Source organism: Xyrauchen texanus, chromosome 49, assembly GCF_025860055.1.
Source record: "Xyrauchen texanus isolate HMW12.3.18 chromosome 49, RBS_HiC_50CHRs, whole genome shotgun sequence".
NCBI classification, from domain to species: Eukaryota; Metazoa; Chordata; class Actinopteri; order Cypriniformes; family Catostomidae; genus Xyrauchen; species Xyrauchen texanus.
In genome coordinates, this window is record NC_068324.1 from 10,096,398 (window position 1) to 10,168,486 (window position 72,089).

The 72,089-nt window shown below is 38.4% G+C and overlaps 2 protein-coding genes across 5 annotated transcripts; both read left to right on the forward strand.

Moving 5' to 3' along the window:
• The first annotated feature begins 1,335 nt into the window (after nucleotides 1–1,335).
• LOC127640405 (transcriptional enhancer factor TEF-1-like) lies at nucleotides 1,336–45,946 on the forward strand. The gene is made up of 13 exons (XM_052122936.1): nucleotides 1,336–1,472; nucleotides 1,785–1,883; nucleotides 19,779–20,028; nucleotides 32,473–32,537; nucleotides 33,034–33,096; nucleotides 37,467–37,601; nucleotides 37,722–37,762; nucleotides 37,885–37,940; nucleotides 38,256–38,380; nucleotides 41,381–41,554; nucleotides 42,193–42,333; nucleotides 42,823–42,975; nucleotides 43,255–45,946. Exons 3-13 carry the CDS (start codon nucleotides 19,827–19,829, stop codon nucleotides 43,366–43,368), a joined length of 1,269 nt encoding a protein of 422 aa, XP_051978896.1. The 5' UTR covers nucleotides 1,336–1,472; nucleotides 1,785–1,883; nucleotides 19,779–19,826; the 3' UTR covers nucleotides 43,369–45,946.
• Nucleotides 45,947–48,316: 2,370 nt separating this feature from the next.
• LOC127640710 (ras association domain-containing protein 10-like) lies at nucleotides 48,317–66,379 on the forward strand. 4 transcript variants are annotated; one of them, XR_007970112.1, is made up of 3 exons: nucleotides 48,317–49,928; nucleotides 53,622–53,795; nucleotides 65,995–66,379. XR_007970112.1 is itself a non-coding variant. In XM_052123412.1 (2 exons), the coding sequence occupies exon 1, from the start codon at nucleotides 48,511–48,513 to the stop codon at nucleotides 49,879–49,881; it is 1,371 nt and encodes a 456-aa protein (XP_051979372.1). In that variant the 5' UTR covers nucleotides 48,317–48,510; the 3' UTR covers nucleotides 49,882–49,928; nucleotides 53,622–54,106. The 4 variants fall into 4 exon arrangements, 1 of the variants encoding a protein (XP_051979372.1); XR_007970113.1 differs by lacking the exon at nucleotides 65,995–66,379 and adding an exon at nucleotides 53,913–53,957; XM_052123412.1 differs by lacking the exon at nucleotides 65,995–66,379 and having other exon boundaries at nucleotides 53,622–54,106.
• Nucleotides 66,380–72,089: the final 5,710 nt, after the last annotated feature.

Consider the following 72,089-nt stretch of genomic DNA (forward strand, 5'->3'; position numbering starts at 1 on the left):
ACACAAGGTCTTCCTCACAATTTCATTTTCATGCTGATATTAGATTGTGTCCCTATAGTATGTGAATACAACATTCTGTTTATGGCAGGCTCAGACATGTTGATGTGCTCTCTTGGGGTAACAGTAGCAAGTTAACAAGATGCTTCATTGCTTGTTCTCCAGATCCAATTATATGACCATTTAATTACATCTTTCATCTCTCTCCTACTCTCTCCTTCTGTAAAAGCACATATTGATCTTTAATGATTTAGCATGGTTCTCCTTTTTTGCATTGTCACCACTGTGTAATATATTTGCTGGATGAATTTTGTTATGTACAAATCTTTGCTCAGTGGTCAAGGGCGTAGCAGCTGCATCAGATGTCCACTCTTTCAAAGGGTGATATGGTCCCCTGCACTTATTCAAACTAGGACAATCCTTCTTTTAAGCACACATTGTAAATGGAGTTTATGTCAACGTCTGTGTCTTCATTAAGTTATTCTTTTAACATTATGCTTGTGAGGTAATAGTTTGATCGGTTCTTTTTGCCAATTTAAGAAGATTACTAGATCATTGTTAAATATGTACGTTATTTTTAATATCATCTCCTGTTTTTTACCTCTGTGTTGGTGTGCAGTCGACAATCTGTAGGAAAAAGATCTGCTTTATTCTTAGAACACTTTTCTGAAGTGAATAGATATGTAGACACGCTCTTTTATACATGAAAACACATGGACAATATGGAAACTCATAATACTATTATTGTTTTTACAGTTTTAAAAGACATTTACAACATCCGCTTTAGTCTGTTCTTACCACAAGGTGGCAATGGTTCATATTATGGCTGAACATTAACAACCCTTCTGTGGCTCCCTGTGGATATGAAATATAACAAACAGAGATTGGTGTTTTATATATCTGCCTTTTATACCACTTCCATTTAAACCATAATATTACCTCATTTTACATATTTTTTTTACATAACAACGTTATATCTCCTTAAACGTTATTGTAGTGAGTCCAAAAAGTAGACTAAACAACGAAGTACGATTGACCGCCTTGCAAAACTTCACTTTAGGACCACTTGAGAGGACCACGTGGGCCCGTGTGCGGGGGTGCTGAAGACACAGTTGAGGCAGGCTTTTTGGAGTTTCATTAAAGGTTTCACAAAATGTGTTCCTTTGCGTAGCTTTCGTCGCCTTCATGAACTCGCGAATGCTACTGTCCCTCAGTCGGTCACACCACATTCAGCTTCAGTCCCTCCCGCCTGGAGTTCTGCTGTGACGTCACTGTGACACGCCCCAACGCAAACTCCGTTCTTCACGTTCATTTCATTCTTGCCCTCATTCCGCGCATACTTCGCATCGTTGTTAGATACGCGGAATAGTCGCGCTCTCGCGCTCCGACTACAAGAATATAAAGCGATCAGCTGGAAATAAATCCGTGCACGCGCTCGTTCAGATTGCTGTGCATCACACATGTAAAAGACTGAGGTAAGTGTGCGCTTTATACTTCAGTTAATAAGAGCGCTTAGAAGTTAGGCTATATAGGTTTCCTGTATAATTTTATTTTAACTATAGCCTAAGAATAACATTTTCTTCTACTCGTTATATTTATTTTAACTGTATAGTATTTATTAAATGGATTATGGTTTAGTTACCAAAGATTGCGAGAATAGTATGAATAATAGCATTCATTGACACAAGTAGCAGGATAATTTACAAATGATACTAATAATAATCGGAACCTTTTTCTGTATTTCATACAGACTAGGCTATTAAAATAAATTGTTTTCTTGTTTATAGATTGTGCAAACATCTGCAGAGATTTTCATCACTTCTAGAGGTCCAGACATTTGTTCCTACAAGCTGTGGCAACAAGTTTCCCACAATCTCGTTTTAACTGTGAGTCCATATTTACTTTAATAGTAATCCTCGTGCTGATAATGGCCTGAGTCAGTGTTATTGATTTATGGTTATTAACTTGACCTTAGTGACTTGTAGACTGGTTGCTTGGTCTGCTGAACAAACAACCTGCATATTCAATCTTTGCTTTCCTGAATGAAAGAAAGAAAGAAAGACAAAAAAAATACATCAGTTTTGTGTACATAAATAAAGGTTTAGAGAGAGAGAGAGTCCATGGTCCAGAAACTGTTAATAATTAATCTGGACGTTTGAAAGCTCCCTCGGACTAAAATTAAACTACAGTAGCGAGCTGCCTACCTCAACTGAATTTTCGGGCATCAGAAATGGGTCACAAATTGTACGGTTTTTTTTTTGTTTTTTTTTTGTAACGGTGTGTGTTTAATTTTTTGGCATAAACTAACTGATTGGACTTTCGTGGTATTAGGGGCCGCTCACACCGAACTGGTTTTGCATCCGTCTGCACTGTTAAAAAAAAAAAAAATCAAAATAATTTTGTTGTTGTTTGTTTTGTTGTAAGCATTAGCCTACTTGAGTTAGACGGACAGTTCCTTCAGGGGATCCGAATTTTTTAGACGCAGTGTAAGATTTAGTTGAACTTTACTTTTAAAAAACGCTTCTCAAGACACCTGCGTTCGCATCTAGCTTTGTTTTGTTTTGGGTATTTTTAGCGCGAGAACGCGTTCGGTCTGAACGGCCCCTTATTCGATCATTGGTGGAATCAGGCGAGGTGGATTAGTGGCGGCGAGAAAAGTTTAATATATTTGAGCTTACACATTATTTGCTTAATACAGTTTTATTTTAATATCAATATTTCGAATATGCCTGCCTTTATACTGTAGAAGCAACATCATATTTGTTTCTTCTTTTTGGTGTTGGCCCCTCTCTCCCACACTGTCTGGCAGTTGTTTGTTGTCTCAAAAGAAAAGGACCCCTACACCATTGTGTTGTTGTTTCAACTTGCCATTCTATTTAACTTATGTAAACAGAGTAGATACACTCTTTTATAATTCAAACACCCCACTGCTCCAAAAAACGTGAAAACTTCTCAACAGTTAAACAATTATCTGTTTTACTTTTATCTGTTATAGTTTTTTTTTAGGAATAATGCAGATTTTGTAGCGTAGGAATATATGGCCTTATAAGCATTCATTTTAAAGCTATGAGCAGTAGGCTTCTGTCAAACATTTTTTTTGACAGTTTATATGTGAACGGAACATTTGTTTTCATCTATCTGTTACTCTAAAAGTGGTGACCCTTTGATTGTATTTATGATTGTAGTAAATATATATAACTTTTCAGAGAGATGATATCAGGTAATGCTGTTAAATTTGTCAGGGAAGGGAAAAATCAATGTGCCCAATTCACTAGGCAGGCTTCCTCTGGGAGCATGGGATTGTGGGAAAACGGGGGAAGGGTCCATTCATTGTTCCTGCTCTTACTGAAGCAGGGGCTTGTGGAGCATCTGAATTACTCCACAAACAGTCCTGCTCCAATGCTGACATCTGGTTTGCCACTTAAGTGCACCTGTAGGCTGAAAGATGTTAAACTGTGTATTCATTCCGGCTCTGTGCTAATTCAGAGGAACGGCCATTTGTTTGACTGTTGCTGGCACTCACCATCTTGCCAACCCTATTGTTATGCCAGCAACAGGCGATAGTGGTGGAGGCACCATATGGCTTGTGTGTGCCTCGATGTTATCTAGTAATTTAGCTTATCATCACCATTATGTTGTATTTTGTCCTTTTCTCTTACATGTCTTTTGTGTGCCTCGATGTTATCTAGTAATTTAGCTTATCATCACCATTATGTTGTATTTTGTCCTTTTCTCTTACATGTCTTTTTATGAAAAAGAGGGTGATTAAGTTTAGTTGCAGGAGGGGACTGTGTTATATTCAGCCAAAATACACTTCTTAGGGTCTTGGAATTAATGTGTTTTCCAATGTAGTTTTAGTGGGAAATATATTACATCTTTTGGACTAACAATTTTAGACCATCCACAAAAGCACATTGACAGGGAAATGCTAATTAAATGGGGCAGAGCCAAAAACTAGTTATTTGACAATCACACATCTGATAAAGCTTGGTCTTATAATCATTGTTGAAGGCAAATGTTTTATAACACTTACTTTATTGATCTCATCTGTGTTGTATCTATTTCTTCACAACATGTGTTCTTTTTTTCATGCAGATAACCCGTAGAGAAATATTCAGACTGCAGGAACATTTATCGTCAACATACTTGGATATTGCCACCTTTTTATTAATAAGTGAAAAATAATCTCAGATTTTGCTGAGCATCAAAACATTTCTGAAAGTTCTGAAATCTTTTTTACTTAAGCAACAGGTGTTTAGGATGTGTATTGTAAGACAAAATAAAAGTTAGGATTTTAAGAAGTTATCACATTCTCGGACACTAAATTGGTCTTACACTCTAAAATAACTTTTCTTTCCCTTTTGAGTCACACGTGTTTATTGCCTGGGCTGTTGCATTTCTTTTGGCATGCACAATCACAAGTCTTGTATGATAACCGGGAGGTGGGGGGGGGGGGGTGGAATACGAAACCCGAAAAGATTTGTCAGAGCAAAATGCGAGAAGGGAGCCTGAAGGGGTGACAAAGGAAAATTCATATGTAATGAAATTTGGGTTGAGAGTTTGTCAGTGCAACAATAGCTCAGTGGGACTGTGTGAAGCAGGGGCACGGGTGGCTGGCTTTGTTCAGGGAACACAGGAACAATAGGGTGTCCTCAGAGGCCCTGGGCAGCAGGAGGCCCACGCCATGCCCTGAGGTAAACTCTGTTGTCACAAAAGGGCGGCTCTCTCCAAACAGCCTACCACTCCACGAGACCAAGGACAGCTCGAGTGAGAGCGAGAGACCCTTTCTGGAACTCTGCCACTGACGTCAGCATGTCTGCTTGTGGCTGATTACTGGACTTCCTTTTAGTTGAATAGTAAATGTTGCTGGGCTTGACCTAGCTTATGGAAAAGTTTGTGAGTGAATTCTGAAGGAAGACAGGAAGGAAAGTAAGTAAGAAAGACGGATGGATGGATACGTATTAATGTACACTCCATCAGTTCGTTGCTTTGAGAGGTTGAGCAAAAACTGTAGCGATTTCTTTTGTATAGGTTATTATTTAATCTTAATATCTGTTTGCCAGCTTTAATGTTCCTTTAACTCAGTGGAAACACCAGAACAACAGCTTAGGGAGAGTCAGAGTGAAATCAGTAACTAAATGAGTCAGTTCCTGACAAAAGCACAAACCCAGTTCCAGTTAACAAACCAATATTCATCTCTTGTAGAGCTTTAATCAGAGATGGTTGAAAATGTTACTGACTTGAAAGGTCTTCTAAAGCTCTTTTAGGATAGAGTTGGTAATGTTATCGAAAAATTCCACTGACGACTGTCAATGCATCTTTTGTGGATTGATACGATAGTAAAAATGGCTTGCACTTACAAAGATAACAAAAAGACCCAAATCTTTCTTTTACCTGATTAAAAAGATACCGCTGTGCACTAGATGGATTTCAGGTGATGCCAAGAAAGGGCGAGCAATTCTGTTTTGATACAATGTGATCAGATGTACTGTCTGTGAGTTTTGAAAAGACTCACTGCGACATTTATAAGAACCGTCTATGTTCCCTGTGAGAAACCGTGTCTGCGGTAAATCAGGAGGCGACCGGAGTTCATGGCACCCTTTGGAGTAAATGTATTTGTCGCCTGCAGGAAAGGTTATGAGCAAACACTGGTCATGCTTCTAAGGAGCTCACACTTATTTGAACACGTCGTCTCCTCCATTTCCTGGACGAGGCATTGTGGGATGGGTTGGGGAGAGTGACACCCCAGGAAGACATAGGATAATAGCAGGGTCTGACTCAGCAAAAAATAGCCTCCTTTTGAAGAATGAAGCCTGTGGATTTTGGCCCGCAATAACTGAAGGAAGCCAGCCTGCTCCCAGATTGTCTCACAATACTTGTAGGAAGTTGACTTTGTATGTGGCCTCTAGTACCATGTAGGGATTGAATTTAGTCACTTAACACGATTTATACAAGTAGGACACATTCCTACATCCTTGTTGATTGTGGAGCTACATTCCTATTGATTTTAGGGATAGGGTAAGGTAGAGGACTGGGGTAATGGGCATTCAACTTTTAAAATTCCTTTTTTCCCCCAACCAATCATTTCCATGATTTTAACTTTAGTAAATCATGATATGATTTTAGTAAGGGTGAGGCTAGGGTTAGGATAGGAAATGTCTTTCAGGATCAACCAAGTATTTTGATTCTTGAACATTAGTCCTCAGATATACTCACTGCATCTAATTCCATGTCGCTAAATTCATAAACTGTTTGAAAAACTAAATAGAGCTAGGATTGGAATTTTGTTTCAGGACAAACAAAGGATGTTGATTCAAGAATATGTCTTACTAGCGAACTACATCATGTTGAACAAATTTATCACTCATGTATAGTTATTGCATCTGATTCCATGTCTCTAAACTCATTATCTATTTGAAAAATGTCTGTAAGCATAAAAAATATGTCTGGTATTATTGTCAGCAGACTTTTTGCAAAGCAATTTAAAGAAGAGAACTTTCTCTGGCCATTAGACAATAACTTTCCAACTGTTCAGCCATCACTTTGGGTCATTAGCACTTGGTTGAGAGGATTACGTAGCCGGAGGCAAAGCAATAACAACAGTGCTTACATGCCTAGTGTCCTTTAGGAATCCATGCAGTGCGATTCGCAGATGTGTTTTCGCTTGGAGTTGCAGGTTTGTGTGACCTTCAAAATTACATTGAAAAAGGTTATAACCTGGGCAGCAAGCAACGTGCAGACAGCCAAATCTGTTCAGGTGGATCTGTCTATGCCACCCAAGTTTATCTAAATCATTAGAATTGTAAACTGTCATCTCATGGATGATCTTGTCAGAGATTATGATCTTTTAAATGGAACTTTCGGGGTTTAATACAAGTGAAGCTCAATCAACAAAATTTTTGGTATAATGTTGATTACCACATTATTTAAAAGAAAAGTATGGTTACAGTAATACACTTATTTATGTTTATTGGCGTGTTTCTTGGGAATCTAACCCACAACCTTAACATTGATGGCCTCAACAACCAGTAGAGCTACAGGAAAACTAGACCCATGCTTAAATTATAAGCGTGACAAATAATTAATTTAAAGAACATGCTGGTGATGCTAAATACCTATGACAATGTTGAGAACCATTTTTATCTGATTAAAGATGCTTCTTTGCCAAATTCTCTGAATAGGCCTCATAGCCCTTTCTTAAGGACCCTTCACATTTCTTGCATCTTGAAGAAGTCTTCCTTAGATAATGCTTTTTGGATTCTAAGGCAAGGGTTTCTTTGAGGAAGGATTCTCTGGCATGGTTCCTCGTAAATAAAAGGACATGGTTTCATCTAAGCAAATACTACACTGACAGTCATAATGCAAGATGTGCAGGCCGTTATACAACACATGCCACTGAAAGGCAAATGCCTCTCTCTCTTAGAGAAGGACTGAAAGAAGGGATTTTTAGGTCATCCTTAATTGAATTTCCTGGCTGATGACAGAGTAATGTAGAGACTAATAGCATTGTGCGTGCATCTCGTGTCACTGCTGGAAATGCATTGGAGAAAGGCTCTATGCGATCACTTACAGACACTGGATATATGAAAACCCTTTGTTCATTATGCCTTCACTTAATAACTTAATAAGCCTTCTCCATTATATCTTATGTATCTCATCTTATGAAAGTGGAATAGGCTTACAGGGGTTAATGCAACCACGTGAGGGGATCTGTTTCGTTTGATTGAATGGAGCATGCGGTGGCATTACAATGTTTACCGTGCTGTTGTTTTGAATTGGAATGAGATTTTTTATTCTTTTTGACACTGTTCAAATTGCTGAGATTTTATCAAAAAAGTCTTTACAAGGTTTTTTTGCCATAAAATTTAAATAACTCTGGTCTGTCAAGCTCATAAAAGGACATAAAAGTGATCTGCATTAGCCAATTTGTTTTTTGTGAGGTACATTAATACAAAAACATTTGTGGTTAAGTCATTAACTGATTAGGCAGCAATGAGGAGGCGTTCTTGCATTCACACATAGTTGGACTGGGAATGCAGTGGTCTCGCAATGTGTTTTTTTCCATGTTTAACTTGGCACAGCATCCTAAAACGCTGTTTATGACATGACACTCCAAAAGTGTCCGTCTGACAGATGTGAACGTAACCGCACCCTTAAAGAAGCCCTAAAGTCTACCTCAGACAAATTTCTGAATTCAATTGCCAAATGAATTGCTGGGAACTCTAGTGATAGGATTATTTTCAATAGTATGGAAATAAACAGTATATTGCCTAAAGCCATTTTTCTATTGCTTAATCAATGCCTAATCAATCAGCTGCCACAATAATGTATTGGTTATTTATGATATGTTTTATATGAAAAATTATTGAAATATTATCCTTTATAATTATTTAATCGTTATATACAGTATTTAATTTTTTTATATTTGGGGGACTTTCATGGCAATTATATAATATAGGTCCTGTGGTTAAATTGCAATTCATTTTATGAATTAGTTAGCATATTATATAATTAATTTGATTAAAAAAATTATCAATTGACTTCCCTAATTTAAACTAACCAAAGTCGCAAAGTGGAGGCAGGCAAAATTGGAGCTGCTTTGCTTCGACCCAGCTGCCAACTTCATGAATAGGGTTGCTAATGTGCAGATGAGACCAGGGCTGTTTGATTACTGCTTCATTTAGTAATGAAGTGAGATTGAGAGTGTCCCACAAACACTTTACAGAAATCTGCTTGACAGTTCTGCATTGAATCAAGCATAATGTGTGATTGAGACTAAAGTAAAATGCATGAATAATTTTGCCATTGTCACCTTAAAGGGATAGTTCACCCAAAAATGAAAATTCTGTTGTCATTTATGTAATCCTCATGTCATTCCGAACCTGTATTTTCCATAAATGTCTTTCTTATTTGTTACACAAAATGTAACTGGGTAGCTCAGCAAGTTAAGACGCTGACTACCACCCCTGGAGTCACAAGTTCGAATCCAGGGCGTGCTGAGTGACTCCAGCCAGGTCTCCTAAGCAACCAAATTGGCCCGGTTGCTAGGGAGGAGAGAGTCACATGGGTTAACCTCCTCGTGGTCGCTTTAATGTGGTTCTCGCTCTCGTTGGGGCATGTGGTGAGTTGTACATGGATGCCGTGGAGAATAGCGTGAAGCCTCCCCATGAATGTCCCCGCGGTAACTCGCTCAACAAGCCATGTGATAAGATGTGTGGATTGACAGTCTCAGATGTGAAGGCGACTGAGATTTGTCCTCTGCCACCCGGATTGAGGCAAGTCACTACTCCACCACAAGGACTTAGAGCACACTGGGAATTGTGCATTCCAAATTGGGGAGAAAAGAGGAGAAATTATTTTTTTATTGACATCCTCAGTTAACCATTGACATGGATGCGATGAAAGTTAATGGTGACTGAGGCAGTCAGACCCTAACATTCTGCCTAATGTCTCCCTTTTTGGAAGAATGTTTGGAATGACATAAGGGTGAGAATTAAACTCAATTAAACTCTATTTTTGGGTAAACTAATGCTTTAACAGAAATGCCACCCCACACAAATACTTTCTGTTGTCATACATATAGCATTACATTTAATTACAACAAGCTGGCACTTTGGTAGTGTCCTTGCCTGTGGACAGCACAAGCACAAACACATTTTGAGGTACCCTTATCCATTGGCAGAGAGAATGGACCAGAGGAAGCGAGACATCTGCCCAGGGTGGATGTGTGCCTTGCAGTTTGTGTTGAATCGCACCCATGCATTTCGTTTGGCTGGCTGAGGCAGCCTGGAGGTTAAAGTGTATTGTAAGTGTGACCACAGTACATTGTTGCATGACTAATCTGCCAAGGAGATCCCGCACAAGCACGCCTCTCTCCAGCATCAAGCACTGCCATATTGCAGTAGTCACAACATCTTGGCTTTCTTTGCCACTTTGTCAGAGCAAAAGCACCAGAGCAGACAGACTGCCCAAACCGCCTGCCCACTCGCCTCACAGCCAGGAATATTGGGACGGTTACATCATGTGCACACGTAAGATTTGTCCTGACATCCAAAGATGAAACGGCTAGTGCAAATTTAATTTGGTTTTGAAAGTTGATGTGGCTTAGTATGACATACAGTATTTAGTTTAATTAAGCTCATTATCTGCAGTTTGATTTCATCTGTCTGTCTGTAATGAAGCCTCAGGCAAATTGGGATCCATCTGCGGTATTTATTATAAACAGCACACAAGTCGTACAGGCAGGGTCAAAGGCAGGCAAACAGAGAATGTAGAAGGCAGGCAGAAGAGTAACTAGAACAGGCAGAGGTCAGGGCAGGCAGCAAACAATCGAAGAACTGAACAGGCACGAGATAAACAAGGCAGGCAGCAAACTAGCAGGGTTAAACAACAGGCAGGAACGGTACACAGAATAACTAGAAGGTAAACCAGAGATAAACTTGCTTGGTAGAGTCGCCGAGCAAACAAGACTTCGCAAAGAGTGAATGAACTGAACAGTTAATATAGGGCGTGGGAAATGGAGAACAGCTGTGGAGTAATCAGACCTAGGTATTAGGGTTGGGCGATGTCCCCTAAATTGGCAGTTGACGATGTTGACAGTAAAACATCGTGATGGACGATGATATCGTCGGTGGGGTGGGGCGGGGAGGGGGGATTATATAATTTCATATAATTTTCAAAAATTATATGAAAAATTATAATTTCGGTATTTTACTAACCCAACTAATGACTCGTCGGCGCTTTATCAGTAGGTTGCACGACATGTGAAGAATTTTTTTTTCACTTAAGAAGAGTTGTGCACTTTTTATTTTAATATATCTCTTTACATAAATACTATTTTCCACTTAAAAACTATAATTTTGTTATTTTACTCACTGATGAGGAAAAGGTCGAGGCAGAAATGACCATGTACCTGCAGGAAATGGCCATTGATGGGGAAGAGGACCCGCTGACTTGGTGGAAAACGAACGACAAAAGGTTTCCGTTCATGGAAAGATTAGCACGGAAATATCTGTGCATATGTGCTACCAGTACTCCATCAGAGCGGGTCTTCAGCACAGCGGGTAGTGTAGTTACTCCAATCCGCAGCTTATTAAAACCAGATAAAGTGAATATGTTGGTATTTCTGGCCAGAAACATCGAAATTTAAACATGGTCTATGGTGAAATATATTAGACTTCTTTACGCATTTTTCACCATCCGTTGCGGAGCTATTCGATTTTGCATATTATTTTTTAAACGTTCATATGACCACTTTACAGTATTTCAATAACATAATATATTTTGTAGCCTGTGCTGAAGTTAATTGTGCTGCTAATTATAAGTGAAATGTTAATGCCGAGTTTCGGTCTGAGTGTTGTTCCCGTTTTCTTGTTCTTTATTTGTTGTTCTTCTATGTTTTAATAAATGTGTGTTGTTCATATTCACCTTGTTTCTTTCATTTATTTTGACATTATGGATTTATGGCCAAGGACATTTTTCTTTAAAAGTATTAACCAGACAAAAGTTATTTGACGTTCGCTGGTCTGGGTTTATCTTAAACTGCCGCTTCAGTGTATACAAGAGCTATGTGACAATGAGCAAGATTTTCTGAGACACTACAACTACTAATAATTAATTAATAAAGGCTATTTTCTTGTAGCCTACAACATAAAATATTTTAATCTAAATGTACAGTGTAAGACATGTAAAAAAAAGACAAGAAGCTAACAATGTCAAGATCAATATTTGTGTAGCCTGCCTGACACGGTACTTTCACAGACTAACACGTCACGTCTCTGGCATATACTACAGTATTTAAAATAACATATTAGTTATATTCTCAATTTAATTTACAGAGCAATCCCTGCAAAGTTTTTAGGTTAACTATAGAAGAGACTAGGATTAGTGAGTCACACTAGCAAGACTCGCAAAAGGGGACGTGGCATCACGATGGTGGCTCTACATCATGATGTTGGTCAGCCATCACGATGGACGATATCATCGTCCATCGGCACAGCCCTACTAGGTATGCGGGCTTATGGGAAATGTAGTCTTAGCGGTCAATACTCCGGAGAATCAGATCTCCGATGACTGGAGGGGGAGGCGCTCTCGGTGTTTGTAACAGAGCCCCCCCCGTGAGCGGCTCCGGACGCGAGGATGAGACCTGCGTCGAGGTCTCCCCCGAGGTCGAGGGGCCGGTCTTTCCGGGTAGATCTGGTGGAACTCAGTAATGAGGTTGGGGTCCAGGATGTCATTGGCGCTGACCCAGGATCTTTCTTCCGGACCGTACCCCTCCCAATCCACCAGGTACTGGATCTGACCTCGGTGACGCCTGGAGTCGAGCAGGGTGCGCACCAGGAAGGCCTCCTCACCGCCCACAATCATGGGGAGGGGCCCGGGAGGCGCCCCCTCCTCAGTCCTCGGAGCATCAGCCGGTTTGAGCAGGGAGACATGGAAAGTAGGAGAAATACGGTAATTAGTAGGGAGTTGCAAACGGAAAGAAACTGGATTGATCTGTCTAAGAATCTTGAAGGGACCCACATACCTAGGACTGAGTTTTTTGCATGGTAGATGCATGCGGATGTCTCGGGTTGAGAGCCAAACCCATTGGCCAGGGACGTAACTGGGGCCGGAACGACGGTGACGGTTGGCTTGCTCTCTGGAGTGATTCACCGCCCGTTGAAGGTGGACGTGGGCCTGGTCCCACACTGCCTCACTGCGTTGCAGCCAGTCGTTGACTGCGGGGACTTCGGAGGGTTCGCCGGACCACGGGAAGAGAGGGGGTTGATAACCCAGGATACACTGGAATGGTGTCAGGTTGGTCGAGGGTTTGAGGAGGGAATTCTGGGCATACTCGCACCACGGAAGGTAGCGACTCCAATCCGCCTGATTGTGATGGCAGTACGTCCGGAGGAATCTCGTTATTTCCTGATTCAGGCGTTCCGTCTGACCATTGGACTGTGGATGGTACCCGGAAGTGAGGCTGACGTTGACGTTCAGGCGGTGGAAGAAAGCCCTCCATACCCGGGACGTGAATTGTGGGCCCCGGTCGGAGACGATGTCCTCAGGGAGTCCATAGTACCGAAAGACATACTGGAACAGGTGTTCGGCGGTCTCCAGGGCAGAGGGCAGTTTGGGCAGCGGGATGAGACGGCAGGTCTTGGAGAAATGGTCAATTACTGTTAGAATGGTGGTATGGTGTAGAGAGTTGGGTAGGTCCATGATAAAGTCCACAGCGATGTGCGACCAGGGACGTCGAGGTATGGGAAGCGGTTGAAGCAGGCCGGCTGGCGGTTGTTTGGGGGTTTTGGCGACGTTGCAGGCTTGGCACTTGTTAACAAAGTCGGCCGCGTCGTCCGACAAAGTCTCCCACCAGAAGTGGTTTCGCAGCAGGCGGGTGGTGGCTGTGATGCCCGGGTGACCGGAGTGCGGTGCATCATGTACCCAGTGCATGGTCCTCTCCCGCAGACTGGGAGGTACAAAGGTCCGGTCGGGTGGACATTCAGGTGGGGACGGAGCGGAGGCATGGGCCTGGGTGATGTCTGCCATGAGGTCCCACTGGATGGGTGCAAGAAACAACTCGGGCGGAACTATGGGTTCGGTGCTGCAACGTGGAGGTGTGGCTTCGTGTTGTCGAGATAGAGAGTCAGCCTTGACATTCTTGGACCCGGGAAGGTAGGAAATGGTGAAATCAAAGCGAGTAAAGAATAGAGCCCATCTGGCTTGCCTGGGGTTGAGTCTCTTGGCAGAGCGAAGATATTCAAGATTGTGATGATCCGTGAAAACTTGGAACGGATGTCTGGACCCCTCCAACCAATGTCGCCACTCCTCCAGCGCGGCTTTCATAGCCAGGAGTTCACGGTTGCCGACGTCATAATTTTGCTCGGCTGAAGAGAGTTTGCGGGAGTAGAAGGCGCAGGGAAACAGCTTAGGAGGGTTACCTTGTCGCTGGGAGAGGATCGCTCCAATGCCCGTGTTCGAGGCGTCCACCTCCACGACGAACGGTATATCAGGGTCTGGGTGGTGCAGAATGGGTGCAGAGGTGAAGCGCTCCTTTAGCTGAGCGAAGGCCTGGAGGGAGTCGGGGGTCCAGTGGAGCTTGTGTTGACTCTCCTTGACCAGGTTGGTGAGGGGTGAGGCGACAGTGCTGAAGTTTCTGATGAATCTTCGGTAAAAGTTGGAGAATCCCAGAAAGCGTTGGAGTTCTTTCACCGTGGTAGGTTGGGGCCAGTTCAGTACGGCTTGGACCTTATTATTGTCCATGGCCACCCCTTCGGGGCTAATGATGTACCCCAGGAAGGCAACAGATCTTAGGTGGAACTCACATTTCTCAGCCTTGGCATCGAGGGAATCGGAGTAAATCAAGATGTCGTCGATGTACACAATCAGGCACTTATTGAGCATGTCCCTGAAGACGTCGTTGACGTAAGATTGGAACACTGAAGGGCTGTTGGACAGGCCGAACGGCATGACCCGGTATTCATAATGGCCGCTGGTGGTAGAGAAGGCAGTCTTCCACTCGTCGCCCTCCCGGATGCGGATCAGGTTATAGGCACTTCGGAGGTCCAGTTTAGTATAGAACTTGGCCGACCGCAGCTGTTCCAGGGCAGAGGGAACCAAGGGCAATGGGTATCGGAAATTTACTGTGATGTCGTTCAGACCACGATAGTCGATGCAGGGGCGTAGCGAGCCGTCCTTCTTGCCCACGAAGAAGAAGCCGGCTGCGGCTGGAGAGGTGGAGTGTCTGATGAACCCCTTGGCCAGCTCCTCCTCTATGTAGGATTTCATGGCGAGGGATTCAGGTTCTGACAGGGGATACATTCTGCCACGGGGCGGTGAAGCTCTGGGCTGGAGCTCGATGGCGCAGTCGCTGGAACAATGTGGTGGGAGTTGCGACGCCTTGGCCTTGCAGAAGGCTTCATTGAGGTCGGCGTATGCCGGAGGAATAGCGGGAACTGTGTCGGAGTTCTTCATGACGTGGGCGGCCCCGACGGAGACAGGTCGAATGGAGCGTAGGCATTTCGTAGAGCAAGTGGGACCCCACTGAGTGAGTTGATTGTTCCACCAGGAAATTCGTGGGTCGTGTAGTCGGAGCCAGGGAAAGCCAAGGATTACTGGATTGCGAGGAGATTAGATGACGTAGAAGCGTATGGTTTCGGTGTGAAGTGCCCCCACCTGCAGGAGGAGGTCACGGGTGGTGTAACACACTTTACCGGATCCCAGGGGACGACCATCTAGCGCCGCCACTGTCAAAGGAGGATTACACGCCGTCAGGGGAATTTGATACTGTTCACAGAACGATTCATCGATAAAATTCCCCGCCGCCCCAGAATCAATCAAAGCTTGGGTGTCAATATTGGTTGACCGGAAGGTTATTGCAATGGGTACCTCAAGACTGGTCCCAGGCAAGGTAGAGGAAACGAGCAGACTCACTCCAGGGCGTGAAGCCTGTGAAGGGCGTGTTGGGCAGCTGACGTGTTGATGTCCAGCCTGACCGCAGTAGAGACAGAGGCGTTTGGCGTAATGGCCTTCCCTTTCCTCGGGGGAGATGTGCGACCGGTCGACCTGCATGGGTTCTGAAGTGTTGGTTGGCTGGGGCACTGAAGAGAGAGGGGTCGACCACCAAGCAGGACGTCTGGAACGGATGAGGTTGTCTATGCGGATTGCCAAGGCGATGAACTGCTCTAGAGAAATACCCTCGTCACGACAAGCCAGCTCGGACTGGAGATCTGCATCGAGGCCCTGCCGGAAGAGGAGTTTGTGGGTGGATTCAAGCCAGCCCGTTTGGGCCGGGAGGGTTCGAAAGGAGAGTGCGTAGTCCGCAGCCGTCCGTGTTCCTTGGCGGAGAGCCAAAAGCTGCTCGCCGGCGTTCCTGCCGCCCTCAGGGTGATCGAAAACGTCAATCAAACCTTGTCGGAAGGAGTCAAAGGTAAATTGAGCGAATCCTTGGCTGGTCCAATCTAGGGCTCGGCCAGTGAGGACGGAGTTCATCAGAAGAATTTTGCTTTCGTCAGAGGGGTAAAGTGCCGGTTGCTGAGAAAGGAACAAGGAGCATTGCATGACGAACCCCTTGCATTTCGACAGTGAACCGTCAAACTTCTCCGGCAGCGCGAGTCGTGGGCTCGCGGAGGTTACTACGAGGGGCGTGGCAGTCGTCACCGAGCTGGCTGGAGGTATTGCGGGAGCCGGTGCGGGTGTCGGCGGATGCAGTACCTGCATGGAGCGCATCATCTCTTCAACTGCTGCCGTAAGCCGAACGAGTTGTTTACATTTACATTTACATTTATGCATTTGGCAGACGCTTTTATCCAAAGCGACTTACAGTGCACTTATTATAGGGACAATCCCCCCGGAGCAACCTGGATTTAAGTGCCTTGCTGAAGGACCCAACAGTGGCATCTTGGTGGTGCTGGGGCTTGAACCCCTGACCTTCTGGTCAGTAACCCTGAGCCTCAACCACTGAGCCACCACTGCCCCCAGTTGTTGTTGTTGAGCTGACAGCTGATTAGCTTGGGCTGTGAGCTCCTCCGTCATGCGTGAAATCACCGCTGGATCATGGTGTGGCGAAGTCTTCTGTAATGAAGCCTCAGGCAAATTGGGATCCATCTGCGGTATTTATTATAAACAGCACACAAGTCGTACAGGCAGGGTCAAAGGCAGGCAAACAGAGAATGTAGAAGGCAGGCAGAAGAGTAACTAGAACAGGCAGAGGTCAGGGCAGGCAGAAAACAATCGAAGAACTGAACAGGCACGAGATAAACAAGGCAGGCAGCAAACTAGCAGGGTTAAACAACAGGCAGGAACGGTACACAGAATAACTAGAAGGTAAACCAGAGATAAACTTGCTTGGTAGAGTCGCCGGAGCAAACAAGACTTCGCAAAGAGTGAATGAACTGAACAGTTAATATAGGGCGTGGGAAATGGAGAACAGCTGTGGAGTAATCAGACTTAGGTATGCGGGCTTATGGGAAATGTAGTCTTAGCGGTCAATACTCCGGAGAATCAGATCTCCGATGACTGGAGGGGGAGGCGCTCTCGGTGTTCGTAACACTGTCTGTCATGTCTACCATGAATTTCAGTTCCGACCCTGAATTTTGATTGGATGAACTACATTTGAAGCCATTATTAAATTACTATGAACACCTGACAAAGTACATTCTATGTCAATGCTCCAAGTACTCCATGCTCCAGCCTCTTGTGGCTTATTGCTTTAATCTATAGTTATATCCATTTTATATCTTCCTTTCTTTCTTTCTTTCTTTCTTTCTTTCTTTGTCTATGTGTCTAGAGGTTCATACTGCTTATTTCTCATTGAGTTTCTTTCTCTTTTGAAGTGTGAAGTCTTGTAAATTACAGGGAGGATGTTGTGTCGAGACCTGCCTCTCTTGCTCGCTTCGATTAAACCATCATGTTCTCTCTGTTTAATCTTCTGCAATCCAACCCACCAGCCAGCTTTTGTTGATTTTAATTTAAAACCGATTTAGGAATTCTCAGATTTCCAAGATATTACCATACACGTAATTATAGCATGCACTAGTTTGACTGGCTGGCAGTGTTTGTATGAAAGGAAACCCATTTGGATTTGAGAGATTCAAGAAGTTCCATGATAAGCAAGCAGTATGTCAGTAAAAAACTGAAACCCAATAAAAAAGTTTTTTTTAAAAAGGCTACATTTTAAGTTAAACTCAGATATAGTACATTGAACAAACACATCTAAACAAGAGGGTTCCATGATATGGAAGAAGTGGAAAACTGCAGATTGCATTGTAATTGTGGGAAAAGCCAAAAGTGCACACATGAGTGTGCTGGAAGTGATTACAGTTGAGTTCATCTCTTAAGTCAGGATGATGATGTTTAAGAGCCAAACCATGTATAGCAGTTTGCAGCATGCAAGAATGTTTATCTCTCTCTCTCTCTCAGCAGTTCTGGTGAGTTTTTGCAATGTCAGCATTCAGTGCATAAAAAAAAACAGTCAGAGCATTAGTGTGAGACCCACCCGCCCAGTCACTCACACTTACACTCATACGCTTACATATTACTATAGATTAACCCAAACCCTAACACTTACACAATCATTTTGCCTTTTTAGAAAAAAACAAAGAAAATCAATCAATTACTCATTACATTTTAAATGTAATTGTATCTATTGTTTTATCCCATACGAGGACATGTCTGAATGTGTGTGTGTGTATGTGTGTTTACTTCTCAGATTTGTCCTCAAACTATAGTTGTATATGTACACACACACACACGCTCCTAAACACATACAGCCCATTTTTCCCACACTAACACACACACCTACACATTGTGAAGTGTGCTCACATTTGACAGGAAACACATGGTAGTAGCTGTCAAATAGGCAGCACTGTTTTCACTGGGCCTTTCCCCAGTAAGTATGGCTGCCAGGATAGACGTGACTTGAGAAAACAGATTTTGTAGTTAACAGTCACTTTGAGTGAGAATACAGACCATGTTTGTGGTGTTTTTTCACTTCTTTAGTTTATCTTGAAGTTGTGTGTGTACACACATTCGATGTCTTACTGCTCAATTGGAACCAATTTGCTGCCAAATAATCACACTCTTTCCTTGATTTGTAGAACTATGTTTATAATTACATTGTGATTCGACCCTGATATTTTACAGCTTTTACACATACAGTTCCCCTGAAAAGGATAGTTCACCCAGAAATGACAATTCTGTTATCATTTACTTGCCTTCATGACAAAATTGTCACTTTTGGGTGAACTATCCCTTTAATATGGCACTTACAGTGGTGGTCATTTGATGCTGATGGCATATGATTTGGCTTAATCACTCTCTCTCAAGCTCCGGGACTGAAATTTGTCATTCAGCAATCTTCCACCACAAATTTAAAAGCTCTTCTGACATCACTGACAGCTTGTAAGTGATTTGGTTTAAGTGCCACTCCTAAATTAGCCAGGCTTATGTGTTTTCTCATTTCCTCCATGGGCTTTGAATCATGCCTTCGTCTTTAGCTTTCAGTTAAATGAAGTTTGATGTTTTTTATGGGTGATGAGTGAATGTTTTAATCATATTTAATGTACTCAGCATTTATTGTTATTGTTTATTTCCAAACCATAAACAAATTAAATCTGTGAACAGGCAAGTTTTGCATCCTGACAGAATTTATTGCTGTGCTATCCTATTAAACACACTGGTACCAAACTCAATAACCTTGCTCCTTCTCACACTTACAATAAAGTCCCATGGTATTTGTTTTATGGACCTAGTACCATGATGATATTATGTTTTTGGGCACCACCATTATAATGCCATATGAAATTCTTATTCTTATAATGTAATGCCATGAAATTCTTTGAAGTACCATGTTCGTACCATGGTAAAAATCCAGGGCATTCTGAGGGACTCCAGCCAGGTCTCCTAAGCAACCAAATTGGCCCAGTTGCTAGGGAGGGTAGAGTTAACCTCCTCGTGGTCGCTATAATGTGTGGAGAATAACTTGGGCCTCCACACACGCTACGTCTCCGCAGTAACACGCTCTACATGCCACGTGATAAGATGCACTGATTGACGATCTCAGACGCGGAGGCAACTGAGATTCGTCCTTCGCCACCCGGATTGAGTAACTACATCACCATGAGGACTTAGAGCACATTGGAAATTGGGCATTCCAAATTGGGAAGAAAAGGGGTGAAAATAAAAAAAAAGAATGATGATAATGGCATCTGATACTATCAGATACCTTAAGGGCATCAGTTAAATTCACATGGCTTGGGACAACATTTAATGTGTCACATATGTTTTTTTGTTTTTTTCAGGTTGGCGTTCCTTGCACTCCCTAGGCCCAAGAGGTCCCTGTCATTGCAATGGATCCCAGCAGTTGGAGTGGCAGTGAAAGTGCTGGGGAGGATATCGAGAGGATGAGCGACTCGGCCGATAAGCCTATGGACAATGACGCTGAGGGCGTGTGGAGCGCTGATATTGAGCAGAGCTTCCAGGAGGCTTTGGCCATCTACCCCCCCTGTGGCCGACGGAAAATCATTCTGTCCGATGAGGGGAAAATGTATGGTGAGTAAAAAACAACAACTTTTAGACGAAATGAACTCTGAAACTGTTTTCTTTTTTTCACATGAAATAAGCTTAATAGGAAAAAAAAAAAACTAAGTTATTTTTGGATCGTGACCTACCAGTTGAGAACAACTGCATTTAGTGTGTTGAAGTTTCTACATCTTAGCACAATTTAAAAACAGACCTTTTTCCTCAATATCAGTATTATGATGTTTTGACTTGGCATGTGTTGTTATGACTGCCGTTAGTGGCTGTTTTGTCTGCATGCAGTTGCGAGTTGTTTGTTGAGGTTGGGGGAAAGTTATCATCAGAAAGTTGTCAGGGAAAGTATTATGTTTGTGTAGTACCTCAGGTGAGTCAGTGAGGTCCGTTGGGCCACTGAAACTGGAAAACGGGTCTCCAACGGGCCAGGCTGTGGAGCGAGTGGGATTTCCAGGGTTCTATTGTAAAGTCAGCGTGAACCATTAGTTAGATGGTCTTGCGGCCAGGGTTGAGAGGGTTACTTTTAAATGTAATCCATTACAAATACTGATTACTTAGTAAAAGTATTCAGTAACTTAATCCAGTTACCTCAACAAGAAAGTAATATAATCAGATTACTTTAGTTACTTTTTGATTACCTCAATATCGCATATGTGAATAAAGTCAAGAGAAAAGCAATATTTTCTCAAAGACTTTTAATCATGACTTCTGAATGCAAACAAACCGAAAAATGAAAAACAGGGACATTGCCTCCTTAATAGGAAAACAGAATATGTTCAAATGAAGAACAACTCCACAATTTTTGAAAATAGTTTATTTTCTCATCATGCAAAGTTAGAACAGATGCACTGAATTCTGTCTTGTTAACATTAAATTAAATCTGACAGGATATACTGCCATATATTGCAGTTAGCATGTAGACTAATTGGCACTGAATGTTCATTAACTTCTGACTGCAATAGGTAGATCACAGATCTTCTTTATCATCATCATCATCATCATCATTATTAATGCCTTCAGTGTCTGTCCTCTGCTTGCTCATGATCCACAGTCAAACATCACCATCTAATGTTCATGGGTGATTCTATGTTTATGTTTAAGGAGGATTTTAATGACAATTTTATATATATATATATATATAAAATTATTTTAAAGGATAGATCAAAATAGATTTAAACCTTTTTAGTGTGTCTTGATTTACGGATTCCTACTTTATATGAGTTTTCAAATTTTACATTTGCCAGTATTTCTCCCTTACCCATACTTTTGAATTTCTTAACGATACATTTATAATAAGTATCAAAATCAGCTAAATTATCCACTGCACTTTCCCTTAAGAACTTAATAACAATTTCAATTAATTTGGCATTCATGTGTATGTAATGAGGTAAGGTGGGCAGGGAGGAGGCGGGAACCGGCTAAACAGTCAACATAAATCTCAATATAAAACAAAAAATCATACACAGACACACATGCAATGCGGCCACATGCATCGCGCTCTCTCTCTCTCTGTCTCTCTCTCGAACTTGCGCCTCCATCTAGTCTGTATCCCCCTCCCAGCTGATTAGGCTGATTCATGTCCTCCCGGCCCAGCCCCACCCTCCTCTTCATCACAGTATACAATTTGGATTTTTTTCAACAAAGAAAAAAAGAAATGCTGTCTTAATTACAGTTGTCATTACAACATGAATGCATTTCAAAGAACAATTTAAGAGTTTCAACTGAAGTTAAGATGGAAATGAGAGGTCACTCTAAAGTTTTGACAGTAGGCGTCCGGTGTACTGTATTAGGGAACACTTATGACTAATTTTAGCTATCCTAGCTAACATGATTTTTGTTTGGGTCTTACCTTTTAAATGTTTCTATGAATTATGTATCGGGTCCTTGGAAAAACACTGTATCTTCACAGCTCGAAGGTATAAATGGCACTTTACTGTAATGTTGTTTCCCTTTTCTTCATTGAAGTGACAAGAATGTTGGAAATTTCACCTCAAAAAATTCTCCAGTGGCCATTGCGATGAAATGGCAGTTTTAATGGTTTGACACAGTGTTGATGTGAGACTGGTGTTATTTACACATGCGACAGTAAGTGGCAACAGATTCACGTGAGCCACGAGAGAGAACCAGAACAGATCTCCAGCGTGCATCTGATCATATCTGTACCACTCTAAAGCAAGCAGCGGTCTTTAGCATTTATGTCAGGAGGATTTTTGTAAGATTGTAATCCTGCTAGTAATCCACATTTTTACCAAATGTAATTTTAATCTGAATAAACTAAATTGTATGTAACTGTAACAGTTTATAGTAAAAAAATGTGTATTCTGATTACATAACACCATTACAAGTATTCCATTACTCCCCAAGCCTGCTTGCGGCTGACACCAGCTGCGCTTAATCCCCCTCCCAAATCCCCACAGTCCAAATGCCGCACCCACGCCCCCTTCAAACTCCCTGCTGGGGTGATGTCATGGAAAGAGTGAATACTGTTCTTTTTTTCTCTTTGGATATTGAGCATACTCTTGGCCTTGTCCACAATAAAAAATTCTCAATTTGCCTGAACACATGTCAAGTTTTCTTTATCAGGAATAATTTGGTAAGCAAACAATTTTTAAAAGAAAAAGAAAGTCAAATTTAGCAGTCGTTGTGCACTCTACTGTTCAAAAAGTTGGATAAGTTTATAAATCATCTTAATAAACATCTCTTTAAACATTGCATTATTTTGATTGGTCAATTTCACCATTCTGCAGACAAATATTTTTTTTATAATGACGACTTAACTGTATAATTGACTGTTGGCACAATTTCTGACTTGGCTATGTGTAACTGTTTGTTTGTTTTTTCTCACATAATATAATTTAAACTCTAATTAATATTTGATGTCTATTTTTTAATTTGGTAAAAAATTTACAGTCAGCCACAAACAATTTCCTACATATTTGTCTTCTATCACTCCAAACTCTTCCTTACCACATAGTTTAAAAATTTCAACATAAAACAATACGTCATGTCAATTTATTTGTTTTATTTCGGAAGTAGCCATGTAAGAAGGGGAATAATTTAAAGTCAGCCACATTTATTACAATATCTCAGTACTTCTGTTTTCGCCTCCTGATCACCGTGGGCTTAGTGTGGGTAAATGTCCAGCAAACTTTTCAAAGTTTCTTTGAAATCTTTTCTAAAGTTGAATGAATACCAAATTGACAATTTCCCTGTGAGACACATGTTTGTTCCCATGGCCACTGTCATTTTTCCCACAGGCATTTCAGATTCCCTCTAAATAAATTGGCTTATGTTCGTGGGGGGTTTCTCATGTGGTAGAAGCAAACCTATCACCTCCTATACTGGTGAGCGCTGACTGATTAATTCTAATATATATATATATATATATATATATATATATATATATATATATATTAGAATTAATGCAACCTCTCTGTCAGCTAATATAAAAAACTACTTGGCTCTGCTTTTACTGGTACTTAATTTAGGCAGGGAAAGCATGCCGTAAGTAGATTTGAAAGTCCCCCGTTGGGGGCGATGAAAGCACAATCTAATCACACTGGTTTCCCTTTTGAGGGGATACAGTGTCAGGACTAAACATAATCTCAGTTAATTAATATCTCTCAACCGATTTATATTTCCACATCCATCTCCACCTATGGTTAAATTAAGAAATTTTGCATTTTATGTTGGCAAGTCTATATAGTGAATATAGATTATTTTAGTTATGCTCAACTCTAAAATATTTTCTTTTTTCTTCTTTTTTTTAAGATGTTATCAGGTATTTGTATACATAAATGACACATTCTAAAATGGAATATGATGCTTTTAGATAATGTACTTTTTCATTTATGTCTTTGCAAAGTATATGTGCTATTGTGCTGACTAGGTTGTTTAAAGTGTAAAATACACCTTCTATTTCATTTCAAGGAAAATATTGTGTTCCATTCATACCAACAACAGAACCTGAATCTTTCTTAATTTTACATCAAAGCACAGTGTTCTTCTAGTCCATTCCAGAAATTGTGAGTGTAAAATAATGATTATGACAGACCAATAAAAAGCTGTGTTCTGATAGTCATGTGTTTGCAAACATAATGTGTGCCTCTGGGGATTGAAAGTGCTGTGATTTTAAGCTTGTGTATTTCACAATAGTATAACAGACATGCTCGGAGACTGTAGTGGCAGTTTGGGCCATATTACATACCACAGGGGGAAACTAGGCGTTATGGGAGTTGGAGTCGTTATGCTTTTATCTGCTGGCTAACTGTATGCTGTTGAATCTCAGCCAGCCATGGAAGTACATGACAAGCCATTCAAAAACACAAAATAAGCTTTCACTGTTTTCCTTTTATATTTTTTTCTGAAGTATTTGATCTTTTTCCTTATTTCTAAGAGGAAAAGACAAGTAATGAGTTCACCCACACATTTGGAGAACACCCAGCACACAGTTAATTAGTATATTTATTTAATACTTTGGTCTTTTGCCTCTTTATATAGAGGGACATTAGAGATGACGGAAAATGATGTGGAGAAAATTTGAGAATGGGATGAGAAAATGTTGCAAGCCAGACTCAAACTAGCGTTGCCCGCATTAGCACCACAGCACTAACTACTTGCATGCGCCTATGAAAATACTGAAAAATTAAGGATTATTCAGTAGCTCAACTGGTAGAGCATGGCGCTAGCTACTCCAAGATCATGGATTCGATTCCCAGGGGAAACACAATCTGGTAAAATAAATGCTTTGAAAATGCTGTAAGTCGCTTTGGATAAACACTTCTGCCAAATGTGTAAACATAATGTTACATTATTTGGATTGGACAGTAAGCCCCAGACAGTCACTGAAGATATATAGCAGCCCTGGTTGTAGCAGATCTTATATCCTAACTATCAAAAATAGTTATTAAAAAAACTAGTTGCTTTTAGTGTTAAAAAAATGTTAAAACCCATAATTGCTTACTCACTGCATTTACTCAGCCAATTATATTTTAAATCCTTGAAAAAACCTTGTTTCTGGAAGACAAATACACCTCACCCTACAGGTGTTCTTAGGGTTGAACTGAAAGACTTTCCTCCAAACAATCAAGGATATAAGATTAGGAACAGAATGACTGTCAGTGTGAGATTTGGTTTGGTTTAAAAAGCGGGATTCAGGTGGACGACAGGTGGTGTCTGAATGAAGTGGTTGTAAAATCATGTAGGCCATTGCTTTTGTGCTGAGGGTTGTATTGTGTGCCATGGATGTGGTCCATTTTAAAAAGTCTTCATTTTTCAAAATCCAAGATCCAAGAAAAGCTATGTATATTCCCACTTTAAAGCCAGTGCTCTGCTTCTTTTGTGTTGCATAAAATGGGGACAAGGATGAGTAATTTTGTTTCGTTTTCTTTGCCTAAGGTTAATCATGTCTCCCCAGGGATGGCGTGTGAATTTGAAAAAGCAAGGACGGAGACCCAGAAGACCGGATAGACACAAGAAATGGGTTCTGTCTGAGCCGTGCTAATGTTCTCATTTGGTTTTGATAGGTGTGAGCGACATGGATGGAACCGCACCGAGAGCTAGTTAGTAGACCGGTCACAAAACGCTCTGTCCTCGCAGCCCTTAACTATTTGAGCTAGATGAGCGATTGAAACAGACACTGAGATCATGTCACAAAGAGTCCTTGATCCACATAATACATGTTATTGTCAGCCAATTTTGGGGTATCTTTCACTGGTCACATGTTTTCATTCAAAAATCATGTTTGATTGATTTTCTAAAGGTTTTTGACATATTTTTAGTTATTTTTTCCTGGATGTCTGGGTTGATGGATGTAATTAGTGGTGCTTGCTAAAGTAAATTGAATGCACTGTAAGTCACATTCGTGACTGCCAAATGCAAAAATGTAAATATACATTTAAAGCATCACTAATAATATTGCTCATACTGTGAGTTAGGGATTTGAACGAACCCCTTGTCCTATCTGTCAAAATTTGTCCTGCACAGTTTATATCATGGTAATAAATGATACCTCAAATCATGTGTGTTGCTTGGAAGAGGTGTGTTATAATTTTTCTAAGTCATCAGTCTTCAGATTTTCTCATGATAGTCTGGCGAAAAATTCCATAGATTTACATTGAGGGATGGAACCGAGCCATATCTATCTAGAGACTTGGGGGTGGACTCTTATAACTTTTATGCACCTATCAATCACCCAGAACACCCTATTAACCAACTAGCAATGCCCTAACAACCTTCAAGTACTACCTGGCAACCACATAGCGAACACCCAGCGATTCCCTAGTATCGTTGCAGTGATTTTGCACTATAAAACTGCAGTACATACAAGGATAAAGTTAGAAATAAAGAGAAAACCTTTCAGATGACTACACTACTCCAAAAGATTTTGTGAATTGCCATGAACACTAAAGTAGATTTTGATCAAGGAGAATAGCGAAGTTGAAAGCACTAATCTTATTTTGAGTGCTCAATACAAGGACACATTATTGGTATATTAAGTGCATACTCAACGTGTCTTTGTATGTCCTGTCTTCAAACTTAAAGTAATTTGCATGTGGAGTTTACCCTGGCTGACAGAGAAAGTTTGAATTCTCTCTTCACAAAGTATACACAGAGAAACTTTATCTAGCAAAACTAAAAGAGAGAGAAAGCAAGACCGAGAAAGTGAAAGAGAGGTCATTTGGGGTTGTTTGGATTTTCCATGTGTGATTTCCAACAGGCTGGTGTGATGTTTCCAGCCAGCACACCATGTTAGTAGGACACAGTCAGACAAGCACGCTTGCTCTTGCGTGCATGTACACACACATTCTCCCATGTGCACTCATAGGAAGCTTAAATGGTAAATTGTCTGCACTTATATAGTGCCTTTTTAACATTAGCGGTATTCAAAGTGCTTTACACTGCATCTCATTCACCCATTCACACATACATTCACACACCAATGACGGCAGAGCTGCCATGCAAGGCGCTAGCCTGCCATTGGGAGCAACTTGGGGTTGAGTGTCTTGCACAAGGACACTTCAGCATGTGGAGTCATGTGGGCCGGGAATCAAACTACCAACCCTGTGATTGGTGGACAACCCACTCTACCAACTGAGCCACAGCCGCCCATAATAGCTCCCATTAAAGAAAACAGCTCTAAACCAACTCTTATTGAATTAAATATGAGATTTACATATGTACATGATATGTATTTACATTATTGCACTATGGGGGAGTCGTGAAGGCAGTTTAATTGTTCATGTGGTAAATGGCCTGAATGTAAATATTGTTCTTGTGCCTGGTTGTCCTGGCGCTGAGTGATCTGTAGTGCCGGCCAGAGGGCAATAGTTCAAAAAGGGAGAATACAAGATGTGTGGGGTCCTGAGTGATTTTACCTGCACATTTCCTCACTCTGGAGACAGACAGGTCTTGGAGAGTGAACTATACCTTCAGCATAGTAGAGTCCCTTGTTCCCATAGACCAAATCTAGCAGCATAAGTCAACATGAAATGGCAATCATGACCAAGACGTTACAACCTTCCGAGTGAAAGTGGATAATCAATGTGGAAGAAATAGCACATAACTTTATCTTATTCATTGGGAATACATAATGAAAAGGGGGTATTCCATAACAGAATGGAGCCAGAGCTGAATGCGAGTTTAGAGTTCATGAATATTAATTAGCTGGAACGTTGATTGGCTATTCTTCTGAACTCAGTTTGATTTACGTTCGATTCGGAAGCACAAATAAGCATGTGTAATATTTTACTTGTGGACTGCATTCTTTGGGGCTGTTCTCACTGACTGCATTTTTGCAGATGTCTGGTCAGTTTTTCTATGTAAACATATGCTAGGCTGCTGCATCTTGCTGCATCTTGCTGTTGTAGTGCCTTGCACAGGAGCCCCACGATTTTAAGATGTCATATGAAGTTGAAAAACCTTTAAACTCACTACACTGTACTTCTGTACTGCGTTCTTCTACACCTGCTAGAATACACAAAGTCAAATGTAATGTTTGCTTTGGTATGTTAAATACATAGAGATCTAACATCACTCAAGCCATATTTTAATAGCAGCTGATCAAGTTCGGAGGTTTTGGTGCCCCTGTTCCATCTGATCATAGATGGCAGTGTTGGCTGGATCAGGGGGGCGAGGGGGTGTCCACTAGAAAAGAAAAGACTGTCCGTCACAGTCTCTTGCCATCTGGCCTTGAATTGTCTCCCAGACCTTCCCTCTGAAAATGGGTTTGCAGACGGAGGGGTGTCATCGTGTTATGGGCTCTAGCTGTCACAAAGGACAGCTGGCTAACTCTAATCAGATGCTAGCAGGCCTGTGTGTGTGTGTGTATGTGTGTGTGTGTGTGTATGTGATTGGCTTTATCTGGCAGGGGAAAAAGCTTGCCGCACCCCTCAGACTTGCTCTCTGGGAAACACCTGCATTGAGCCTGAAGATCATTTCAGTCTAAGCTGCCTGATACCCAGCAAGGGGGATTGTTTAGACCACCATCTGGTTTGGGAGGCTGACCTTTACTGAGAACCATATGGCATTTTGTCATTCCTCACCGTTCCTTATGGTGTTGCGGTAAATCAGCAGGTAGATAGTTAGTTAGCATGATTGGACATTGTAGGCACAATTACGCCTGAAGAAGTTGTTCATAATCACAGGTTTTGCTTTAGGAACTAGATTCTTTCATCAAGTTACGACTCAATACCAAACCAGTAAACAATATTTAAAGGAACAGTTCCCTTTTCTATTTTCAAAAATAACAATTCTGTCCTTTTATATGAAAAAATAATGCATAAGTGAAAGGTGTCTGATGCTACAATTCTACCCAATATCTCCTTGAGAACCACTTGTGTAGGTGACTTTAAAATATAAATGAAATGCAGAGCATCTGGAATGGTTTCAGCTTCCAAAACGTCACAATCTGGCCAAAAGAAAGTGAAAACTTTATGAGCTGCTTAGCGTGTCTAGCTTCATCTGCAAAGTTTAACTGTTCATTCAGCTCAGATTTGTTCTGAGGGGTGGATTGAAGCTGTCCTTTTTAGGCAATATTGTTTTAGTAATGCTATCTAAATTCACTGTATTTCTACCTTTGGTTTTGTGAAACCTGACAAGTTTACTTTGAGTGATGAAGTAACTATTGCTGTTTGAGCAATCATCAAATGACAAAAAATGTTACTGTAATTATTATATATATCTACAGTACTCTGCAGTCTGTTATTTTCATTTTTTTTTATCTCTGTGCAGCCCATGAAATCCAGCAATAAATATTGCAGCCTCAACTGTGAGTTTATGCTCTTTATTGCTGAGTCGTGGACCTCCTACAGAAAGTCTTTGTATTGTGAGTTTAGGCCATTGTGATTCTAATGCATTCTGAGACCTTGGAGTCATCCATCAGGCCTGGCAGGGTGGCGGGGCCATTGTCCCAAAGATTTGGGGTTTCTACGATGCCTGTGCCCACACACCCCGGGCCCCACACCCTGAAACTAGCAGAACATTTAGAAAATAACAGAAACTGTTCTCACAAAGTGAATTGCCACTTTGACTTGTGAGTTCAATTTTTCAAAGCAATTCCAACATATTTTGTGTGCTTCGATCTTTTGGGAGAACAAACATACCAAGATTCCATTCTGGAGACCAGTGTTCGAAACACAACATATGGTAGTGACTACCTAGAGTCTCTGTTCATGTTTATCAGTGTGTTTAGGAAACACTGACACTCTGGCTTCAGAGCAGTCCATGGCCTGCTTTTTCTTCTCTATGTTAAATATAGAGATCACATTTTAAATGAAAAGTTCATGGTAGTATGTCTTGGCTCCAATTACAGTCATCCTGAAAGTATGGCTGCTTCTGCGGTCCTGCTAAGCTCTGACAAATGACAAATTCTCTTAGAAAGGCCACTGAAATGATGCTTGATTGCAATAGTAGAAGCCGCATGAACATTTGAGAGAGTGAATGAGCCACACATTAGGCACACTATTAGCCTCTGATATTACCCTTTTTACACAATGACCCATGCATTCTGAACCCTCTTCAAACAGGTTCAGTAAGGAATTGAGTTCACTTGTAAATTTAGACTTTTTGTCAGATGAAGTGTGTAATTTCTGTGCCTCTAGTGTCATGTTGAGATCCAAACTTATGCCACTGGTTGAGCTGGTCTTGCTGTATTAGGCTTCTATGGTGAAATGCACTCAGGGGAGAGAAACTTTGTTAAATGGCACTTTGAGCCATCAAAATAGACTGATAGATTAACAGAAGATTAAGATGTCAGTGTAGAGTGATTGATGAACCCTTTTCTGCCCATTTTTGTCACAGTCCTTTCCCTCATCTGAAGATATGCTGAGGTCAACTCAAGTCATCCATGGGTCAAAGTGAGGTCCATTTATCAGCTACATTTTAATTGTGATCAGTGGGTGTTCCCCAGGGCTCTGTACTAGGTCCTCTGCTTTTTGCTGATCGAGCTGACCTTAGAATAGCTCTTGATATTTTAATTTGGTGACCTTTGACCATAAACATCCTGAATGGCTTTTGTGGCATGACCTCCACCAGCACAATCTCCTAATGGAATGGTGTCTGACCCCTAGGGGTTGCTAAAGCAAACTCAAGGTACCCATTCTAGCCTGTCCATATAACTACATTTTATACCGTTCTCAATTAGTGATTCATCTCTATTAGAGTTCTTTACCCCTTGTGTTTGCTTTTAGCATTTTTTCAGAAAAGCACGGGTAATGGCCCAGTGTTGAGTCATTACAAAACTCAAGACAGATAATTTAGAGACCTGCAGCTTGGTGCTTAGCACTACTTGACACTGCTTAGTCATCACAAGACTCTGATGTTTCCTGTTATTGGTAGATCAACATTAGACCGTTTTTGACTTTGGCTGGCTGTGATATTAAAAGGGCAATGGCTATATATTCTGTAGATATATATACTGTGTATATATAAATGTCTTTTATCATTCATCAGATAGTAGCAGAAACATTTCTATATTACTAATAAAAAAAAACACTAACAAAAATAACTAAAAGGTGCCATGGTAATATTGACATGTACCATAAAAATACCACAGTTTTTTGGACATGCATCTTGGTAATACCATATCTTTTGGACATCTAACTAGGTACCATGGTAATGCCATAGTTTTTAAGTCATGTACCATGGTACTATCTTGTTTTTTTTTACATGTTCCACAGTAATACCATAATTTTCTTCGACATGGTAGCATGGCGATACCATAGTGGTTTGGACATGTTCAATGGCAATAGCATAGTGTTTTGGACGTGTACCATGGTAATTGCATATATCTGGGACATGTACCATGGTAATACCATAGTTTTGGGACATGGTACCATAGTAATACCATCTCTGTTCTGACATTTACAATGATAAGCTTCTTTTTTTTTTTTTTTTTTACATGGTATTGTGGTAATACTATGTTGTTGATTTTCAAATGCACCATGTTAAAATACAATGTTTTTTTTGCACAATGGTAATAGAGTTTTTTTGCAATACTTTGAGTATTATATAAATATGGTGGTATAGTAATATGCTAAGCATCAGTAACAAAGTGAAGAGTATATCCAAGTACATTGGCATAATCTGATACTATCACTGTGCCACAGTACATTCTGAAAAGAAGTGTTGACTCGAAATCTGTTGTCATTCTGTAATGATAGTTGTTTGTCTTATCTTGTGTCTTTGATTAGTTTGTGCTTTGGTTGGTCTAGCAGCTCCATAGGGGGTCCTCTCAAAACTCAGCACTCTTCAACAGGCTCTCTCACTCTCTCTCTAGTCCCTCTCTCTCTCTCTCTCTCTCTCTGAGGTTGTTTTGCGGGTTTGCCAAGTCCAGCTGAGCATGTTTTCAAGTGAGTGAAAAGAATGAATTATGCAGCAGTAAGCATGCTTACAGCTGGCCGTTTGGAGGGTCTTTGATCTGAGAGCGCAGTGTGCATGAATGCCTGCATTGTGTGTGTGTGTGTGTGTGTGTGTGTTGGAAGGATATGGAGGCCCAGGTCTGGGTTAGAAGAGATTACACTGCAGGCACGTTCGGTAAATGGTATCTGGAAAAAATACCCCAGTGCTGTTTGTTGGCTTGAAGTCAGATATTGTCCTTAAAGGAATAGCTCACCTAAAAATGAAACTTCTGTGATCATTTACTCACACCCATGTTGTTCCAAACCAGGATTACTTTCGTTCTTCTGTGGAACACAAAAGGAGTTGTCTTTTTTGTGTTCATGTTATATAATAGTTCAACCAAGTATTTAGAGAGATAAATTGTTAATAACCATCATTATTTGGCTTATTAGTGTAACCTCAAATACTTTTAAAACTCTGAAGCATAATTAAGAGAAATATTGAATTATGATCAATCTCAAGTTAGTGCACTCACTGAAACACTTCAATTACAATGTATAAATAGCCTGTAGGTTATGTCATTTTGTCATCCATTTACAAGCATTTCTTTGTTTTTTCTTACAGGCCGTAACGAATTAATCGCTAGATACATCAAACTCAGAACAGGAAAGACACGGACGAGAAAGCAGGTTAGTACACTAGGTAGTACACACACAATCTCTAGCATTACATAATGGACATTCTGAAAGCCTCAAATAAATAGTGTTGGTTACAGAGACTGAATTGCAAGTTATTTCCTGTAAATTCAGATAGAGAGAGTGTCAGGCTTTCTTTATAGTCATCCAAATGTTTTCTCACTGGCTTCCTTCCTTCCTTAGCTACTGAAGTATTCTTCACAACAGCAAACACCTGTTGCTTTGTGCTCTAATTAAATTCAGTGCAAACCTTTACAATTTAACTGTAAAGTAAATAAAAAAATAAAACTAATAAAATTGCACATTCCTTTTTTTCTTTTCTTTGTTATGACAAAATGATGTTAAAGGTTGTATTAGATGTTCATTTTGTAATTAAAATGCATGTTTTTGTCTCTAATGGCAGAGGCCCTTTCATCCCCATGGTTACAAAATGTTCCTTTGTTTGTGTGTGTGTGTGTGTGTGTGTGTGTGTGTGTGTGTGTGTGACCAGGTCTCTAGTCATATCCAGGTTCTTGCCCGGCGGAAATCCAGAGAATTTCACTCCAAGCTAAAGGTACATGCCAAATTGTGTGTTCTTTCTTAGGTCATATCCATATAGTGTTTATCTCTGTGTATATGGGTGCCCTGCTGTTAGGCTGTCTGTAGCCTAGATTCCCTGTTTGTGACTGCGCTGCTTAGTATGCACTGAACTGGTTGATAGGTTTTCGTCTGCTTGTTTGTCATCTGTTTTCTTCCTGTTTCGTGCAAAACTGTGTTTGTTTTGGAGAGAGATACGTTTTGCCTGGCATTGAATGCACTCCGATATATTTAGGTGTGTGCTTTGCCTGTGATGTATGGATTGTGCAAAGATGTTCAAGGGCAATCACAACATTTTAAATGGTCAAATGTAGCCATGCCCCCATTTAGACAAATCATGATTTATCCATACTGTATAATAATGTATGAGCATCTGTCCATTTTCAAAACTATCTGGAAAATGTACTTCTACGCATAGTTTAGTTTTTGGAATTCCTGGTCACAATCATCATATTTTTTAGTTTGCTTCATATCATATGATGCCAAAAAATATTTGTTATTTTATTTAATTCATATTCAACAAGGTAAAATGTTGATAACATTTTTTATTTAACAACAAAAAACTATATTTTACAATTATTAATAATATAATAGTTTCAAAAAAATTGTAAATATAAAATATTTTGTATAAATATATATTTTATTTTATTTAAATAAATAAAAACTGATTCAGATTTTCATTACACTAAGTACAAAAACATGCATGACTTCTAACATGATGTGCTAAAGTTCACCCAAAAATTGAATAATTTTATTTACTCACCCTCATGTTGTTTCAAACTAACAATCTCAGTCACCATCCGCTTTCATTGTATGGATGAAAGCGGATGGTGCACAAAACATCTTTTGTGTTCCATGGAATAAATGAAGTCGGAATGACATGAGGGTGGGTAAATGATGATGATATTCTTTATTTTTGCTGAACTTTCATTTTAAAGGCATGTTACGGGATCATGCGTTTGAGCAGATATGGCATCTGGTGATTAAATGCCAAATGACAATTAACTGACTCAATATTTCCTTCTCACTTACAAAGATCATGACAAATAGAATAAAAAAAAAATTCATAATTTGCTTGTTATAAATGCACTATGTCGTGCGCAAAGCATGGCGACTTAAAGCTAGACAGCATAGAGCAGTTTTCATACAGTACCTCGCAGACCTCTATGGCAGAATTCTGTGCGTACCCTCAGATTAAATCCTGCAGGCGCCCATGCCTTGCACTCTATAATACCACCTAAGAAAATAGTGGTTTGATGAATCATACAGTTTCAAAGAATATCAGTTTTTAATACAAGTTAAGCTTAATTGACAGCATTTGTAGCATAATGTTTATTTACACAAACTTTATTTTGACTCTTCCCTCCTTTATTAAAAAAAAAGTGTTAAAGGTTTCAGTGAGGGACCTACAATGGTAGTGACTGTCTGTAAACACTACCATACTCACTCTGTGTAAAAAATGTGTCTTAACATGATTTTAGTGTGATAAAATCGCTTACTAACTATAACTTAGTTGCCATGATGATGTAATGCCGCAAACCCTAAAATGACTGATTAAACGTTTATTTAATCAACGTTATTGCAACAAATGCTGTCGATTGAGCTTAACTTGTATTGAACCCCGAATATTCCATTAACACTTTATACTGAAAGTCCTTAAAGGAATATTCCAGGTTCAATGGAAGTTAAGCTCAATTGACAGCATTTGTGGCATAATATTGATTACCACAAACATTTATTTCGACTCGTCCCTCCTTTTCTTAAAAAAAGCAAAAATATACATTACAGTGAGGCATTTACAATGGAAGAGAAAGGGGGCCAATCTGTAAACATTAAAATACTCACTGTTTCAAAAGTATAGCCACAAGCCATAAACAATATGCATGTCAACATGATTGTAGTGTGATAAAATCACAATTTTATAACTCCGTTGCCATGACAATGTAATGTCAACAAACCCTAAAACGACTGTAAATATGATGATTTAAAGGTCCCCTGACATGCTTCTTTTTGTAGGCTTTGATATAGGCCTTAGTGGTCCCTAGTACTGTATCTGAAATCTCTTTTACAAAATTCAGCCTTGGTACAGAATTATAGCCACTACAAGCCAACCCATAATGAGCTTTCCTTCAGACGTGCCTTTTCGGTGTCTGTAGTTTTAAATGCTAATGAGGAGGAGAAAGGCGGGGCAAGGTGTAGTGTGGGTGTGGTCTTGACCAGCTTGCGGCAACGGTACCATGCATGTTTACACTGGATATATTGCAATGGCACTTAGACACGCAGTCGTTTAAGCGTTTCAGTTTGAATCAGAATCAGAATGAGCTTCATTAGCCAAGTGTGTGCAGATAGCATGGGGAAAAAACTGTTTTTTTGTGCCTAACGTTAGATCTTCTAGTACGCAGAGATCTAAAACGTCTGTAATTTTGTAAACATATCACCAACAGGAGAACGGATATCCAAATAACAAAGAAGTGTACAACACTTGCGTTACAGTGTGTGTATTCACACATATACCTGATCCTATCTACCTTTACATTAGCGACAGTAACTCGGCTGTTAGCTGCATAGCTAATGTTACAGCCACATTCTACGTGTAACAAGCTAGGTAACCATAAATAGTAAAGCAACACAATTATATATAATTAGTTGACTTACTTGTCCGAGGTTTGTAGGTGAGCCAAAGAGAGTTGGTACTGATCCAGACTTCAGTTTCAGACGTTCAGCATGCCCAGCTCTGAACTGACCCATGTTTTGAAAACAGTCGTCTGTGAAATGTTTGGCACAGACATACAAAAATTTGGTGTGTTGTGTCGGTGCATTCCCAGAGTAAATGAAATGTATCCATTGATCCTTCTGGGGATTGGATGAAGGAAGTAAAAAAAGACTTCTGTGATCATTTGTGCATTCAATTATTGAGCAACTTTTGTGCTTCGATCGGTCACACGCCATGATATCACTCGAGGATAAACTAAAATTGCGCGCGTTCGTACTTCCTAGCTCGAATTCTCTGGGCGGGCAAAGCAGAGAAGGGGGAGGTAACCTTTCCCCCGTATGACATCATACAGGGGAGATTCAAGATCAGCCCGTCTGAGATCTCATTTTCTCACAGGCAGAGAAAGATAGCCAAAACTCGGTTTACACCGACTGAAATTTCTAGACACGAGGGGACCAAATACAGGCTAGGGGAACTAATATTAATGTTAAAAAACCTCAGAAAGTGAAAATTTCATGTCAGGGGACCTTTAAACAACTCTACAGCTCAAATAATACATGAGTTTTAACAGAATAATGTAAGTGCTTTTATAAAATTCTAAGCTTCACATTTTTGCATTTAAACCCTCCAAAAATTGGCTCCATTCACTTCCATTGTACTGTAAGTGCCTCACTGTAACCGAGATTTTTGCTTGAACCTTGAAGTCAAAATAAATTTTTGTGGTAATCAACATTATGCCACAAATGCTGTGGATTGACTTAAACTGCTATTGAACCTGGAATATTCCTTTAATACTAAATTGTGAAAGGAACAGTGTGTTTGTCTGAGAGTTTCATTGTTTAAACTGACTTTACACCTCTGTGAAATAATTTGCAGTTATTTGTAACCCAGGACTGCAGCACCATATTTTACATTTCTATGTTATGTGGTTTTTGCAAAGTCTGTTTTAAACCTGCAGTTTATATAAATCTTTTATTTAGTCTTTCAGTTTAGTTTTATTTTATTAGCCTGATACAGTGAAAAGTAACAGGAAAGATAGAAAGAGTAGGAATAGGAAACATACAGTATTTTCTTAATATATATTTTCCCAGCATCTATGATGGTACAGAAGGCAACTCTGTTTATCAGAAGCTCTGACTAACTGCTGCTTTCAGTTTCTACAGCTGACTGCTTGCATTTATAAAGCCTTTCTTCCTAAAACAGCGCTCACATTTTCAAGTAACAGAATCCCAATGTATGTCTGTATTTATGCTACAACTCTCTTATCCTGTCGAAATACACATAATGTTTGTGTCACTCCGATCCAGGTTGAGTTCCAGACTTCTCAAGAAGTTTAGCTGTCTATACTGTACTTTTTGGTTTTGCTTGCCAAGTAAATGTTGAGCTGCCCCCAAAAAATGAAAAATCTATCATCATTTATTCACTTTCATTCATCATTTATGTTTTTCCCAAACCATGTGACTTTCTTTTGTCTATGGAACACAAAAGGGGATGCTAGGCAATATGACCGCCTCAGTCATCAATCACTTCCACTGTATGAAAAAAAAGATGCAATGAAAGTGAAAAGTGACTGAGACATCCTTTCAGCTGTATTACAAACATTCCAGTTCAGTCTTCTATATGTGTCATTGCAGGACCAGACTGTGAAGAATGATGCTATCAACAGGATGGCAGCCATGTCTTCAGCGCAGATCGTCGCAGCAACAGCCATCCACAGCAGACTTGGTCTGGCGGGGCTCCCAAGGGCCACCTTGCCTGGTGCGGGAGGGGTAAGTGATGCTACACTACCTAAAATACATCATATTCAGCGTACCCTTCAAATCATTTATTTGTAATTTTTTTATGTTTATAAACATTAGGTATACTGACTTTTTCCCCTGCTCTTGTAGTTTTGGCAGGTGTCAACAGGGCAGCCTGGCTCCTCACAAGAGTAAGTACATATAGATTATATTCTTGAATGTCTGTTAAACAACTGTGGAAAGCATGGTTACATTTGTACATAGTTAGCCATAAAAGCGACACTTTAACATAATCATTTCTCTGCTTCCTCAGTATTAAACCATTCCCACAGCAGAACTACCCCATCCAGACAGCCACAGCCATCGCAGGTGTGTGCATTCACTGTTGCCTTTGAACTTAATTTTATTTTAATGAATGTGCATCCTTGCATATATCCTTAAATACTTATAGTTTACAAAATTAAGGTTCTTAATTATAATAACTATTTTGGCTGTATATGGTTATTTCTAGATTTAAAAATATGTTACATTATATGTTCTTCAGCATATTAGTTTCTAGGCTTATTAAACAATCAGTAGCTACATGGATGGATTTCATAAGAACAAGAGAATATGGCATCATGCTGTAAAACCCTTTTAGGTTTTAATTGTAACCTTTATTTTTAATTGTGCGTATGTGTATAGCTTTCGAGTCCCCCAAACCCCCAGCTACTGCAGTGCCGGCATGGCAGGGACGCTCTATCGGCACCTCCAAACTGAGGCTCGTGGAGTTTTCTGCTTTCCTGGAGCATCAGCGGGACCCAGACTCAGTGAGTCAGCACACCTACCCAGATTTACTGCAGACACAGCAAAGACTTCAGAACAGACATGCTTCATCACACAGACAAAGTACCACTGTCACTCATATTAAATTTTTGTTTCATATTTATTATGATCTAGTACTCATTCAAAAGATGAACTGGTGTTAAAGGGTTCGTTCACCCATGCCATCCCATATGTGTATGACTTTCTTTCTTCAGCAGAACACAAACTAAGATTTGTAGAAGAATATCTCAGCTCTTTCGGTCCATACAATGCAAGTGAATGGGTGCCAAATGTTTTAAGCTCCAGAATCCACATATAGGCAATCATAAAAGTACTACAGACGACTCTGGTGGTTAACTCCAAATATTCTGAAGTGAATAGGTATTGGTGTGGGTGAGAAACAGATCAATATTTAAGCACTTTTTCCTTCACTTTCACTTTCTCCTTCTTCGGTTTTTGGTGATTCACATTCTATGTGCATATCACCCCTACTGGGCATGGAGGAGAATTTATGACAAAAAATGACAGAAAATATTGATCTGTTTCTCATATCGTGCCTGAACACATGGATTTAACCACTGGAGTCTTGTGTTTTTCTTTTATGCTACCTTTATGTGGATTTTGGAGCTTAAAAATGTTGGCACCCATTTACTTGCACTGTGAGGACCTAGAGAGCTGAGAAAAATCTCCATTTGTGTTCTGCAGAAGAAAGTCATACACATCTGGGATGTCAAAAGGGTGAGAGAATTTTAATTTTTGGGTGAACTATTCCTTTAATATTGTTTACAAAATCTAAATGGAAAATTCGAAAAAAAAAAACATTATTGAAATAAAAGTGACTTATTATGTACGTAAAATGTATTTAAATATATTTTCAAATTAATTATCAAATTTGAAACCTTTACAAGCCACCGTCATTAAATGAAAATATGCCAATAGATTGCGATAACATGAGATGGCCCTGAGAAATTAAATAGTGTGTGTTAAATATATTTCAATGATATCAGTTAAATGCATTAACTTTAGCCATCCTAAAATGCAAAAATAATATCAGTCAAACTAAACAGAAACTAAAAACCACTGAAAAATAAACTAAAACTGACAATCATAGAGACAAATCATAACAAAATTGTATTATAACAAAAATTAAACAAAATTGAAAGGACAAATTGACATTTAAAATAGAAATAAATGCTAAATTAAAAATCCTCAACTATATTAACCCTGAGAGGGTCTCACATCCTTTGGTGTCCTCAAATTAACAGCTAGGAAAAAGGGCTTATGTCCAACATCTTATTTATGCAATAATCTGTCATTAGTCAAAATTAAGACCAACATTTTTTACAACATGGATGGATTAAGAGTGAGACCTGGGACAACCTACAGGTTACCAAAATGTCTTGCGTACCTTTTAAAGCAGACCTGTGCCATCTATCATGTTCGCAGTATCTCTATGAAATGCTTCTCCCTCTGGTCTGGCCTGACAGCAGCTATAAATCTTGTGTATGCAACAATACGTAGAATGAGTTGAATTCCCAATACAATCATCCAGTTACACAAACTTGAATGAACCTGAAACAGCTTACAGAAGCAATCTGAAATGGCACATTACTTATACAAATATTATTTGGAAATAGCATTTGAACTCATCAATAAACTATAATAAGTTTGGTGCCCTGACAACATTTTACGCAATTATAATCAGTGTTGGGTGTAATCTGATTACAAAGTAATAAATTACTGTTATCTAATCACTTTTTAGTCAGTGTAGTGTAACACATTACAATTAAAATTATTGTAACCTGATTACAGTTACTGACTTTCAATTATATTACTTTTGAGTACATTACTTGGGTTGCACACATTTCTATAATAATATTTTTTATGTACTGTAGAATAGATTTAACCCTTTAATAGATTTAGGTTTGTGGTGGTGGTGTAGTGGGCTAAAGCACATAACTGTTAATCAGAAAGTCGCTGGTTCGATCCCCACAGCCACCACCATTGTGTCCATGAGCAAGGCACTTAACTTCAGGTTGCTCCGGGGGGATTGTCCCTGTAATAAATGCACTGTATGTCACTTTGGATAAAAGCATCTGCCAAATGCATAAATGTAAATGTAATGGGCTAGTGGGGGAAAACAAAAAAATCTAAAATAATTACATAATAATTAATAACCACTTGCTTGATCTGAACAAAATAGGTGTCATTTTAAAGCTTTGAATCTGAACTTTACGACACATATAGTGGCTCCTACCATGTCTTAAATAAAGCCTTTTAATTTGCTGACAAATTAGAACTGTTTCGTTCTCATCATTTCCAAATTTGTTATCACAACAATTATATTCAGAGTTGGTAAAGCCATAAAAAAGATCAGATAGCCATGTTTTTAATATCGTTAGAAAGGTCTCGGTTTGTAGAAGGCAATGAGCCAGAATACAAGTGTAACAAAGTTAAATAAAACCAAAATAATTTAAAGAAAATTGTCCTTTTAGTTTGTTTTCAGATACCATATGTGAATAAAGTAAAGGAATTGTATTCTAACTGGATTAAGTATTTGTTTTTAAATGTATTTAAAGGTTGTCTGGGTCAAAATGACTGGAACACAACATAAGGGTTAACATAAATGATGTTCATGCATACATCTATTTGTGTTTCTGTGACAGCTGAAGGGACAAGGACAATAAACAAGAAAATGTGGATTTTTTTTTCCATCCGTTGCAATTTGATGGAAAAAGCTAAACTTTTCTGGGAAAACTGTTTAAAGTACTTTAAAAGTAATTAGTAATCTGATTACTTACCATGAAGTAAAAAAAATAAAGTAATATGATTATAAATTTAGATAAGTAATTTGTAATTTGCTGTAGATTACTATTTTTGAGTAATTTACCCAACACTGATTATAAATGCGAAAACTTTTGAAACGTTGTTTTACATTTACAAAAATGCCTGCAGTGATTGTACTGTTTGTGTTGTATTTTTCTCATTACAAACTTTCTTTACAGTACAACAAACATCTGTTTGTGCACATCGGCCAGACGAATTATTCATACAGCGATGCACTCCTTGAGACAGTGGATATACGCCAAATCTACGATAAATTCCCTGAGAAAAAAGGGGGACTAAAGGAGCTGTTTGGAAAAGGGCCTCAGAATGCTTTCTTCCTGGTCAAGTTCTGGGTAAGTCAGAATACATTTACAAAATTAACAAGTTATTTGTAGTATCGTTGCTGTGCACCACTCACATTTTATTCCAAAAATGTAGTCCGACATTGGTAAAGCAAAGGTGTACCGTTTGAATTATTTGTTGTGTTTGTAGTTTTGGCTCCTGCATTACAGTATCTAGTGGATCACCAGCATCTATTTGAATTAATGCTGCTGAAAGCGATGTGCTCAACACTTTTATGTTTGATTAAAGTGCTGCCTAAAAGCCAGCGGTGGCATATTTAATCCCAGTGCGGTCTGAATGTGAAACTGAGCTAGTGCTGTCCTTTAATTCTGCTGATGCTGTGTTTGATAGGGAGGCTTTATTTGAACACCTGCCGCTCTAGACGACAGGTGCAAGCACACGAGCTAAGGCGGCGGCAACATCCTGTACAGACTGATAGAAAGTGCACCCCCCCAACATGTCCATTCTCTCTCTCTCTTTTCATTCAAGCACTAGCACCCCTCTCTGGAGTTTAACACTTATTGCATTCTTAGAGCGCATGCTTACCACGGCCATTTTTGATTGGTGGTCTTAGTCAGATTTCACAAATTGACCATTTTCCTCTCCATGAGGTTTTTAATTTCTCACTGTCTGGCTTTTTTCTGCACAGGCTGTCCTGAACTGTAACATCCAGGAGGATTCTGGAGCATTCTATGGCGTGACCAGTCAGTATGAGAGCTCAGAGAACATGACCATTACCTGCTCGACAAAGGTCTGCTCCTTCGGAAAACAAGTGGTTGAAAAAGTTGAGGTGAGGAAGGAAATCTTACATAGAGAAATCTGATGAAGTTTAAATTAGTATGATAATAAGAAGGACTTAAATAAGATTATATGAGAAGTTCTAAATTAATCTGCATAAGGGTAATTGACAAACAAGTTTGTCCGAGGTGGTAAAAATGAGAAAACTTTCACAATTTTTATTTATAACACGTGTCAAGTTCATAGAAATGTGTCTATGTATAAATTTGGATGTACTTTTTACTTGAGAACTCTAAATGGAAGAAAAATAAAGTTTGATATTGAAATTTTGCACTAAATTGTTCCGGATTATTTTCTGATTCATGTTTATGATATACACATTTGTCAAGTTAAACATTTATTATTAGGGTTTTTTCCCCAGTTGAGTTAAAGGGATGTTATTTAATCATTTGTAATTAATTATTTTAAGTAACTTTAAACCCCTCTCTAAACTAATATTATTTAAAATATTGAACTGTTCTTCTCTCCCTTGCTCTCAAAGACGGAGTATGCTCGGTTTGAGAATGGCCGCTTTGTGTACAAAATCAGCCGGTCGCCCATGTGTGAATACATGATCAACTTCATCCATAAACTAAAACACCTGCCTGAGAAATACATGATGAACAGTGTACTAGAGAACTTCACCATACTAATGGTAGGTCTCCATGCAAGAACAAATTTGCATAGTGTGGGGTAGCCATCAAGTTTTAAAAAAGCATGTCTTTGTAAGGCTTATAGGCTTTTTTTAATTATTAGTAAATAAAACCTGACAACTTTTGCAAAACTAGCTTTTTTCCAGATGTTCTGACTTAAGACTTTGAACTGTTTATTTATGTAAAACATCAAACTGCAGTTTTATCATCTCTTGTTGATGGCATACACATACACATGAGTTTGCCTTTGCAACTAACAGCATTTCTTGCTGTACCTACAGGTGGTGTCGAACAGAGAAACACAAGAGACGCTGCTGTGCATGGCGTGCGTGTTTGAAGTATCAAACAGCGAGCACGGTGCTCAGCATCACATCTACAGACTGGTCAAAGACTGAGGCAACCGGTCTCGTACGAGCAACACAACAAACAGTCAGCTAGCTACTCGCTGCCCACAGAGAGAACGAAAAAGGAACTTGAGAACAGTGGTGACTTTATATTCCGCTGAGGCTTTTACCCACAGCAAATACACTGCTGACAGCAGCCAATGGTGGAAGAGCCTTTCGGACTAAGAAAAGCCTTTGAATGACTCACAAGCTCATTTAGGTGACTTTGCCTCTGGCTTTTGGCACATTTTGTGTCTGGAATTAATAACTGCATTTACTGTATTTTTTGTCATCTGTGTTTTGGTGTTTTTCTTTTTAATCTGTTGCGTGGGCAAATTGGCGGTACTGTTTTGTTACTTTGTTGGAAAGTCTATGTTTAACCTGGTGTTTTGGATGGACATTGCTTATATAAAATTGTATTGGCATAGTTTTTTTTTCTGTCTTTTATTCTCACATTGAACTGTATATTGCAAACATTTGCCCCCAGGTATTTTTCATCTTTGGTGAAAGATCATAAAAAGGCACTGTATTATTTATGTGGAACTTACTGCCTTATACACTGCGCACATGGGCCATTCCCAGTGTGGCCTACAGTTAAACATACTAAAACACTGTACTTAGATACACGCATTTTATTTTAATAGAAACTTTTAGAAAACGGCTAAAAATTATTCATTGAACAAATTGCAGGATATACATAAATCAAGCCATTTAAGATACAAAAATAAAAACTAAATAATCACCTTTATACTATCCTTTGTATTCCACTAGTCATTGGAGGTGATAAACTGTTCATTTGTGAATTTTCAGAGCGTATAGAAACTAGCACATTTTTATCAGATAAATTGCCTAATACTTCCCATATTAAAGGAATGTTCTGGGTTCAATACAAGTTGAGCTCAGTGAGCAGCATTTGTGGTATAGTGTTGACTACCACAAAAAGTAATTTCGTCTCTCTTTTTCTTAAAAAAAAAAAAAAGCAAAAATGGAGGTTACAGTGAGGCACTTACAATGGGGCCAATTTTAGGAGAGTTTAAACAGAAATGTGAAGCTTAATTTTTTTATAAAAAACTTACATTAATTCTTATGTTAAAACTCATGTATTATTTGAGCTGTAAACTTGTTTAAATCATCGTTTTTACCATAATTTTAGGGTTTGTTGACATTACATTGTCATGGCAATGGAGTTATAAAATGGACTATAACTTTACACAGGAAAGGTTAGTGAGATATTTTATTACACTAAAATCATGTTGACATGCATATTGTTTGTCATGTGACTATACCTTTGAAACAGTGAGTATTATAACATTAAAACATTGGCCCCCATTCCCTTCCATTGTAAATGCCTCACTGTAATGCAGACTTTTGCTTTTTTTAAAGGAGGGGCAAGTCAGAACTACTTTTTGTGGTAATCAGAATCCACTTTAGATCATATATAATCAACATTATGCCACAAATGCTGTCGACTGATCTTAACTTGTATTGAACCCGGAATATTCCTTTAAAAGAGGCTACACAAGTGAGGGAATTTAAATAGCAAAATCACCAAAGCATAAAAGAATATTGTGCCTTAGTGTTTATCATCAGACTTTGTCTAATTCTGAGTAAAGGTGTGAAACCGAACTTGACGTTTGTATTTTGTCCCACAAAAATGTTGACATACCATATTTGTTGTCAAGCCAGTCTAAGCAAAGTAGATCACTAATTTCTCTCTTTTCGTACACCAAATAAATACACTCTGTCACTTCTGTTCATGCCAAGTGAATGCTACAGGTGTTGAAAGTGCCTTTTTTTCCAACTCAGAAAAGATTTGAAATGTTGACACCAAAACAGCGAGTCAGATTTGGATTCTATCACCATAATGCCTTTGACATTTGAATTCTTTTGAAAGCTGGGAGAACTGTGATTCATTCTTAAACTGGCTGACAGAAATGTGTTGTCTCTCTCTTGTGCATTTAGTAATTTTGATGGATACATATGACTTTTATTTTTCAATTTTTGCATTGTGGACCAGTCAACAAGGACACAGTATGAAACTATAAATGGCACAAATGTTTTAACAGGACTTTAATCAGCAGTTCTTCTAATCTGTAAGGAAAGCAATTCATTTTGGTGTCATGTATATAGGTGAATGATGATAAGATTTTATGTACACAAAGGCATCAATTGATGTGGCATTACTTAAAATGAAAGAACCAGATAACAGTCCAGCAGACATATTGCTCTGAGTAAAATGACTCCCAATAATCTGAATTACATTTTTGATATCGGTTTTATTCACCAAACAAGATTGTTGCATATCATATCTGAATTTTTCTTTTTTTTTTGTCACTCGTTTTGTGTTTTTACCTGTTTGGGAGAATATCTGTTAGCAAAATGAACATTAAAAGAGAACACTAATGTTCTTGTCAATTCTTTGTCATTTTTCAGTAAGACAAGAATCTGGAGAGCACTGAAGTGTTATTAAGGTGGGGTAGATTTTTTAATAGGTAGACACGTTTGTCAAAGAATTGTTCAGTTGTGTATGTTTACCTTTATGTTGGAAGAATGACACAAAAAGAAAATGAAAATAAACTTTTAGTGTTTGTACCGCACACTGCTTTGAATAGCTTTTGCATTTACTCTCTTGAACTAATATCTTAACATTAGTATGTGTATTGTTTCTAAGACAATACAAACCCAGTGTGAATCACACAAGGACCTGTGTTTTTTTATGGAGTGTGCTTAACTCCGTTTTATTAAAACACATGTAATGTTTCCTATGACCACTAGATGGCAGTATATTGTAAAAAAATAAAAAAAAAAAAAATAAATAAAAACATTCTCAAGAGCCCGCACTGTTTATAACGAGTTGCATCCCTATTATAATAATTGTGTCACAATCAAAAGTAACAAAAATAGAATTTAAAAATAGAATTATAATCATTTCTAATTATAATTCTATATTAATAGTTATAATAAAAAAAACAATTATTGTTATTATATTACCATTATAAAACAATACAATTATTATATATTTTTTTTATCATCATCACATTATTAAATTAATTTGCATCTAATGATGTATGTCAATGTGGGTCTATAGTAATACAGTACAAATTGTGTATGTAGGCCTGATGGTTTCTTTCATCAACAAAATTGTCCTTGGGCCTCTGTCATATGAGAATATTACACCCTAAATCCTTGTTGACCCATGGGAATTTTGGAAGTCTGGACATCCGGTTATCATAATGGCTAATACCATCAGCAGTGATTCACACTGAATTCACTGCTGATTCATTAAATGTCTCATTGACCTTTCCTTTTTCATATATACGTAATCAAACCTCCCTAGTGAACTTCTTTACAGTAAGTCTGAATATCATGTTGGCCTACAGAATATTCAAAATGTTATCTAGTACACTAATAAAAAAAAAAAAAAAAAAAAAAAAAATCTGCTATTAAGATTTAAGCATTTCAATTGACTGACAATTTCCCATCAAACTGAATTACCTGTAAGTAATATTTAAATGATGTACATATAATGACTTCAGAATAAATGTGATGTGTGAATAAAAATAATGAAGAGTATAAACTTTTAAAACTTAGTTAACAAAATTCATACGTTTTAAACAATACAGTTTGGCAACTACATTTGCTTTGGCACTAATCTAACAAATGCTATACTTTGCAAATTTAAGCATATTCAGATACATTTAATTAAATCATACTTTTTCAAGTAAATTGATAACACTTTACAATAAGGTTCCATTTGTTAACATGAACTAACAATGAATAATACTTTTACAGCATTTTTCAATATTAGTTGCACTATACAGAACTAACATGAACAAACAATGTATTTTTATAAACAAACATTATAAAATATTAATAAACGCTTAAAAACAAATATTGTGAGTTTGTTCATGATACCTAAATTAACCTAATGCATTAACTAATGTTACCATATGGAACCTTATTGTAAAGAGTTCCCACAAAATACTTTAGATTTCTATTAAAGGAATGTTCCGGGTTTAATACAAGTTCAGCTCAAATGACATAAATGAATGGCATAATGTTGATAACCACAAAAATCTATGTATTTAGACTTGTCTCAAAAGTATAGCCAATATATAAACAATATGCATGTTAACATGATTATAGTGTCGCTTATGAAACTTTTCAGTATAAAGTTGTATTCAATTTTACAATTTTGTTGCCATGACGACGTAGTCCCTTAAACCCTAAAACGACCATAAAATTAATGATTTAAGAAACACATTGCAGCTCAAATAACCCACAAGTTTTAACAGAAGAATTCGTGTAAGTGCTTTTATAAAATGATATGCTTCACATTTCTGCCTTTTCACCCTCAAAATCTTGGACCCCATTCACATCCATTGTACAGTAAGTGCCTTACTGTAATCTCAATTTTAGGTTATTTGTTATTTGAAAGAAAAGGAGGGACTTTTTAAATGTTTAAATTAAAAATATATATTTTTTAATAAAATTATTTAAAATAAAATAATTTGAACTATTTTATCATAACATTCCTTAATAAAATTAGCAAAGATTATAACATTATAAAAGACTTAAAAGATCATTAACAGTGCATTCATATAGTTAAAAATATCATGAAACTTGTATTCATAAAGCCTATTTTCACTAATTGTATTATCCTATTCATACTTGAATAACATTGTTGTTAAGCATTTTATAATACTTGATAATGGCGTATAAATCAAAGTTAATACGTTTTTTTTTTCTTCTTCTTTTTTTAAAATCTATAATATAGTTATGCATAGGGGTTGTCCATTGCTCATGATCATTACAGTGCAATATGTTCTATACTGACTGAAGTTGGTGGCGTTGTCATGTGATCTCGGGACACAAACAGTGAAGTGTGGGCGGTGCCTGCGCGCTCAGAAACACGCTGCTGTAGTTTAGGGACAAACACAACTATCAGTGGAGTGTTATAGACGCACATGAAGAGAACGCTGTCAGCTGGCCAAAATACCACCTATTTTAAACGCCTATTTTAAACCTACTTTCCTTCTATACCTGTGCGAAATCAACTTTCCAGATGCTATGTGGAGATTGGATGTTAAAATTCATTTTGTTCCCATTTAACATCGTCAAAAGCCCGTTTTCGTGAACTGGATGTAAATCATCATGGAATCAGAGGAGAGCAAAATCTCGGTGTGGGTATGCCGGGAGGAGAAACTGGTGTCCGGGCTGTCCAGGCGCACCACCTGCGCGGACGTGGTGAAGGTGCTGCTGGAGGACCAGAACTTGAAGCAAGGTGCGAGCGCGGCGATGCTCACCGGCACCCCACAGTCGTATTGTATCGTGGAAAAGTGGAGAGGGTTTGAACGGATTCTGCCAAATAAAACTAAAATCCTGCGCCTTTGGGGCGCCTGGGGGGACGAGCAGGAGAACGTGAGGTTCGTACTGGTGAAGAACGAGGCGTCCCTGCCCAACAACGGACCGCGGAGCGCCGAGGCGCGTGTTGTGCTCAGCAAAGAGAGTCCCTGCACCTACAAGGGCACGGCCAGAGCAACCATGGCGTTTTCCCAAGAAAAACAACGCAGGATTGTGAGAAAGGCTTTTAGAAAGTTGGACAAGATGAATAAGAAGAAAGTAGAGGCTTTGGTGAGAGACAGGCCCTCTGGGGAGAAAATGGAGACACTTGTGCATCTTATTATTTCACAGGATCACACTATTCGCCAGCAGATCCAACGGATAAAGGAGTTGGATGGTGAAATCGAGAGGTATGAATCAAATGTGCATTTTGACAGAATGAAAAGACACGGTGTAAACTACGTTCAGGACACGTATTTGCTCGATCAGGGTTCGGATACGGATTCCAGCGCTCAAACGGACCTGTCGGAGGCCATCGCGCAGTTTGAGGAGTACGCGTCACGTTCCGACCAAGTTATTCAACTTCAAGAAGAACTAGCGGAGCGGGAGGCTCTCATGAATATACTTGCGTGCGAAATTCAAGAGGAACTCAACCACAGGTGGATGAGACGACGACAAGAGGAGCTCTCCAACAAAGGCACTGAGAGTATTGCTGAAGAAATGGCCCTCAAGGTGACTTCAGTCCCTGAGGAGCCAGTCTCAGTTGTGCCTGGCTCCCTGTCAGACAATGAACTCCAAATAGAGAAGGAGAGAATTATAACACAACTGGATACGAGTTTGTACATTGGGCTGCGCTTGAACACTGATCTGGAGACTGTGATGAGCGACTTGGAAATGAGTCAAGAGATTCTGGACTCGAAGGAGCTGGAGTTGAATGATTTACTTGAAAAGGTTCACAGATTAGACGAATTAGAGGGCGGATGGTCGAAGGACAGCAAATATGAGCAAGTTGAAGCTGAAACTGAGCAGTTACCCTCTTTGGACAAGGACAATGTTTGGGTAGAGCAGGCGAGGGGACTGTCGAAAACCTGTAGCACCAATGATGATGACTCGGACACGGGACTGAGTTCAATGCACAGCCAAGACTCGGATAATCCACCTGTTTGCGAGTCACTCGTGTGATTTGTGTGAATCATTTGAAACTGTGCGAACTCAAGGAACATTTAAATGTAATATTCTCTCTTTATAAGAAAGAAATGCATGCAGAATATACCAGTGTAGTGTTATGGTCGCTTCACTCTCCGAATGCCTCGGATACAGGTGATTCTCACAACACGTCAAGAAATTTTCCTGGTCCTAGTACTCAAAATCAAAAGAAACACATAAGAAATTATATGTGTTTATAGAAAATAAATCCTATTTTTAGGGCCATTATAATTTTTTACATTGTGACATTTTCATCGACAGTTCTGCACATTTTACCCCCTACTGTCATTACCGCAGTAAAAAAAACATGATAATTGATATTCTCATTATAGCAATGCAAAAAATATGGTCACGATTATATTTTAATTTCTGCAATGTGAAAAAAGATGATGATTATGATATTCTATTTATCAAAATGCTAAAAAATATGATAATTTTTGTGTTCTCATTACCGCGATGCAATAAAAGATGGTAATTATGATATTCTCATTACCACAATGTGAAAAAAGATGATGATTATGATAGTCTTATTACCACAATGTTAAAAAACATAGTCATTTTGGTATTCTCATTACCGCAATGCGAATAAATATGGTCATTTTGATATTCTCATTACCGCAATGCTAAAAAACATGATAATTTATATTCTCATTACCGCAATGCTAAAAAACATGATAATTGATATTCTCATTACCGCAATGCAAAAAATATGGTCATGATGATATTTTGATTACTGCAATGCGAACAAAAGATGATAACTATGAAATTCTCAGTCATCCTGATGAAGAGCATGTAGCTCCAAACGTTACTTTTGCGTTTTCTGTGGTGAGCTCATTAAATGTATTTGGGAGCAACACTGTGCGACTTTGTTGTGAGTTTTTATGAAATTCTCATTACCACAATGCAAAAAAAGATGGTTATTATGGTATCTTCATTACCGCAATGTGAAAAAAGTTGGTAATTATGATATTCTCATTACCGAAATGTGGAAAAAAAAAAAATATATATATATATATATATATATATATATATATATATATATATATATATATATATATATATATTTTTTTTTTTTTATATATATATATATATATATATATATATATTAATACATCATAGTAGTAATTCTTTGGTACTGCTTTTTTTTGCTGATTTTAATTTTTTAAATAATACTGTACAACAGCATCTTTTTACATGTAATACAGTAAAAAAAATCACTGTGTTACTGTAATAAAAGAGTAAAAGTAAAACATCTAAATGCATTAGAATAATGAGAATGGTGGCAATTGTGCTTCAGGGTCCTGGAAATAATGTCACAGTGTGAAGAATCTTACTGGTCCTAAATGTAGGCTTCATTTTCTTTATGCAAAAAATAATTGCATATTTTATTGTACTGATTTGGGATTAATATGACAAGGACATTTTGTTTACAGGTTTTGTGAGAATCACCCATACATATGGAGAATAGCTTGTAAGGTGCAACCTACCAAATAGTAACTTATTAACCAATGCATAGACCAAGAGATGTCCACTGTGTGTAGATCAATGTTAAAATATGGACACTATTTAGACATGTATTTGTTTACTTATAAGGCCTAATGTTAAAAATCTACAGAAATATATTTTGTAGAAATATTTAGGCAAGATATAGCTGCATAGTGCTAATCTGAGGTTATCCGTTCAATATCATGAACCATGTTCACCAGCTGAGTAATTATCTCTAATAGCTTTTAAAAGATGCAACGGTTTATCCAAGATGTAGGCATAACAAAAAAGATCCTAAGCTCTGGGAACCAAAACTGTGGGATTCAAAAGTAGGCTCACCACCTGTGAAAAAGGTGCGTGCAATGCACTGTTGTGTTTAGACATACCTCTGAGGAAGTGATGTGAATCCCTGCATGAAATGTTTGCTTACAGTAAAAAAGAAAGCTGAAGCAATTTAAATGAGACTGCTGCAAATAACCTATTTACACTCTAGACTTATTGGAATTTGCAATTTAGTCATTGCTGTTTATTCTTTCTCTTTATATCCCTTAATTTTCTTGTCATAAGGCATCATTCAAGATCAAATGTGTTCTTTGGTTGACTAAAGTCTCTAATCTCACACTTATTAATTCTCCATCACAACAAAAAGAACAAATAGCATAATTATAACATGCAATACCTAAATAACTAGATGACTTTGTGAATGCAGTTGTAGCTACTTCATTGTTCTCTAAAAAGTTATTGGTGTGGTTTCAAACATTATTTATTAATTTAATGTTATGCACCATTGACTTATGTGAATTGAAGGGATAGTTCACCCAAAAATGAAAAGGAGATGTGAGGTAGAATGCAAGCCTCAGTCACCATTCACTTATATTGGGGGGGAAAAAAAGAAGAAGAAGAAGAAAAGGCTGCAATCAAAATAAATGGTCACTGAGACAAACATTTTGCCTAACATCTCCTTTTGTGTTCCACAGATTAAATAAACTCTATTTTGGAACAACTGGATTGTGAGTAAATGACAGAATATTTATTTTTGGGTGAACTGCTCCTTTAATGTAAAAATCAAAGTCTGAACTTTGGTGCCAATATACCAATGAAACACAAAGCACAAAGTCAGATTAAATCTGGTGAAAACATGTTATAAACTGTGTATTTTGATCCAGCATCATCTCATCTGTAAGCAACAAACATAAAACATATGGCATAAAAATGAACACAGCGAGATGTCACAGAGTTCACAGATTCCGTTGTATATCAAGAGGATTTGAGTTAATCCTTAAATGGGATGTTTTAAAAGGGAAATAACCACACCTCTTACTACATTCTTTATTTTCTTCTTCACTTTTTCATTTGTTGCAGCACTGGTGACACAAAAGAATTATTGCATTTGGAAAAGCCCAAGTATGTTGGTGCCTCTGGGAATACTGTAGTTGCAGATGAAAGAGGCAATTGGGTTAAAGAGTGTTTTTGTGTTCTATCTGTACAAGCTTTAATCATGCAAACAGCATTTACATCAAATTAAAGTGCACTGAAATGAGTTCTCTTTATGGTCTACTTTTTATACTCTAAAATAGAGCCAAAGTAATTGGACATTTAAGGTAATTTTCAGAAATTTGGGGGTACAGTGGGGTAAAAAAGTCTGAGACCACATTAATAAATAACATTTTGGGGATTTTGAAAAGTTTTAAATCAGAAAAGCTGTGGTGTAAAATAAAGAGAACATTTCAGATTCCACATATGTTCTAAGTCCCTCCTCAAATGTAATTTTTTAAATTGATCATGTGAACCCCTTTGCATAAAAGTCCAGATTTCCTTGCTTCCATTGAAGCACACAAGATGCTCTTTGGAAAATTACAAATCTTGCTGGATAACATGGATCATCAGGTTTTACACAAGCTCATGGAATCCATGCCAACTTGAGTGCGTACCCACATTAAAGCAAAAAGGGTACATATACTAGGAAATGGCAAATTATTTAGTATTCAGGTCATTTTTCGTGATAATATCATGTGTTATGAAAATCACTAATGGTCTCAGACTTTTGGACCCCACCATATTTTCAAAGGGAAATTGGGGGTAAATTCTGTGTCCTGTTGGCAACAGCGTGTTTGTGATTAAAGTAGGAGAGGAGGAGGGACGGGGGTGGGGGGGATGTTAAAGCACCATTAATCTGGATTGGATTGAACCATTTCAAATTAACAACTGCGGAAATGGATGTGTGCTTGCAGCCCCTGTAAAACCAGTGTCTCTTGTGGGTTTGGAAGAGATTCAAGAACAGCTGGACAAGCCGAGATCCACAGCCTGCCAATGTGGGACAAACACTGACCATGTTGAATTGGAAATCACGCAGAGGGGGCTAGAATGACACTGGGAAATCCTTCAGCATTCTTCTTGGAACTGCCGTATGTATTGTAAAAACTAAGATCTATTGTTTGCCATTATTTATTTCCCTCTTTATATGTTTAAAATAAAAGCAGGGGTTGTGATTATAAAAAATGGTGTTTATGGGTTTTGTACAGGAAGGAGACTAACAGAATATGACCTACAGAAAATGACTTTTTTTCATGCACAAGAATATTCTGATTCAGAATTTGGTCATATTATTATTATGCAAGCAGCATATCAACACCTCAATCTGACTGCCATAACCAGATTAAGCCAATGTTTGTAGTTTCAAGAAATCTGAAGAAGACAGCTGGCATATGCCCAGGGATGTGCACAGACAATTTGGGGGGCAGGGGCTGAAGTGGGAAAAAAAGGGCACTTTTTGCCATTAAATTGTCAAATGCAAGCAAATTAGCACATTTTAATTAGTTAACGCCAAACTTGCATATCAATGTTGCAATTGTGATGACGTTATTAGACACAAATTTTACTCCATTCACCTGTAGTGTCTCCATTAAGTAAAGTACATTAGCCTGTATGGCCATGATATGTTGCCTTAGCTAAACTTTAGTTAACTTATTACATTAGCTACTAGCTCATGATTCATGCATGTTAGCAAGACATATATATATATATATATATATATATATATATATATATATATATATATATATATATATATATATATATATATATATATATATATATATTTGTTGGAGAAAAAAAAAAGCAGCCAAGAAAAAGAGTACTTTGTCTCGAGGATGAAAAAGGGCAGGTGCTCAAGTCCCCTTTGATGTCTGTGTGTGCACGTGCCTGCATATGCCTGTGTAAATCAGAATTTAGGTCATGTAAAAACCTTATTCTGAATATTCACTGTATCTGAACATTAATTTATATTTGTGCATAACTGTGGTTGATATTAGACATACAATTTTAAAAAGTCACGCAATTGAAAAAAAGAGAGGACTTTTTTTTACTGTCATGGACTCCATTTTGCAATTCATTGCGTTCTCATGCATTATTGTTAAAGGAATATACCAGGTTCACAAGTTAAGCTCAATCAATTGGATTTGTGGTATAATGTTGATTTCCACAAAACAATAATTTCAACTTGTCCCTCTTTTTCTCTCTCTCTCTCAAAAAAAAAAAAAAAAGCAAAAATCAAGGTTACAGTCAGGCACTTATAATGGAAGTGAATGGGGCCAATTTTTCGAGGGTTTAAAGGCAGAAATGTGAAGCTAATACTTTTATAAAAGCCCTTTTATTCATTATTAAATCACATTAACACTTGTATATTATTTGAGCTGTAAAGCTCAATATAATAATTTATATTGCTGTTTTTAGGGTTTATAGTGTTTATGTACGTTGTCATGGCTAGTTGCAAAATTGGCTTTTTTAAGAAAAGGTTAGTAAAATAATTTTAATAAGCACATTGCTTCATTCTTGTGGCTAAAATTTTGAAATAGTATTTAACATTTACATATTGGCCTCATTTGCTTCCATTGTAAGTGACTCACCATAACCCAGATTCTTTATTTATTATTATTTTGTATTTTTTTTAAAGAAGGATAAATTGAAATACATTTTTGCAGTAATTAACATTATGTCACAAATGCTGCTGATTGATCTTAAGTTGTACTCAGAATATTCTTTTAAGGACAAGAATAATGAATGAGTTTTATTAAATTAGAAGAGTGAGAATCTCCAGCAATTCCAGAAGAGAAGAGAAGAAAAAGAAAAAGCATGTTTATTTGGGTTGAGCTGATTGGGTGTATACAGGAATATTCCAGTAGCTGTGGAGCATGTAAATGTCTTATTCCAAAATATTGTAATTTTTTTTAAATGTCATATTTTTAAAGGCTTAACCAAAATGTGCATGTAAACATGGTCAATGTTTTTCATCAACATTGTTTTTTGTAAAAGAAGATGATGTTCTTATTACTTCCTTAGCCCGCACAGGCTCATTACACACATTTAATTAAGATTAAAAATACAACAATACAGTTCTGACAAGATCAAAGACATTTCAGTCAAAGAGTCCTTTAAGCACTCTAAATTATGTCACAATAAGATAACAGTAATACAAGACAGTTCCATTTGAAGGGGCACATTCAATTAAGTGCTGTCATTCATCACAGGAAGTGATGCATGAAAGATTGACTGACACATGAAATAAATTAGCTGTAGGAATTACGCAAGCTAAAATACCTCAAAGGCAAAAAAAAGTATGTCGGTTTTGAACTTGGCATTAAAGTTACTACATGTAATCAGTGCTAATTGGTGGATTAGATGTACCTTAGATTATAATTAAATAAACTAATTTGAATCTCTGAGGGCAAAATAATACCTCTTTAAAGCTCTTTAAAGGAGCAATCAGTCACTAATGCAACATTACAAACAAAGCTATTAACAAACCATCTCTTTTTACATCCTTACAGGGATAGTTCACCAAAAAATGAAACTTCTGTCATTGTTGACTCACACCAAACCTATGGAAAAAAGATGCAATGAAAGTGAATGGTGACTTAGGCTAACATTCTGCCTGACATCCCCTTTTGTATTTCACAGAAGAAAGAAAAACTGTATGAGTAAATTGTGACAGAGTTTTCATTTCTGGGAAAACTTTAACTGCTTTTTAAATTCCTTGCAGGCGGACATTTCTGCAAAGTAGCAGAACTGCTATAAAACATGTGGGGAGAATTTAGTCATTTATTTCATTTTTTTGAAGACTGCAAATGAGAGGCATCTTAGGTTATCTATTAACTCTGAGGAACATGTTTTAGTCTTTGATGCCGTCATTCTAAGCACATGTTAGGTGCTGTTCTGACCCTCCAGCGCCTGCTAAGGTGAATTCCTGCTTTTATGTGAAATTCAATCTCTATTGAAGCAGCGCTGTGTTCCCTCGCCTGCTCCTGCATATCCAGTAGTATTATGAGTACAGCTATGTTGAAATATAAAGCCTGAGCTAACATGTTTTCCTAAAAATATGGGCAGTGCACATGCTCACAGGGACATGGGTTCGAGTTCGGCCTGTGCCGATTCTATTTCAACTTCTAAGTAGCTAAAATAGGTATTGGTACATTGAGCAAGAACAACAGATGATGAACTTGTTATATCAGCAGCAGCAGCAGTTTTCCACGTTAAATGAGTGCAGAACCACTGAGCATATTATAGCACCCAGGTGCACACATACATTTCCCAGACAACCTAAAGAATGCCTTTTTACATTACAATAAGTAATAGCATTAAAGAACAGACCAATAACAAATATGTTTTTGCATGTTCCGGACTGGCTGGCACCTGGTTGACGGCGTTGGCTTTGTGAGTGTACTCTTCTGACCGCGAGCGAATACGAACACGTTTGATTCATGCCCACTAGAACTTCTTTGTGATACTCTTTTAGTACAGTCAATAGCAGGCACATGCGTCAGTGACGCGCCTCGCCAAGGGCATAAGCATGGGCCAAGAAAATATAGGCGGCACACGGTTAAGCCGTGCAGCTGTGCTGATGATGCAATTTGTGTCACACATACTGTGCGCGGAGCAATCCCCAACGTGGACACCCAAAGTATACTTCAGTCTTTAGAGTGAAACAAACAACCTGGTCTCATGAGTCATGTTACTTTACCAATATTTTAGCAAAATTAATTTTTACATCTCTCGTTCTACATATCGCAGCAGTTTCATGGTGAAATTAACAAAAAAGGCACTTACTGAGCACATTATAGCACCCAGGTGCACACATACACGTCCCTGACAACTTCAACACAGCTTTGAGCTCCATTCTCACAAAATCTTTACATTTAAAGATTTATTTTTACATTACAATACGTAATAGCGCTATGTTTAGAGGCAAACCTGCTTGTAACCTCTAACCTGCGTAATTTTGACTTTTTCATAATTGGTTACTGATAATGGGGAATGAACTGAAAACACATGTGGCAAACTTTTTGAAGAACATGGCCTTCATAGCACATGCAACAATGCACACAGATGCTGTGTAATCATTTTTACAACAGGCTCAGATGAGTTTCCAAACCTGTTTGTATAGAACAGGAATGGTTATTGACGAGGCAAATGGAGGTAGATAATATACTAACAACCAACATAATGCAGAAGGTAAAATAGAAGGCCACATGATGACTTAAAGTTACTCAAAATGTATCAAGTAAACATAAAATAAAAAATATCCTAATTTTCATAACTCCAAAATGAGAAACACAACAAGGAATTTGTGGGAAGGTCCTTTTTATGTTTTTTTTTTTTTTCTATTTTCACCTCACAATATATGGAAATGTATATTTTTTACTTTCAAAAACCTTTGTCGAATTAAATCAAATATATTTTTTCATTGTTATCATTAAGGTAAATTACAAGAGAAGTGTATTACAGGTTATTAATACGCATAAGTCATTTGAATTGCACAAATAAATATGGAATAAGTCACCAAATGTGCTTGCCAACATTCCTTTTCTTAGAATAAAGTGTTGGACAGAAGGCTAGCTAAATTTTGATGCTTGCATTGTACCAACGTCAAAAATTGTTGGTCTTAATAAGAATAAAACTCATGTCTGTTTGTACTAGCCAAGATGCACAATAAGATAAGGCCTTAAGATTTTATTTTTCATGAAACTATGTTGATGCACGCATGCATGTAATCATCAGGCTGAGTGCATGACATAATATGCCCTCATGTGACCTGTACAAGAAGATTATAAATTATAGTTTCCTCCAGCAGTTCCTCAAGAAGAGATTAACATCGGTCAGTAGTGATGTTTGGTTAAATACTGTCCAAAGAGTCAACCACATAGAGATGAAGAAAACATTAAAGTTAGCAGAGAATCTGTCATGCTTTGCTAATACTCACAAAGATTCATTCACTGCCACCTGTTGTGCCCTATCAAGTGGAGTTTTTCATCATTCTGGCATTGTATCAGGCTTGAGACAGAGTTTCTACTCATGCATGCATCAGTTGCACCATTGTGTTAGTGAATCACGTGTAAATTTGACAGCATTCGAGTACAGTGATTTACAGTGAAGGAATGGGAGTCTTTGGATGGAGGATTACTCATTTACAAAAGGCAAACACATCTGGCCCATTGCCTTGACCTGCTGCTGATCCCTGTGACAGTCAAAGACAAACCCAATCTATGGGAAAACATGTTTTACTGGAGAAGCAATGTTCCTCTCAGAGCTGTTTTACAGCCCAAACCTGACAACCCGATATTAAACCATGTGGAAAAAATCAGTTTATTATCTGGTAAATAGTTTTAAAAGTATTCTTAGCTGTTTTGCTTCATTTAGTAAGGTATGCAGCTTAAACTGTTAAGGCCCAGGTACACTTCGTTTTTGCAAGTTCCGGACTGGCTGGAACCTGGTTGACCGCGTTGGCTTTGTGAGTGCACTCTTCTGACCGCGAGCAAATGCGAACATGTTTGATGCATGCCCACTAGAGCTACTTTGTGATACTCTTTTAGTAATGTCAATAGCAGGCAAGCGACGCGCCCAGCCAAGGGTGTGTGCGTGGGCCAAGAAAATATAGGCGGCACACGGTTAAGCCGTGCAGCTATGCTGATGATGCAATTTGCGTTCACACATACTGTGCGCAGAGCAATCCCCAACGCATACACCCAATATATACTTCAGCCTTTAGAGTGAAAAAACAACCTGGTCTCATGAATCATGTTACTTTACCAATATTTTAGTAAAATTACTTTTTACATCTCTCGTTCTACATATAGCAGCAGTTTCATTGTGAAAGGAACACTAAAGGCGCTTACTTTTCACCCTTTTCCTACACTCAAATAAGATGTCTACACTCACTAAGACCTATTGGTTTGTATTTGCAAAGCACTAAGTAGGGGGATATAAAAGTTTACTCTAACTCATGATTTGAGACTGGTTTGCCATTTTCTTCTGTACCAGTCAAGAGAGGAGCTTTTGGAAAAGATCAGAATTAGCTAATTAGACAAAACACTTTTACTATTGCACATAAAATATAAGGCAATACATTTTTTACGTTTTCATTACATAACCAACTACATTTACAAGCTTGTTCAAGTGCAATCAAATTGTGCAGTAGCTCAACTGGTACAGCGTTGCACTTGCAACTGCAAAGGACCAGGACACTGAAGTCCTGAAGAGCACATAAATCAACACTTGACTCAAAAAGTGTCATAGAAGCACCAAAAAATGACATGGTTGCTTCAGCAATAGATTTTTTCATGTAACAAAATCAAGTTAGGTTTAGGTTGAAGGTAGATTTTGTTCATTTAAAACTCTTTAGAGCATAACTTTCAAAAACGTATTTGTTTTTTTATCTCACATTTCCTTTTTATGACACTGTTGGTTAGGTAAAGGACATGGGTTTCGTTAGCTTAAAACTCAAAGAGCGTTAACTTAACCTGTGTTTTGGGAAAAAAGTTTTTAGTAATAAAAAAGACATGTAAATGACAGACCTTTCTATATACTGTAAATGGTCATGAGTCCAAAATCATTCTAAGCTTGCTAGATTCATGTGGTGAAACATCTTACTCTTACACTCTCCCCTACCAACATCTGACATAAAACATGAGTGTCCTTCCTGCAGTTATTAACAAAGCTGTTCAATGAAGCTTGAACTGATACTCCGTTGGTTTATGATTTCAGAGATTTCCCCAATTGTTTCTAATTCTGTATATGAATTAGAGTGTGGCTTGATTGTTAAATTCAGTATTTGCCTTTAGCTCTGTTATGTTATGATACATTAAGTATGCTACCATTATGGATGTTTACCATCAGGTCCCATAAAGGGACACATAAGCAGGTTCAGGTTTGAGATTACAATCATTGACAGGTACTGTGGAAGAAAATGTTTTTCAGTGCAAGTGCCCTGACTTGTTCTGCTGAAAATGCACCTAGAGTTTTCCTCCGCCCTTTGTGTTTTCGATAAAGTAGTGCAGAGTGAGCCGTGTCAGGCAGGTGCACAGGTAAAATATAGGGAGTGGGAGGGGCTGCGCCCTGCCATAATACATTAGTCTATTTCGAACAACACTGTGGCAACACTATAAATCCTGAAAACTGTTGAAGTCTACATTATATGGCTTTCGCAACTCATTTTACTTCAATAATCTGGAATATTTCTGATTGAAAATGGATGTCAATGAGAAAGAAAAATGTAGGGTGGGACTTAATTTTATCCATCGGGATAACATGGATAAGTAAAAATGGGTTTTATATGCCATATTGGAGCCAGGTGTTTGGAGGGGAGGGGTTGAAAAATTAGAGTGATTGATGACATCAGTGGAAACAGGGAGTTGTTTCAGAGGCGGAGCAAGTTGTAACATCTTGTAACATCAAAATGAGATATTAGGTAGAATGTTAGGGACTGACAGCTATAGTCACTATTGAATTCCGTTGCATCTTAAAAAAAAAGAAAAGTGAAACATCTCCTTTTTTGTCCCAAGAAAAAAGTAATACAATTGAAAACAACATCAGGGTGAGGAAATAACAACAAGATTTTCATTATTGGGTGAGATATCACTTTATGGAAACAGTGGTAAAACATACCCCGCTCTACACTATATGGTTTGAAGATATGGTTTATAGGTCTGGCATTAGTCAAGACATCTATCACTTGACCTGCAAGTGAACACATTCAAAACAAGTGCATGCTGATAGGTGATGATGTGTTTATTGCACTCCTGTAATCACCTGCATTATGTCTGTTGACAAAGAATCTGTATCCACTGCTATTAAAAAATAACATACAGATTAACATGCTAAATCAAGTCTGGTGAAATCATACATGAAACATGAAGTCTGTCTGGGAATCTGAAGTTTTGGTTCGTAAAAGCGAAATTAACATGTGCCGGATGTGCATTTTAACTGCACTCTCACACATCCCATAATATGAATCTCAGGAAGCAGATGGCTTTTCACCCTTTCCTGCAGTTTTGCCAAATATATTGACAAGAGAGAGGAAGATAGATAAAGAGGGAGGTCCTTTTGAAAGAGACAACCAGAGTTTCTCTTTCAGCAAAAAAGTATCTTGCTATGGAGTGGTGGTGTGTAGTGGGCTAAAGCACATAACTGTTATCAGAAGGTTGCTGGTTCGATCCCCACGGCCACCACCATTGTGTCCTTGAGCATGACACTTAACTTCAGGTTGCTCCGGGGGGATTGTCCCTGTAATAATTGCACTGTAAGTCGCTTTGGATAAAAGCATCTGCCAAATGCATAAATGTAAATGCTACAGTACACCTGGCTGTTGTCTTGTCTCTCTTTCCAAGGAACCTGTACTCTTAGAGTTTAGTTAGAAAGTCAACAATAATCAGAGCCATGACCCAGTGGTTAAAACACATCTAGTTTTGCATAGCCAGACTTTCAGACCATGTGCATAAAGTCTGGTCCACTTTGCAGCCACCAAATCAGATTGTATCTGGACATTTTATTTAACTATTTTCATTGCTCTGTGCAGAGAATGGACTGGTTGTTTTTTCTAACATAGTCTCATGACAACTTGTAAAAATGTGTACAAGATGGCGAAATCATAAGATATCGAATGACAGCTTGTACAAAAAGGAATGAGCTTTATTCACATAGAGCCCAACTTATCAACAAATAGAATTTCAAATCGATACAAATCAGGTATAACTTTTGGCTAACCTCTTATTTATATTTATTTTTAGAACAAATTTGGTTACTCAGTACATATTTGATTATGCAATGCAAATGACTGATGTTACTGTTTGTCAATAACCTGTTATACACTTCCCTACTCTTGTTCCAAACCCAATGTTTTCTTTCTTTTGTTGTACACAAAGGTTATTTTCCTATCGTTCCTAAAGTTATTGAGGGTTTGGTTAAGGGGTAAGACCTAATGGTTAGGTTTAGGCTGGGGATTAAATTTGGGATAAAAATCATAATAACATTGCTTGTTGGTTCATTTACTATCTTCTGTGGGAGTAAAAGTTGTATGTTTGGGAGTAAAAGCCAACTCATATGATTTCAACATCACGTACTATTGTTATGACATGTCATGAGACCGGTCTGGTTCTACCTTAGGCTAAGACTAGAACACTTGCTCTGACATCTTGAGTTGTGCTAATGCCGGCACCGCATTTTCGATTCTGACTTATATTGTTCTTCGTATCTTAATGTCATTTTTCTACCCATCTTTTCTTTGTTTTCACCAATAAAAGTCAGATAAAAATATCCAAGCCCTGACCTGAATAACTCCATGATTTCCATGTTAACTGACCTCAGAGCTATCGTAAAAGTCTCTATTAACATGGCATTGTTTGTTGCCTGAATACAGTATATGCAATCCAGTTGCGTTAGGCCTTCAAGCAAAACATTGACGCAAATCAAATGATCTGGAAACCCCAGGCACTGCTGGAAACTGGATCATATTTAAATGGGACTGTGAGACATATCATGTGTCAATGTTTACATGTACAATGTTTGCAGCTTTCGTTTTCAATTTGATTAAGGAAAACTAGGTGACTGCAACATGCAACACTTGTGTTAACATGCACTTATCTCAGCCTCAGACGGACCAACCCAAGGTCCGTCCATGAAGCATCTGATGTATATTACACAAAAATATGGTAAGCATTGATCTGGCAAGCTCTAATCTGATTGGCTGTCTTAACACAACTTCCATGATAAAGGGCACACAATGTCTTATATCAATCCAGGTTGATAAATCAAGCACTTTGAGACATGAAATGATCACTTGATGTGAATTTTATTTTCTGCTAGTGCAGTATTGTAGGCTATATTGCACTTTGTTCACTGTGGATTTAGTTTATATTTGGTCTTTTGGACAGGTAGAAAAATCACAGTCTGTTCACTTACCACTGTTTTCCCAGTGCTTTCTTTACAACAGTTCATAGAGAAGAGCATACTGTTCATACTGGGTCTTACAGTCTAAGTGGGCGGATCTTTTCAAGAATAAGCTGCGGACCAGAACTTATGCTGCTCAGGTAGACATTATCAAAGATCTGGCTAAGTGAGACAACCTTAATGCAAGGACGCATACACCATCGCTTGGCTAAAGCATTGCCAACATGTGGTCCAATTAAACATGCTTAATGTACGTTGTTGCACTACTTTGGCGGTAACAAACCTCAGTACTCAAGGGGGTGATAGAGTTATCACCAAAAGTCTGTGCCATTAACTGGACGTGTTAATATTCAGGCAAGTTGCTAAAATATTGACTTTAACATACTTGCTCCATTATATTCTCTTCAGACTGTTACTCTGCCATGACTGTACTTGGTTTGAAAGAGAAAACCCATTGTAGAAGCTGTCGGTTCACACTGGTGTCTGCTATACCGCCCCTCACAGCAACTTTGTGAATGCAACGCGTACTTGTGTTGTGTTATGAATTGTGGTCTGACACATTTGGGAACACAACAAGTCACAAGCTTGTGCTCGAGTAGCCATAAATGCCACATTTACATACTAACTTACTGAACATTTCTTTCTTAACATGCACAGAACCTCACTGAAAACAAGCCATTTTTGCAGAGTGATGGATTGGACTTTTCACGATTCATTCCCACGCTTCTTAATTGTGGCTCTTGTGTGATGAAACATAAATGGTGCTTCACATTAACAAGCACTTTATGGAGAGAAGGAAGTTCAAATGGACAAAGTTGTTTTACAAAAACAAACAAAGCTGACCTCAGTGTGCAAGCCTGCCCCGGGTTCGGAGACACATACCTTCCGGCTTTGATCCTGAACTAGTGGCTCTGAGCCATTACAAGGTCATGGAGGTTCACACAAAGCATTCCTTGACTTAATAGGTCACTACACTAATAGATTCTGTAGATATGGGGGTGGGGGGTACTAGACACAGGTATGCAGTGTCTCAGAGGGGTTGTGACCCTCAAAGTACAGGAAGCAAGGGCCTCTCACATTTGCAAGTTACTGTGAGAAAATATCTTACATTACAAAGTGCCTTATACATTTATTAAAAAGCATACAGTAAGTGTCTCACAATGCAACTAAATAGCTACTTACTAGTTGTTGTTAGCGCAAGCATGAATATTACTGTTGCTCATCCTTGGGGTGAAGGATTCGTTTCTCATCAAAATATAATTTGCCTTCAGAAGATTTGGAATATGATGCACAAGCAGCATGAATTACTTTATGATACTTTTAGTCTCCTGCTTAGTTTTAGTTATAAAGTTTATTAACTTGTAGTAAGAAAGTACATATTGTAGTAACGTATAACATTATAAAAGATATTCCTTTGTAGTATTTATTGGCATGACTTATTTTTCAGTTTAATTTGAACTTTGACCTATTAAGGATACTTAACCATCAGTTCTGGATGGAGATGTAGACAAACGCTTTGAAACTGGCTCTTCTCCAAGCCTCCAACTTAAGAATTTTAAAGAGCTGAAGTAGACCGGTTAAACAGTGCTGGGTCTGTAGGACAAAACCTTACAAGACTAATGGTAAAACTAACTCAAGGTAATCAATCAGCTTTTCACAAGACCAGTGTGTGGAATGGGGCCCCTCCTTGGCTGTTTTTCATGTTGACATACAGTATGAGGATGACAGATTAAAGAAAGGAGCTAAATAAAGAATACACCTCACTTTCATTGGCAAAAAGATAGCAAACACCTGAAGGGATGTGCGAGGATGTGGAGTTTTTTGGACTATTGAATCTACATGCTTAGTTCAAAGGATAGTTTACTGTGAAGAGGAGGAGGCCATGGCCGGGCCGTGAGATAAAGTGAGAGAGAGATAAAGGGGAGCCGAGAGAGAGAGAGAGACTTGTGGCCATGCTGTGTGTGTGTTTATGTTTGTTTTATGTTGTTTTAAGTCTATGTCTGTCATTAAAGTTAACATTGACTGTTCTGCTGGTTCCCGCCTCCTCCTTGCCCACTGTTGCATTGGTGCCGAAACCCGGGAAGGAGGAGGGATGCGCTGTCGCGGAGTCCTTGCAGCAGCCATCCTGACAGGGTCGCAGCCGCGGCCGTCTGCCTGGTACGAAGGGGTCGTTGTCATCCACAGAGAAAGGGGGAGGAGCCGTTCCATCCACCAGGGGTCGGCGTACTTGCTGCCATCCGCCAGGGGAGGTGCGAGCTGTCATCTGCCAGAGGTCAGAGGAGTGGCTGAGGACCAGGTGACAGCATATCCGGGGACCAGCGAACCAGTTTTCTCTCTTTCTCTCTCTGTCACTCCGCCTCACACTTTCCCTCCCCTCGTTTCTCCCAGGGCTCCAGAATGGTGGGGAAGACCTGCCAGCAGGCAAGGCAGAAAGGTCAACACAACCCCTCCAGGAAGGAAGGGGAGTACGTCATGCCTGAGTCAGGCAATGGAGGAGAGTGACGAGGAGGAGGGTGGGGCCAGGCCCTGAGGATACACACCCGGCCCTGAATCGGGCCAATCAGCAGGGAGGGGGATATAAATGAGCCGGAGGTGCCAGTTAAGAGAGAGAGAGAGACACATGAGGCCACTGTGTGTGTCTATGTGTTTGTGCTCAAGTTGATTTGAGTTAATTTATGTTATTAAAACTTACATTGACTGTTCAGCCGGTTCCTGCCTCCTCATTGCACACCTTACCCTGTTACATTCACCCAACTGGAACAAGAAGAGAGCAAATGATGATAATTTCATATTGGGGGGTTATCCCTTTAAAACAGACAAACCCATTGAAGGGTATAAAGAAGAAACAAGCAGAGAGATGAGAAGATAAAACAACATTTCAGAGAAAAAACAAAAACCGGCTCCTCCACTGTTACGTGACATCAGTGTTAGGCTTGCTCGCGTGTGGCGTTGCTTGCCTGAAATCGACACCTTAGATAATTACAGGGCCGTGACACTCAGACACTTTATGACACACCCTCACAAACGCAAACACAAACTTGTAAAAAACAGAGTACTTGTCTGTGTTTTTATCTGTCGTCACTGTACTCCTACTATCAGCCTCTTGTCAGAAAAGGTTGTGGGACCACAGCAGTGAATCATATGAGATACAATAGATCCACACTGCTCAATTAGTGTCTAACTAGTTCAGCTTTTGTGTTTATGGAGGTTTTATTGAATGAAACTATTACCCTGCAAAAGGAAATAATAATAATAATATTGGCAAAAGATTTAGTCTCATTTGAGTGAAATATAACAGAATTTTGTGATATTTATGCTCAAAACTGTTTGATAATGGGGTAAGAAAAATAAGCTTAATTCAAAGAGAAAACAAGTCTATTTTTATTACCCAACTGGCAGATTTTGTTTCTTGTTTTACACCTAAAATTCACTATATTTTGTCAGATTTATCTGAAAACAAGACTTAAAATCTTAAAATCCATTTTGTTTGTCAAGTATGTATACCTTGCTTTAAGAATGTTTAAATATTTTTACTGGAAAATTAGACAAAAACACTAATTAAGAAAATGATTTTATTGAAGTTTAGAATAGTGTTATATTTCAACAGTTAGCTTGATCTGATTTTGGAACATTTTCCATATTTAGACATTTTATGCAATGTAAACTTTATTTCAGTTGGAGTGCATACATTTTGCTTTCCTTCATACATAATGTTTAAAAAAAAAAGCAAAATCTAATTTTTTATTAAATATGCTTCAGATTTTTGTTTGTGGTCTCAGTTTTCGACCCCTTATTCATGAATAAAGACAAGATGCTTTAAAGTGTCCTTTTAATCTTTTATCATCTCAAATGAATATAAATGCTACAATAAAAACACGGACATCCCCACGATATTGAAGGAAGAGCCCTAAAACTACAAATAGGACATTCATTGATATAGACATTAAGTAGTAGTGCATATAACTAGCATGCGGTCAGTATGTTAGTCAAGATTGCTGTAAAATAAGTAGCAAACAATAACAAAAAGGTAGGAGGAAGGCGGGCCTGACTTAATGCTTAATGACAGTGTTCTGATCATGATCATTGACATATGAGATTATTTTCCATGATGCACTTAATGTTCCATGAAGATTCTTGCAGTTGACTCAGATAAGCTGTGATTCCCACACTTGATTTGTTGTCATTGGGCACGTGATATAGTTTCTATTAGTCAGAGGTGAAAATCAGGTAGACACATTCCTTTGTTTACAAACAGAGAAAGGTATTTAGTCAGAGTGATGTTTCAAATTACTTTCAGTGCAACAATTACAGAAACAGTCCCTTGATCACAATAGTGCAATCACTCCATTTCCACCCCAATAACTAAACCATTATGCCACCACAAGCCATTTTAATCTTTGTATTCACACTTGTATTGCTTGGTCCAAATCAATTCCACCCCCCTTTAGGTCTCTTTTCATTGCATTATTAGTCTGCAGTCTATTTGCATCACTGATGCAAGTACCACCCATAACACTGACAGCTGTTAACTCCAGAAAAAGATGCAAAAAAATTGTACTGATGGTAATTGTACTTAAACACAATATGCAAAGAATGGCACTTGCCTTTATCTGCCACAGATGTATTGCAAGCCATGCAAAGATTGCGTGTTGCTCACCGAAGGCAATGAGAAATGAATTTGCCACTCTGCATGCAGTCCTGTATGTCATCATCAATCCGTCACCAACAGTGCTTCACTTTCACAATTTAGGTTGGATTGGATTCATTCCAATTGCGAACCATGCCAGAGTACACATGAACTGTACCCAAACCCCCATTTTCAGGTGGAATTGTTTGTGGTGGTTCCTTAGTGCACACCACAGTTCAGAAAACAGTTTTCATTCAAGCCAAACAAACCAAACCCATCATCAAATGGACTCTGCACCAAGAGCTCTTCAAGAAAGCACTCTTATAGTTATCGAAACATAGAAAGACCTTTTTATTGAGCCTAAAGCGAACACCTATACATATAATATACAAGTGAAAACCAGGAAATAAGGTAGACAAGAGCTGTGCTCCAAAACCAATTATGCTAGGCACACAATTGCTGTTCCACAAAGTGGACACCAATATGTTTTTGTTTGAAAAGACAATGCTTTTGTAATGTTTACGACGCTCATCCACACTGGAATGGCATTTTAATTTACTGAAAATGGAGACTTTCGAAAACACTCTCCATAACTGCACACTTTGGAAAACGATAATGATAGTGTGGACTTTTTTTGCACACTGCATTCTGCTAAGTAAGATCTCATCAGTGTGCAAGAGATCAGAATGGTGAATTCAACTTCACATTTTTAGTAAAAACATAATAAATTAAGTTGCCGCTTAGTGCGGTTAAGACATTGCATTTGCTCATGTGATCATGGAAATTCTCATGCAATTTTATTGTCACTGTGATTAATTGTGCAGCCCTAATATATATTCAACAAGCAGTCTTACCCGAAACATGCAAGTCACTACTCAAAAAAAGGAAATAATACTGCACATTTCATGTGCATACTGTAGCTTTATGTAAACCTCTATCTTAAGAAGATAGATATAATAATAACAACCTGTACAGCAACTGTTCTTACAAGCCATGCAACTTGTGTTATACAAAACTGAGCACTAAAAGCAAGTTCTTTTTTGGCTCAGGTCACCTCAGGCAACAAGAGCACTTTCATCCATTATTTTCACTCTCTCGTCTCTCAGGAGCACTCAAAAGTAACTTTGCCCTGCAATGCGATTCAGTGTGTAATTGTTTAACATCAACTTGAACTCACATAAACTCTTATAAACTAATGTATATTTAAAAATGAGCTTCAATTGTGCTATTTAAATGTCACCCAAACACCACACTCATATGTGCTTGTTCTAAGAATAAAGTTTCAAAACCACTGACATTATGTGAGTTGGTCCCCCTAACAGATTCCACTCTTCTGGGAACGCTTTTACTAGAATTTGGAACATGACTGTTGGAATTAGCTCTTATTAAAATACAAGAGCATCAGTGAGGTCAGGTAGGGCAATGGGGCCTGGGTCACAATTGGAATTCCATTTCATCCCAATGGTGTTCAATCGGGTTGAGGTCTGGGTTTTCTGCAAGATAGTCACATTCTTCTACACCAGATTCAGTAAATCATTGTACTGTGCACAGGGGAACTGTCATGTTGGAACCTCCACAAATTGTAGCCACAAAGTTGGAAGCACACAATTCTCCAGGATGCCAATGTTTTGTCCGTTTATCATACAATATAAAACCACTAATAACAAAGATTAAAAACTCCTGTTTCTGTTCATAAGGATACCACACTTTTAAAGTGTTCTTTTATCCAAAGAGCATCACAAATCCATCAGCTGCACATATGAATAGTGCCAATATGCTTCCACATCACTGCGTCCACACAACACAAGCCCAGTGGTGGCTAAACACAGTGTTTTCTTTGCTAAGCATGCTTTCAGATTAAAAACACTTTATCACAATGTGTCTCTTTCAAGCTCCACAGCTCAGCTCTTATGATCTCTGCAGTCCACCATATGCACCAGTTGCTGGGAGTTTGAAGCATGCATGTCCGTATGGACCAGCTGCCTTTCCCTGGGAGCTCACTGGGGTCCACTGCAATTGTGTTTAAGGAGATTATCCTGAATAGTTTATCCATGCTGGATTTAGCCGTTTGTCGGCACTGTGACTTGCAGAATGCCAAGCAAGTGCCCTTGAGACAGAGTTGCCTTGTAGATAATAAAAGGTAAGAAACAGCAAGGCCCAAGGGAAGACAGCAGGCACGGACTATCTGGTAAGCTAGAAACCAGGCGCAAAATCTGGTTCTGGTAATCCTAAAGGACAGCTGTCCGTTCTTGCACATGGTGTGGCATATCTAGTAGTCTTTTCTGCAAGTTCTGTGATTTCGATACAAATTGAGGAGTAAGAGGAGTAGGATAACTTTTTGAATTGAGAATGATGTACAGCAATAACAGGAAATTTGAGGTCTGTCTGATCACAGATATTTATTTTAAATGTGCCCTTTGCCACACTTTTGCAAGTTATATGCTTAATTTACAATATACAGTTGAAGTCAGAAGTTTAAATGCACCTTAGCCAAATACATTTAAACCCAGTTTTTCACAATTCCTGACATTTAATCTTCTAAATCATTCCCTGTCTTAGGTCAGTTAAGATCACTACTTTATTTCTCAAGTGTTAATTTTAGATATCTTGTGTACATCTGATTTACTGTTGTTAAATGGTATTATGTACACTATATCAGCATATAAATCGGCCATCAGCCATCCTGCTCTCAAGATATCGGTATCGACCACTGAAAGACCCATATCGATCAATTTAGTTCTTTTTTCACATTTATTTCTGATTCGTTATACAGGATCTGTTTAAAACATGAAATGATCTCATCATTTGGAAACAGACCACAGAAGGCACTAAAAGCTACTGTATATAAATGCATTTCTTATTTCAAAATAGTTTTTCTTAAATAAGAATTGTTAATGGAACCATTGAGGAATCAGAACCGAAATCGTGAAATTCCTTGCAATTCCCATCCACAGTCATATGGGTTTGGTCTTTTTGGGTAAAACATTTTTTTATGTTAACTTTTCCCCAATTTTACTTCATACTGAACTCCATCTAAAAGGCACAAACAGTCTTCAATATACTGGAAACTGTTGGTTAAAAGGATGTAGAAAAAAGGAAAGAGCTTTTCACTTGTGTTACTACAATTCCGTTGTTCATTAACAAAAAACCTTGGTGGCCTCTTGACCCTAGACAGTACAACACTGCCAAAGTTTGACCTAGACATTAACGTACGTGAACAGTTTGGAATGAACTGACACAGGCCTGAAGGCAAAGAAAGACAAACAGAATGACAACCTTCAAAGCTACATAACTGCTTGAATCCAGAAATCTCAAGAACAAAAGCACAAATACATACACATGGATTGCAGTTACTGAAATCATTTGAGTATTTTGATCTAAATTACCATGGGGTGGATTAACTTCATTAAGAATTCCTGTAGTTACAAATGGGAGTGAACTGAAATTATGTCTTTGTTGGACCTTGTACATCTGAGAAGCCATTAACTTCATAAGATAAAGCCTGCAACTGTTTCACCTGTGGTGAGGTAGACATCTACATAATTGATCATCCTTAACTACACTGAAAAATTATACTAATTATATATAAACTAGAGAAGATGAAAATAAATAAATATTGTTTGTAAATCCATTCTTATATAACCTGTTGCAGTCTGGAAACATTTTGAATGGAATTACAAATGAAAAATGTTCGTATTGTATGCAAGAATGATTTTATGAATGTTTCCTGAATGAGGCCCGTGAAACCAAAAATTATTGGGGAAAATAGTAGTACAAGATGCCACAAACTCTTTTAAATACGATTTTTAAAGATGAAAAGAGTTGCTCTTGTAAACTTCGAACTGTAAAATAACTT

Coding starts and splice junctions, on each gene's coding strand:
- LOC127640405 (XM_052122936.1), top strand. CDS start 19,827: ATGGATCCCAGCAGTTGGAGTGGCAGTGAAAGTGCTGGGGAGGATATC. Junction 37,602..37,721: donor CCTTGCCTGGTGCGGGAGGG/GTAAGTGATGCT, acceptor CTGCTCTTGTAG/TTTTGGCAGGTGTCAACAGG. Junction 42,334..42,822: donor AAGTGGTTGAAAAAGTTGAG/GTGAGGAAGGAA, acceptor TTGCTCTCAAAG/ACGGAGTATGCTCGGTTTGA.
- LOC127640710 (XM_052123412.1), top strand. CDS start 48,511: ATGGAATCAGAGGAGAGCAAAATCTCGGTGTGGGTATGCCGGGAGGAG.